The 72,089-nt window shown below is 41.2% G+C and overlaps 3 protein-coding genes across 4 annotated transcripts in view; all 3 read left to right on the forward strand.

Moving 5' to 3' along the window:
- psmd8 (proteasome 26S subunit, non-ATPase 8) overlaps positions 1–622 on the forward strand; it is a 10,026-nt gene extending 9,404 nt beyond the window's left edge. For both annotated transcript variants that reach the window (XM_012968255.3, NM_001005073.1), the window contains 1 exon segment: positions 1–622. This exon segment is cut by the window's left edge and continues 85 nt beyond it. In XM_012968255.3, the coding sequence (XP_012823709.1) occupies positions 1–53 (53 nt within the window). In that variant the 3' untranslated portion in view covers positions 54–622.
- A 24,527-nt stretch (positions 623–25,149) lies between these two features.
- On the forward strand, positions 25,150–50,722 carry spred3 (sprouty related, EVH1 domain containing 3). The gene is made up of 6 exons (XM_002939252.5): positions 25,150–25,386; positions 42,375–42,546; positions 43,521–43,689; positions 44,921–45,003; positions 45,231–45,392; positions 49,085–50,722. The coding sequence occupies exons 1-6, from the start codon at positions 25,376–25,378 to the stop codon at positions 49,760–49,762; spliced, it is 1,275 nt and encodes a 424-aa protein (XP_002939298.2). The 5' UTR covers positions 25,150–25,375; the 3' UTR covers positions 49,763–50,722.
- Positions 50,723–60,717: 9,995 nt separating this feature from the next.
- fam98a (family with sequence similarity 98, member A) lies at positions 60,718–70,351 on the forward strand. The gene is given in 8 exon segments (NM_203730.2): positions 60,718–61,084; positions 62,649–62,797; positions 65,058–65,192; positions 66,670–66,854; positions 66,947–67,027; positions 68,480–68,596; positions 69,169–69,336; positions 69,701–70,351. Coding segments are annotated over 8 exon segments (1,164 nt in total). The 5' UTR covers positions 60,718–60,896; the 3' UTR covers positions 69,842–70,351.
- The last annotated feature ends 1,738 nt before the right edge of the window (positions 70,352–72,089 follow it).

Consider the following 72,089-nt stretch of genomic DNA (forward strand, 5'->3'; position numbering starts at 1 on the left):
AGCTAGCCAAGCAAGTCATCGAGTATGCCCGACAGCTGGAGATGATTGTTTAAACCATGTGGGGCAATGCACCACTTACCAGTTATCCTTTTCCCATTCCCTTTTTACTGTATGATCTATTCATTTACTTCAACGGTGGTTTTTACCAAGGGGTCTGGGCTGATATTTTTTTCTTATACAACAATCCACTGTTTGCTTCATCACATTTCTGGCTGATTTCCAACCCCTTATTTTTCGGATGACCTAGAATGCCAATGGGAACTTTTTTTCCTGTTTTATACAAGTGATGGGAGAAGGCATAAAGTTTAATAGACTTAACATACAGATATATCTCTACACTGCGCTGTTAGTACATCTACAGTGTTGCCATGTTATGGGTCATACTTAGCACAGCCCTTCCTACTGGATGGTGGCATTGCTGCTACACGAGGCAGGGTTTTATCTTTGTACTCAGCCAGAGTTCTGTAATTTATATATTTTTTTTTTATTTTTTAAAGAAACCAGTTTTGTTTAACAGTTGAGGCCTAAAAAACAGACTACAAGTTAATGCCATCCGTTACCTTGTGCAACTGAAACAATGTATATATACAAACAATAAGAATAAAGTGCTAATTTGGCCGAATTTGTCACATTAATTATTAAATGATTTGTCATTTAAGATACTAGTATAAAATCGGGGCCTTTTGCATTTCACGGACATGAAGTGCACTGTAACACTCGTACTTTTATAATATTATACACACACACACAAATTCTGAGTGTTACCATGAAAGTCCTCTTTCATTAAACAATGGAGTACTCATGGGACTAAATAAATGGTGAAATAAACAAAAAAGGAATATATTTTAGTCCCTCAGTCCCCTTTTTTTAAATTTATTTAACTATTAAGTCTGTTCACTTTTATTTGTGTCTGTTTGTGTGTGTGTTTTTTTCAATATAGTACCCCCTATTGTAAAATATAAGGATATTATAAGACGCAGAGGAGTTTCATAACTATATAAAGGCATGAGGCTGAAGGCCGAGTGCTTTTATACAGGTCATGTAATTCCAAGGTGACTTCTAATATCCTCATATTTTTTTTTATCAACGGGAGTACATTTTTATTATAATACATACCGTATTTTCTGGCGTATAAGATGACCCCCAACTTTTCCAGTTAAAATATAGAGTTTGGAATATACTACCACCCTGTGGCTCGCAGAACCGAGCCCCCCCCCCCCCCAAAGCATCCTTCAGCTTCCCCCAGGGCCCCCAATCATCTTTCAGTTCCCAGCTGCCGCTTCGGTGGTGTCCCCCGCTATGTGCCGCAGCTCCCCACTACTTCTGCGCTTTTATAACGTTGCGCCCCGTGCGTGTGACGTCCGTACGCAGGGGCGCAAGCTTATAGAAGCGCATAAGTAGCTGGGAGCTGCGGCACATAGTGGAGGACACCAACCGAGCCAGAGGAAGCAGGGCCCGGGACGATTGTCGTCCCCCCCCCGTGCCCCCCTGATGGCGGCCCTGCCAGGAAGCAAGGTGCAGGTAAGTACCCGGTGTATAAAACGACCCCCGACTTTGGCACGGATTTTTCGGGGTTAAAAAGTCGTCTTATACGCTGGAAAATACGGTATGTTTTATTGTGTCATATGACAGAAATTACATCATTAGGCACAGAACACCATTTATAAGGATATCATTTACAGATATTTATGGGTTTTGTGTATTATATTTATCATTTCTGAGGCTTTTTGTTACTATAGACAGTTATGGAACTCGTGTGACCTCTATTCTTTATTTTTATGTGTGTTTTAGTATTGCATGTGAAGCACTCTCATGTCAAAGAAATTCCTGAGTGCTAAAAATACAAGACAAAACAATGTTTATTTTAGCAAGAACATCACAACTGACTGAAGTACTTGCCTTAAATAAACTTAAATAATTTTTTGTTTAGTCCTGAGCTGTGCCAGTTTCCCCCCCATACATATGAACTCCCAGGCATTATTTGCAGGTTTTTTTCACAATTTGCAACACAATTTTTCTTAGAGCAACTTCTGCCAGACTTAAACAGCATCTGAAGAGGTGTAAAATAACAGCATCAAATCTGGTGCTTGGGTGGTGTAAAATAAAACACACTTTGATAAGTTTCCCATTTATTTTACACCGCTTTTTATGCCATTTTTTTTTTTGGTGAATTTCGTTTTACTCAGCCTAATAAATAGGACCTTTGATCTTAGTGCAAGTAATGAAATATAAAGCACTCTATATTGCTGTAGTGACATGGATGCTGTCATATATTTGTTATAGACCACCAGTGTTCTCTAATACAAGCTCTATGTTATGGCTGAATCACATTTAAATCATGTATTTTTATTTTCTCCAGAATAATTACAGTCACATTTTAGACCCCATATATGCGACTTTCAAAAACAACCAATAATGCGACAATGATGCTAGGTTTGGCTCAGGAATCCACTGTAGTAATCTCTAGAGTTAAAATACACATTTTTTAGTCTTCTATCTATCATTTTCCCTGACTCCCTTCCAGCCATAGCTTGATTCCTGTCACCAAACAAGAGGCTAGTTTCAAGGTTGTGATCCATACTGGTTCTGTCTGTGTATCTTGTAATGTGAACAGCCTGCAAAAAGAAAAGAATGTGCTTATTTATTATGTTGCATATTGATATACAACATTTTAATTCCAACTACTCTAGGGGGCCGATTCATTAAAACACGAGTTCGAATCCCGAATGGGACAAATTCGTAGTGGATACGATAATTTCTGAATATCGAAAAAATCGTATTAGTCACGATAATATCGTATTGGCGATCCAAAAGTCACGAAATTTTCGTACCGAACGATCGTAAAATGCAGAAAAACTTTTCCGACTTTGATCTTTCTGTGCATGATTTTGGAAGCCTCCTATAGGAATCAATGGCACTCTGCAGCTCCAACCTGGCCCAAGGAAAGTCTCCCATAGGGCTCAATGGCACTCTGCAGCTCCAACCTGGCCCAAGGAAAGTCTCCCATAGGGCTCAATGGCACTCTGCAGCTGCAACCCGGCCCAAGGAAAGTCTCCCATAGGACTCAATGGCACTCTGCTGCTCCAACCTGGCCCAAGGAAAGTCTCCCATAGGACTCAATGGCACTCTGCTGCTCCAACCTGGCCCAAGGAAAGTCTCCCATAGGGCTCAATGGCACTCTGCAGCTCCAACCTGGCCCAAGGAAAGTCTCCCATAGGACTCAATGGCACTCTGCAGCTCCAACCTGGCCCAAGGAAAGTCACGATACTGAAATTTTGTCGCGAAGTATGAAAAAGTCGTGAAAGCGCCGAAAAAGTCGTGCTAGGTACGAAATTGTCGCAAAAAACACGATGATTGCGAAAAAATGCATTTGGAGCGTTCGTGCATTAATAAATCTCCCCCTAGGTATTTTTTAACTATTTCTAGTCTTACACTAGGAATAGTGCATAGCTGTTCTAAGGCAATATATGAGTCATAAAGCCTGATTATTGCAGTTTATTTAGGTCCCCTATATTCTATTTCCATATTTGTGTGACCATATGGCACGTGATTTTAAGGATTCGGTTCGTCCGGGAACATGGATTCGACTGAATCTGAATCCTGCTAAAAAGGTTGAATCCTGTATTTGGTGCAACTCGTACATACTGTATCTGTGAACTCATTTGTTATCCCTAGCACAAAGGCAAAATGGACACAATATTGTGCTTAAACATTATTTACAATGGTATTGCACTAACAGACAATGCAGTGAATTGGATGCTAACGCTGTGATGATGCTGCTGCGTGCCAAAAGTGATGCCATTTGCACACAAATGCTTTTATAAAAACTTGCACATTATTCACAATGAAAACGGGGCTAGTTCGCATATGTATTAGTGTATCGCATGCAGGTTACAGCACACACTACATAATGGGTGCTTGCAATGACACCCATGTGGTTTCTCACTCACAATACTGCATTGTGGGTGAGAAACATGCCAATTTCTTTATGAATACTTGTACTTTGTACATAGCACTACATTTGTAAATAAGGCCTCATCAACAACCTCTTGTGCATATCATGGTAAATAACCAGAATTTACCGTTTTGCAAAACCTCTTCAGAGATTACTGAAGCTCTACGGGGCAGGGACCTCCTTACCGTAAGCTCTACGGGGCAGGGACCTCCTTCCTCTTGTGTCCTCGACTCTTAACTTATTGCTGCTGTATTTATCTGTATTTATAATTATACTTTGTATTTATCTATTATCTTATTAACACCCTGTTTGTATTAATGTATTCTACTGTACAGCGCTGTGTACATAAGTAGCACTTTATAAATAAAGATATACATACATATACAGGTCCTTTTCAAAAAATTAGCATATTGTGATAAAGTTCATTATTTTCTGTAATGTACTGATAAACATTAGACTTTCATATATTTTAGATTCATTACACACAACTGAAGTAGTCCAAGCCTTTTCTTGTTTTAATATTGATGATTGTGGCATACAGCTCATGAAAACCCAAAATTCCTATCTCAAAAAATTAGCATATCATGAAAAGGTTCTCTAAACAAGCTATTAACCTAATCATCTGAATCAACTAATTAACTTAAACCTTAAAAAGATTCCTGAGGCTTTTAGAAACTCCCAGCCTGGTTCATTACTCAAAACCGCAATCATGGGTAAGACTGCCAACCTGACTGCTGTCCAGAAGGCCATCATTGACACCCTCAAGCAAGAGGGTAAGACACAGAAAGAAATTTCTGAACAAATAGGCTGTTCCCAGAGTGCTGTATCAAGGCACCTCAGTGGGAAGTCTGTGGGAAGGAAAAAGTGTGGCAGAAAACGCTGCACAACGAGAAGAGGTGACTGGGTCCTGAGGAAGATTGTGGAGAAGGACCGATTCCTGACCTTGGGGGACCTGCGGAAGCAGTGGACTGAGTCTGGAGTAGAAACATCCAGAGCCACCGTGTACAGGCGCGTGCAGGAAATGGGCTACAGGTGCTGCATTCCCCAGGTCAAGCCACTTTTGAACCAGAAACAGCGGCAGAAGCGCCTGACCTGGGCTACAGAGAAGCAGCACTGGACTGTTGCTCAGTGGTCCAAAGTATGTCATTCGGAAATCAAGGTGCCAGAGTCTGGAGGAAGACTGGGGAGAGGGAAATACCAAAATGCCTGAAGTCCAGTGTCAAGTACCCACAGTCAGTGATGGTCTGGGGTGCCATGTCAGCTGCTGGTGTTGGTCCACTGTGTTTTATCAAGGGCAGGGTCAATGCAGCTAGCTATCAGGAGATTTTGGAGCACTTCATGCTTCCATCTGCTGAAAAGCTTTATGGAGATGAAGATTTCATTTTTCAGCACAACCTGGCACCTGCTCACAGTGCCAAAACCACTGGTAAATGGTTTACTGACCATGGTATTACTGTGCTCAATTGGCCTGCCAACTCTCCTGACCTGAACCCCATAGAGAATCTGTGGGATATTGTGAAGAGAAAGTTGAGAGACACAAGACCCAACACTCTGGATGAGCTTAAGGCCGCTATTGAAGCATCCTGGGCCTCCATAACACCTGAGCAGTGCCACAGGCTGATTGCCTCCATGCCACGCCACATTGAAGCAGTCATTTCTGCAAAAGGATTCCCGACCAAGTATTGAGTGCATAACTGAACATAATTATTTGAAGGTTGACTTTTTTTGTATTAAAAACACTTTTCTTTTATTGGTCGGATGAAATATGCTAATTTTTTGAGATAGGAATTTTGGGTTTTCATGAGCTGTATGCCACAATCATCAATATTAAAACAAGAAAAGGCTTGAACTACTTCAGTTGTGTGTAATGAATCTAAAATATATGAAAGTCTAATGTTTATCAGTACATTACAGAAAATAATGAACTTTATCACAATATGCTAATTTTTTGAAAAGGACCTGTACATACTATTTCTGCAAATATTACGCTTTACATTGTGGGTTTCCTCTGGGTACTTTGTTTTTTGCCCATATTTAAAAAAGGAAGGTTAGCTGGATTCTCATCAAATGGACCCCAGAATTTGTGATTGTGGTAGGTACCTTAGAATGTAAACTCCATGGGGACTTTATGAGAACAATACAATTTCATTGTTACCTGTAGGGCTGCAGGTGTCTGAGATTTATCAATACAGGTATGGGACCCATTATCCAGAATGTTTGGAGCTGGGGGTTTTACGGATAAGGGGTCTGTAATTCGGATCTCCTACCTTAAGTCTACTAAAAAAATGTTTTAAACAGTAATTCAACCTAATTGGATTGTTTTGGCTCCAATAAGGATTAATTATATCTTAATTAGGATCAAGTACAAGGTACTGTTTTATCATTACAGAAAAAAAGGAAATCATATTGTAAAATTAAAATTATTTGCTTATAATGGAGTCTATGGGAGATGGACTTTCCGTAATTCTGAACTATCTGGATAATGGGTTTCCAGATAAGGGGTCCAATACCTGTAATTTGTCAGATGTTATTCATATGGTTTCATGCAAACCAGGCACCACAAACCAGTGCTTTACTCTGATATAATGGAAGATAGGGAAGAAATTCTCTGGTTATAAACAGGACATATGTTTATTAGTAAAGAAGGGAAGGTATTCTGGTAATGGCAGTGATCAGTTGTTAAATGATCCAGTCCTATTTTATGTTTTCCTGAATTTGTTTTCACTCTATATATTAACTTTAAAGGACATGTAAACCTCCCACAAAAAAATTGAATCAGTGAACAGCCTATTTGAAATCTTTAAAGGAAATCTTTACGCCCAGAATGAATACTTAGCCAGCAGATAGTTTATATTATGTAAAGTAGAATCTCGCCAAACTGGAATATATAACAGTAAATAAATACATTTTGTGAAGGTCTGTGTGTTCCCTCAGAGATCACATGACCAGAAATAATGCAACTCTAACTGTAAAATGGAGAAGTGTTGAAGCAAAGGGCAGAACTCCATTAATTGATGATATGACCTGCAGTAGCATGTATGTGTGCCAGGATCCCAGCAGGCGGCCATTAATTCTTATAATGGAAATATTCTATTTAGGAGTACCCAATAACACATACTACTAAAAAAGTAGATTTGTTGAGCTTGTTTATGCAACATATTTTTATAGAGACCTACATTGTTTGGGGGTATAGTTTTCCTTTAAATACGTTTCAATCCTTCTGTTCAAAGGTTAATAGTAAGGCTGCAGCATCCCCTTAATAACTTGGGATTCCTTCTCCTCCTCTAACCAGCTCTGTCCCCTCCCTAAGGAACTTACTTTGACTCTTGACTACTGAGCATGCTCAGTTCTTCTCAACTCAGGTTACCAAACACACCCTCCAGTCTAGCAGCCAATGAAGAGATGGCATTGCTGGTTTTCATAGATACTCTGCTCTAGCTGTGCACTCTGCTGAGGAAACATGTTTTTTTCTCCTAACCTCCTGTCCTGAGCTCAGCTTAACTATTACAGTGCTCAATCCAAGCAGGACTTTTAGTTTTATCAAAGTAAGTTTTGCATGTGTATGCATGAACTTTACAGAGCACATGTGCTGTTTGAGATGTATGAGAGGGAAAATGGCCGCCAGGTGAAAGCTGCTATTTGTTTTAGGAAAGGAAAGATCAGAAGGGATATATGCAATACAAATGGTGTGGATTGGGTGGGGAACATCTGCCCAAATTATATACATGGGAGGAAAATGAAGGGTTTACAATAATGTTTCAGAAATGCCCAGATTGGATCTTGATCACCCTAACTACAGGTGGTTGACATCTCTGTAAAAATTCTACTTTGGGTTGCTCCATGTTTTTTTGTTGGGTTGTTTTAATAAGAAGAACCAAGTCCAGCTGCATAAAAAGTGGCATGAGAATTTGATTACCTTGGAAATATTTTATAGGGCTACTGGTTTCAACACAAATAAAATGATTTTAAGATTCACTTCTAGAGATCAGAAAAAAGTCACCATGACACTGGGATATCATTCTTCAAAACATCATATGACAGCTTCAGAGACTCTGGAGGAAGCAGTTTGTCATTGTGCCTGTCTGCTGGGCAGTATAAATGTGGGCAGGATAAAACATTTTAATAACTTTTAAAAAAATAAGCATTTTAGGAACCCAGTAAATATTAGAATTGTAGGCTATTGCAATTTTCATCAAATATTACACTGATGTATTAAATACCCCAATAGTCATCATTACATGCTCAGCCAGCCAAGTAATTATCACATAACTTGTGTCCCATGTCAAAACAATGACATTCCAGTAAACAGACTTACCAAGAAATGACATTAGATGGAGGCTTCCCTGGGTGATGCTTGCATTGGCTTCTCATGTTACATGTAGTGTCTGCTTGGAATTGTTTTTGATAATTCTGAACTGAATATAAACCCCTCTGCTTTAGAATATTGTCCTCATCTGCAGATTCTTGTTTGAATGGCATCTGCCAGGCTATCTTTCTACACCCACATTGGGCATCATTCTGTGGTAAATCAGAATGTTTAATCAAAAAGGAGGGGGACTTTATATTACAGTTCAGATTTTGATGACACTTGGAGCTTATAAACAAAGACTCTGTTTTACTATTCATGCAAGTTTCAGGGTTTTCCTGAGACTGAATCTTGGGGAGGTACTGCTGAGTATCAGTCTTGACTCCCATGGTACGTTCGTCTTTGTGTTCTGCAGACATGTCTTGGATGAGATTTGGCTGTAAAGACTCTGGACTCTTCAGATCTGGAGGTACTGGAATCTGTTGTTGTTAAGAAAAGTATGGAACAACAAGATAAGCATTAGTATAAGAATTTTTAGTATTGTGCATGTTGAAGGAGTCATATGAACATTTCAGCCATATTTATTTTAATTATGTTAAGGGCAAGATTGTGTTAAGAACATAAAGGTCAATTGGTTTCAATTAAATCAGCATACTAAAAATTCAGCATTTACCCAGGCACAGTAAAACCACCACAAACAATTGCTAGTTACCAGTAACTGGTCTAGTGCAGTTATAGTTAGAATAGTGAAAGTAAATATCTGATTGGCTGGCGCTGGCTACCAAACTAGTTCATTCTACAACCTTGATAATAAAACCAGCTACCTCAAAAACCGTACAGACTTATTAATTTCCCTGTTATCCCTAGGACCTCCAGTGTCTTAGAAATGACAATTGTATTCTTAGTGGTGGTACAGCCACTGTAGAATATTAGTACTCTTTAAGCAGTGGTGGGAGCTAAAGGCTACTGCCTATTTTTCCCAATGGAACTCCCATGAGCAATATCAAACAGGTCGATTTATTGAACAAAGTGAATGCACTCACATTACTCAAAGTAAACAGCACATGTAACATTATTGTGCAATGCATCCTCAGCATATTTTGTGCTACAATAGTGCTTCCTCAGGAAACCTAGAGAATGGCACTTGTCCATTAACATTTATATATACAGAGAATAATGGACTATTCTTATTCCTTACTATAATATGTTAATAATCCTTAAATGTAATTTATTAAATAGTGCACATATTTATTTTATTATTTCAAAGGTACATTAACATACAGACGCGAATGATGTATAATCTCTGAAATATATATTTTTGTAAATAGTTGGTGGAATATAAATAAAAGATAATAAAATAATCCCACATTCAGTACTGCTCTCTTTGAAAACCTCATATTCCCATTTCTTTTTTAATAACCGATTACCAACTACTTCAGTACAGTCTCATACCAGCTTTAAAGGGGTGGTTCAGCTTTAAGTTAACTTTCAGTATGTTATATAATTGGTTTTCATTGTTATTTTTTTATAGTCTTTGACTTATTTGCCTTCCATTTCTACATTTTTCCAGCTTTCAAATGGGGCTCACCGACCCCAACAACCAAAAAAACTACTGTTCTGTGAGGTTACAATTTTAACATTATTGTTACATTGTATTCTTTATCTTTCTATTCACTCACTCTCCTATTCATATTCTCTCATTAAAACCACTGTCTGGTTGCTAAGGTAAACAAGGCCCTAGCAATCATATAAGCTGCTGAAATTCCAAACTGGAAAGCTGCTGAACAAAAAACTGACTGAAAGCCTACAAAAAATAAAACACAATTGCAAATTGTCTTAAAATTAAATAAAATTTCAGTTACACATTTCAAGTTAAATTTAAATTAAAAGTTAATTTTAAGGAGAACAACCCCTTAAATATACTAAGAAATGGTATGGATATAATTGACATGCTCCAAAATATGCCTCCTAAATAGCTATTGGTCTTACCTTTATATTGATCATTAACAAGTACACAAAGCCACATGAAATGTTTTGTACAACATGCTATAAAATTCTGTGTAACTGCAGAAAGACATTTTTGTTTTTGATGCCTTTTGAATAACAGGTTTTGGTATACTAAAAACACATATATACACATACACGTCTCTAGAGTTAAGTTTTACTTAAAGTTGTTGTTCACTTTTAAATTAACTTTTAGTATATTGTAGAGAGAGCTATTCTGAAAGAATTTGCAGTGCATTTTGATTTTTTATTATTTGTGTTTTATTTTCTAATTATTTATCTTCAGTTTGGCATTTTAGCAGCTATATGGTCCAAGTGACCAGACAGTGCTTCCTTTGAGAAAGTAGAATATATATAGTAGAGTGCCTTAATAAAAAGATAAGAAATAAAAAGTAACAATAACAATAAAATTATAGCCTCAAAGAGCAATAGTTTTTTTGGCTGGTAGAGTCAGCATTTTCACACAAATGCTGGCTACCACAATATGAATCAAAGCCACCTACTTAACACAAATAAGACAGTGATGAAGATGACCTTCCAACAGTGATGAAGATGGGTTTCCAGTATAGAATAAACTGCTTTACTTTTTAAAGTGACAAATGGTTCATCCCAACTGAATATTCAATTTATAGCTAAATCCTAATAACTGAAAAATACCCCACAATATTACAGCTGTTGGTCCTGGAATATTTATCATTGACCATGTTATTATAAATATGTATTTATATATAAAGTGCCAACATATTCCACAGTGCATATTCTGCTGTACAGTAATTGGGTGTGTACACTGTATATACAGATTACCTAAATACAACCAATAACCAGTACAAGAGGTAAAGAACTTGATGCTCCCCAGATCAATACAGTCTCCTATGGTGGTTTATATAGGTTACAGATAGCACCATAACATATTCCACTTTGTGACTTGCATTGACAGCAATCATTTGAAGTTGTCTCTCTGTCCCTTTCCTGCTTTTGCCTGGGACTCTCTGTGTTGCGCACTTGTGGTCACATGTGGCAGTTTGAATAGCACGCCGGTGGTCTCCTAAATGTTCATTTTACTCTGTATAATGCCAGTCTACATTTAGTTTAAACATTTTTCTAATTTGCAATTACTTCCATTTCCTATTTTCATAAATTTCTCTCTGTGACATTAAAGCCTTACTTATGATTCAGCATCACCTTAGAAACATACCCCCTCACAGAACCAATAGATACTTGTTAAAAACTGCATCATTTGAATCTTTCAGTGCAGGCATGTGGTGAAAAGAAGTTAATAAGAGCAAAATAAACATATCCACCAAGCAAGTGCTGGCTAGCAAGAGGAACGACATTTGCTTTGTACTGTGTTTGACTTTTTAGACACTATAGTTTACATTGCTTATTGCTTCCCTGTTTTTCTGGCTTCCAAAAGTAAATCCAGGGGGGCATTAATTATTGGGCAAAAAGGCTATTTGTCCACGGTCAGTCAGGACAACTCACCACCAGTCTTTTTAAAAGCAGTAACTTTAGAGCATGTCCTTCCTGTTGACTGATTAAATTTATTCTTTGCTGGGGACTGTACCCTATGGCAGGAGGAGACCAATGCTAAGGGGTATATTTATCATGCTGTGAAAAAGTGGAGTGAAGCATTACCGGTGATGTTGCCCAGGGCAACCAATCAACAATTAGATTTCAACAGTTAGCAAACCAAAGCAAAGCATCTGATTGGCTACTTGGAGCAACATCACTGGTATTGTTTCACTTTTTACACAGCATGATAAATATACCTCTTAAAGTGTAGTAAAAATTTGTCTTGAGGTTAAATGCACTTATAACAACTCTGAGCACATACAGAACAGCCTTAAGCACATACAGAGCTGGAACCTCCTGCTTGTGACTACTGCCATATGTGGATGTTTCTCCTCCACTGGAGAAACCCAGGTGGAGAAACAGCCAATCTGCTGCCATTGATGTTACCTCATTAACAGGCATGGCATTGGCCTGCTTGCAAACACACAAAGCAGATTTCAACATATTACAAATGTGTAACATGTATGTCAAAAAATATCATAAATATGGATGGTATCCAACAATAGCCCAACAATATTTTTCAGAACATATCTCTGTTGTGCCATGTTCTCATATGCTCACAATCCCATTGCTTGGTATTGATCTAGTATCCCCATAAATCAGTTTCAAGGGAATAGCAAAGCCAATAGTGTCATTCTGTTTATTAAATAAAATAACATAAAAAGAGCGGCACTTGCAATAGTCCATATGAAAAGTGGTTTCTATATAGACATTGGGGGAGATTTACTAATCCACACATCCGAATCCCGAAATGGAAAAATTCAGATTGGAAACGAAAATTTCGCCGTCTTTTCGTCGCCGTCGCAACTTGTTCGTATTTGTTGCGACTTTTTTGTCGCCGGCGCGACTTTATCGTATTGAGCGATTGTAAACAGCGGAAAAACCAATCCGTTTTTTTCGCGTCAGCGAAGAAAAAGTAGCGGAAAATATACGAAAAAGTTGCGATGGGGACGAAAAAGTTGCGGAACATACGAAAAAGTCACGCCGGCGACAAAAAAGTCGCAAAAAACTATCCTTACGAAAAAAACGCATTCAGACGCCTTCGGACTATTCGTGGATTAGTAAATCTGCCTCATACTGTAGACTGGGAATCCCACAATGTTTGATAGTCCTCACAGGATACACAAATGTTTTATATATCACACTAGTCTATTGCTACTTTCTCTGGCCTGTTTATACTGTATTTTTTTTTTCTAAGGGTCTGGTGTGCCTGACATGTTTCACATGATGTCATGGGCTTATTTATTCTCTGTTTCTGGTCTTTTTTTTCACCTTATATTTATTTTCATTTTTATAGGTAATAAGGAGAAAGGGAAAAAAATTAACTTAAAATAAAAATACAGAAGAAAAAGCATCAAAATCTGCGGCTTTCCAGGTCATCCTGATTTAGCTGAACTATGTATTCTGCTACCTATTAATGGTCAGGGGACAAAGAAGACCTGCTTTGTAAAGACCCCAGGTATCCCATATATTATTAAACTGGTCCCTACAAACCCATTATAAAGGCATTCAAAAATTTCAACTGTCAGTCATATATTGCCTGCCCCACCTCTATGCCTTAGGCATAGAGGCAGAGCAGACAAGTACTTTCAGTTCAGCTCTCACTTTCCCCCTCCCTCCTTACCATCTAATTGTGTAGCCAGTGCATGGGCCTGGGCATCTGGTCCCCCATTCTGGCACATACACAAAATATTGGGGTGATACAAAGCTTACCTTAATAACAGTGTCCACATAATGGCGCCTGTCTATTTGCTGTGATTGTGTAATTCCAGGACTGAAGGAAACAATATTTATATTACTTATGTAGTGTAAGTGAAGTTTATTTTGCTTAACAAACACAATAGAAAAAAATTTCAAGTTATTTCTTAGTGTGACAGGTCCCCTTTAATATAATCCTTTTCCATCACTTTGGTGAAGGAGAGAAGGCTCTATCTCCAGTTTGCCACAATAAGTATTTTAGTAGCCATTCAAATGTGTCTGATGAGCCGCTGATCTGGGTTCCTAAAACTATGCAATATATCTCCTAGAAGCATAACTGCCGGGTTTTAAAAGTATAGTGGAGTACAATAATTGGGTGGTTAACTGTGTCACTTTGTACTAGAAATCTCATACTAATTAACAAAAAAGCATTGTTTGTCTCCTAGTGATTGTTGATTGAGATCAAATTATAAATATGTTATAGCTCCTCTGTTAATACAAATAGTTTCTAAGAATGAATATAGAATCTGTCTCATGCCCAATTAGTAGTAAATAAAGTGCACCAGCAGAAGAGGGAAATAGTGTTCACCTTGAGGGTCTTCACAGCAGCGTAACTTGGTAGCTCGGGGCCCCCCTGCAGAAAAATCTTTTGAGGGGGCCCATTGAGACCAGTCCCTTCTCCCTCCCCCCGGCTCTCCTGCACCACAACTCCCGGCCCCGATCAAGCTGCTATATTTAAAGGTAGGAGAGGGGCAGAGGAGGGGGAATATGGTACAGCAGACCCTGTGGTTAGGGCCTCCTTGCTGCCCAGACCTCCCTGCAACCTTTATGTTGGCAGAGGTTATCGAGGGCAGTGGCACACAGGGAGATTAGTCGCTCGCGATAAAGTCTAATGAGCCTGGGTAGAGAGCCACAGCAAAATGTTGTAGAAACAAAATAGGCCCCTACTCATGGGTCTTATAAAAAACAAACAGGCGCTTTATTGAAAGGGAACTAATATTTTGGTAATTTAGCCCTTTTCACGGGCACTCCAAGAGTCACAATATAACAAAACACAGCAGACTTAGTTGAAATTCTGTAGTGACTCATGTCAGACCTAGCATTTTGACCACATTTTGGTTGACCTGTTAGTAAAGGAGCCCCATAGCCAACTTCAAATGTCATTCTTTTTAACTACCTCATTCATTCCCATTGTCCAGAAGATATCTTTCAAATCAACTCTGACATTCTCCTGCAAATACCTCTTATATCCAGAATTCCCAATTTAAGTCTCTCTCCTCTCTTAAGCCCCTTTTTCACATTCACCTGTAGGTCCCTTTGCCACCAGTATTGCCACAGTGTATGCCTACAGCTGTATCAAAGCACATTCACTTGCAGATGACTGTCACCTGATTTAATTGCAGGTGCCTTTTCCCCTGCATGGTGAGCTGCCATCCATTCCCTTGTGCAGGTATCTCAGTAAGCCTTGGCTACTTTCTCCCTGATACAGGTATCTCACACTGACTCACATTATACTACTTCTACCCACATCCTTCTACAAGCATCTCTCACTCCTGCAAGTGTCTCTGACTCACAATCTAATGTATGCATGCATTTTCTCCAGGACTCTCTATAATTCCCATTCTAAACAGGATTTTCTCATTCACCTTCTTCTGCTAGTCTCGTAGTCTCATGCAGATCTTTTCTCCAAGGTATCCCTTTCCTGCACTGACATCTTTTTCCCACTTACATTCTCCTCCAAGTTTATCCCTCATTCACCTTCTCTTGCCAGTCTCTATTTCTCATTCATGTTAGCCTTCTAGTATCTCACTCACATTCTCCTGCCAGTCTCTCTCACTCACATTCTCCTGCCAGTCTCTCTCACTCACATTCTCCTGCCAGTCTCTCTCACTCACATTCTCCTGCCATTCTCTCTCACTTACATTCTCCTGCCAGTCTCTCTCACTTACATTCTCCTGCCAGTCTCTCTCACTCGCATTCTCCTGCCAGTCTCTCTCACTCACATTCTTCTGACAGTCTCTCTCACTCGCATTCTCCTGCCAGTCTCTCTCACTCACATTCTCCTGCCAGTCTCTCTCACTCGCATTCTCCTGCCAGTCTCTCTCACTCGCATTCTCCTGCCAGTCTCTCTCACTCACATTCTTCTGACAGTCTCTCTCACTCGCATTCTCCTGCCAGTCTCTCTCACTCACATTCTCCTGCCATTCTCTCTCACTTACATTCTCCTGCCAGTCTCTCTCACTCGCATTCTCCTGCCAGTCTCTCTCACTCACATTCTCCTGCCAGTCTCTCTCACTCGCATTCTCCTGCCAGTCTCTCTCACTCGCATTCTCCTGCCAGTCTCTCTCACTCAAATTCTCCTGCCAGTCTCTCTCACTCACATTCTCCTGCCAGTCTCTCTCACTCACATTCTCCTGCCAGTCTCTCTCACTCACATTCTCCTGCCAGTCTCTCTCACTCACATTCTCCTGCCAGTCTCTCTCACTCACATTCTCCTGCCAGTCTCTCTCACTCAAATTCTCCTGCCAGTCTCTCTCACTCACATTCTCCTGCCAGTCTCTCTCACTCACATTCTCCTGCCAGTCTCTCTCACTCACATTCTCCTGCCAGTCTCTCTCACACACATTCTCCTGCCAGTCTCTCTCACTCGCATTCTCCTGCCAGTCTCTCTCACTCGCATTCTCCTGCCAGTCTCTCTCACTCGCATTCTCCTGCCAGTCTCTCTTGCTCACATTCTCCTGACAGTCTCTATCGCTCACATTCTCCTGACAGTCTCTCTCACTCACATTCTCCTGCCAGTCTCTCTCACTCACATTCTCCTCACAGTCTCTCTCACTCACATTCTCCTCACAGTCTCTCTCACTCACATTCTCTCTCACTCACATTCTCCTGCCAGTCTCTCTCACTTACATTCTCCTGCCAGTCTCTCTCACTCACTCACATTCTCCTGCCAGTCTCTCTCACTCACATTCTCCTCACAGTCTCTCTCACTCACATTCTCCTGCCAGTCTCTCTCGCTCACATTCTCCTGCCAGTCTCTCTCACTCACATTCTCCTCACAGTCTCTCTCGCTCACATTATCCTGCCAGTCTCTCTCGCTCACATTCTCCTGCCAGTCTCTCTCGCTCACATTCTCCTGCCAGTCTCTCTCACTCGCATTCTCCTACCAGTCTCTCTCACTCGCATTCTCCTGCCAGTCTCTCTCACTCACATTCTCCTGCCAGTCTCTCTCACTCACATTCTCCTGCCAGTCTCTCTCACTCACATTCTCCTGCCAGTCTCTCTCGCTCACATTCTCCTCCCAGTCTCTCTCACTCGCATTCTCCTGCCAGTCTCTCTCACTCGCATTCTCCTGCCAGTCTCTCTCACTCGCATTCTCCTGCCAGTCTCTCTCACTCGCATTCTCCTGCCAGTCTCTCTCACTCACATTCTCCTGCCAGTCTCTCTCACTCACATTCTCCTGCCAGTCTCTCTCACTTACATTCTCCTGCCAGTCTCTCTCACTCACATTCTCCTGCCAGTCTCTCTCACTTACATTCTCCTGCCAGTCTCTCTCACTCACATTCTCCTGCCAGTCTCTCTCACTCGCATTCTCCTGCCAGTCTCTCTCACTCACCCTGCCAGTCTCTCTCACTCACTCACATTCTCCTGCCAGTCTCTCTCACTCACATTCTCCTGCCAGTCTCTCTCACTTACATTCTCCTGCCAGTCTCTCTCACTCACTCACATTCTCCTGCCAGTCTCTCTCACTCACATTCTCCTCACAGTCTCTCTCACTCACATTCTCCTGCCAGTCTCTCTCGCTCACATTCTCCTGCCAGTCTCTCTCACTCACATTCTCCTCACAGTCTCTCTCACTCGCATTCTCCTGCCAGTCTCTCTCACTCACATTCTCCTGCCAGTCTCTCTCACTCACATTCTCCTGCCATTCTCTCTCACTCACATTCTCCTGCCAGTCTCTCTCACTCGCATTCTCCTGCCAGTCTCTCTCACTCACATTCTCCTGCCAGTCTCTCTCACTTACATTCTCCTGCCAGTCTCTCTCACTCGCATTCTCCTGCCAGTCTCTCTCACTCACATTCTTCTGACAGTCTCTCTCACTCGCATTCTCCTGCCAGTCTCTCTCACTCACATTCTCCTGCCAGTCTCTCTCACTCGCATTCTCCTGCCAGTCTCTCTCACTCGCATTCTCCTGCCAGTCTCTCTCACTCACATTCTTCTGACAGTCTCTCTCACTCGCATTCTCCTGCCAGTCTCTCTCACTCACATTCTCCTGCCATTCTCTCTCACTTACATTCTCCTGCCAGTCTCTCTCACTCGCATTCTCCTGCCAGTCTCTCTCACTCACATTCTCCTGCCAGTCTCTCTCACTCGCATTCTCCTGCCAGTCTCTCTCACTCGCATTCTCCTGCCAGTCTCTCTCACTCAAATTCTCCTGCCAGTCTCTCTCACTCGCATTCTCCTGCCAGTCTCTCTCACTCACATTCTCCTGCCAGTCTCTCTCACTCACATTCTCCTGCCAGTCTCTCTCACTCACATTCTCCTGCCAGTCTCTCTCACTCACATTCTCCTGCCAGTCTCTCTCACTCAAATTCTCCTGCCAGTCTCTCTCACTCACATTCTCCTGCCAGTCTCTCTCACTCACATTCTCCTGCCAGTCTCTCTCACTCACATTCTCCTGCCAGTCTCTCTCACTCACATTCTCCTGCCAGTCTCTCTCACTCACATTCTCCTGCCAGTCTCTCTCACACACATTCTCCTGCCAGTCTCTCTCACTCGCATTCTCCTGCCAGTCTCTCTCACTCGCATTCTCCTGCCAGTCTCTCTCACTCGCATTCTCCTGCCAGTCTCTCTCACTCGCATTCTCCTGCCAGTCTCTCTTGCTCACATTCTCCTGACAGTCTCTATCGCTCACATTCTCCTGCCAGTCTCTCTCACTTACATTCTCCTGACAGTCTCTCTCACTCGCATTCTTCTGCCAGTCTCTCTCACTTACATTCTCCTGCCAGTCTCTCTCACTCGCATTCTCCTGCCAGTCTCTCTCACTCACCCTGCCAGTCTCTCTCACTCACATTCTCTCTCACTCACATTCTCCTGCCAGTCTCTCTCACTCACATTCTCCTGCCAGTCTCTCTCACTTACATTCTCCTGCCAGTCTCTCTCACTCACTCACATTCTCCTGCCAGTCTCTCTCACTCACATTCTCCTCACAGTCTCTCTCACTCACATTCTCCTGCCAGTCTCTCTCGCTCACATTCTCCTGCCAGTCTCTCTCACTCACATTCTCTCTCACTCACATTCTCCTGCCAGTCTCTCTCACTTACATTCTCCTGCCAGTCTCTCTCACTCACTCACATTCGCCTGCCAGTCTCTCTCACTCACATTCTCCTCACAGTCTCTCTCACTCACATTCTCCTGCCAGTCTCTCTCGCTCACATTCTCCTGCCAGTCTCTCTCACTCACATTCTCCTCACAGTCTCTCTCGCTCACATTCTCCTGCCAGTCTCTCTCGCTCACATTCTCCTGCCAGTCTCTCTCGCTCACATTCTCCTGCCAGTCTCTCTCACTCGCATTCTCCTGCCAGTCTCTCTCACTCGCATTCTCCTGCCAGTCTCTCTTGCTCACATTCTCCTGACAGTCTCTATCGCTCACATTCTCCTGCCAGTCTCTCTCACTTACATTCTCCTGACAGTCTCTCTCACTCGCATTCTTCTGCCAGTCTCTCTCACTTACATTCTCCTGCCAGTCTCTCTCACTCGCATTCTCCTGCCAGTCTCTCTCACTCACCCTGCCAGTCTCTCTCACTCACATTCTCTCTCACTCACATTCTCCTGCCAGTCTCTCTCACTCACATTCTCCTGCCAGTCTCTCTCACTTACATTCTCCTGCCAGTCTCTCTCACTCACTCACATTCTCCTGCCAGTCTCTCTCACTCACATTCTCCTCACAGTCTCTCTCACTCACATTCTCCTGCCAGTCTCTCTCGCTCACATTCTCCTGCCAGTCTCTCTCACTCACATTCTCCTGCCAGTCTCTCTCACTTACATTCTCCTGCCAGTCTCTCTCACTCACTCACATTCGCCTGCCAGTCTCTCTCACTCACATTCTCCTCACAGTCTCTCTCACTCACATTCTCCTGCCAGTCTCTCTCGCTCACATTCTCCTGCCAGTCTCTCTCACTCACATTCTCCTCACAGTCTCTCTCGCTCACATTCTCCTGCCAGTCTCTCTCGCTCACATTCTCCTGCCAGTCTCTCTCGCTCACATTCTCCTGCCAGTCTCTCTCACTCGCATTCTCCTGCCAGTCTCTCTCACTCGCATTCTCCTGCCAGTCTCTCTCACTCACATTCTCCTGCCAGTCTCTCTCACTCACATTCTCCTGCCAGTCTCTCTCGCTCACATTCTCCTGCCAGTCTCTCTCACTCGCATTCTCCTGCCAGTCTCTCTCACTCGCATTCTCCTGCCAGTCTCTCTCACTCACATTCTCCTGCCAGTCTCTCTCACTCGCATTCTCCTGCCAGTCTCTCTCACTCGCATTCTCCTGCCAGTCTCTCTCACTCACATTCTCCTGCCAGTCTCTCTCACTCACATTCTCCTGCCAGTCTCTCTCACTCACATTCTCCTGCCAGTCTCTCTCACTCAAATTCTCCTGCCAGTCTCTCTCACTCACATTCTCCTGCCAGTCTCTCTCACTCACATTCTCCTGCCAGTCTCTCTCACTCACATTCTCCTGCCAGTCTCTCTCACTCACATTCTCCTGCCAGTCTCTCTCACTCACATTCTCCTGCCAGTCTCTCTCACTCACATTCTCCTGCCAGTCTCTCTCACTCACATTCTCCTGCCAGTCTCTCTCACTCACATTCTCCTGCCAGTCTCTCTCACTCACATTCTCCTGCCAGTCTCTCTCACACACATTCTCCTGCCAGTCTCTCTCACTCGCATTCTCCTGCCAGTCTCTCTCACTCGCATTCTCCTGCCAGTCTCTCTCACTCGCATTCTCTTGCCAGTCTCTCTCACTCGCATTCTCCTGCCAGTCTCTCTTACTCGCATTCTCCTGCCAGTCTCTCTTGCTCACATTCTCCTGACAGTCTCTATCGCTCACATTCTCCTGCCAGTCTCTCTCACTTACATTCTCCTGCCAGTCTCTCTCACTCGCATTCTTCTGCCAGTCTCTCTCACTTACATTCTCCTGCCAGTCTCTCTCACTCGCATTCTCCTGCCAGTCTCTCTCACTCACCCTGCCAGTCTCTCTCACTCACTCACATTCTCCTGCCAGTCTCTCTCACTCACATTCTCCTGCCAGTCTCTCTCACTTACATTCTCCGGCCAGTCTCTCTCACTCACTCACATTCTCCTGCCAGTCTCTCTCACTCACATTCTCCTCACAGTCTCTCTCACTCACATTCTCCTGCCAGTCTCTCTCGCTCACATTCTCCTGCCAGTCTCTCTCACTCACATTCTCCTCACAGTCTCTCTCAGTCACATTCTCCTGCCAGTCTCTCTCACTCACATTCTCCTGCCAGTCTCTCTCGCTCACATTCTCCTGCCAGTCTCTCTCACTCGCATTCTCCTGCCAGTCTCTCTCACTCACATTCTCCTGCCAGTCTCTCTCACTCACATTCTCCTGCCAGTCTCTCTCACTCACATTCTCCTGCCAGTCTCTCTCACTCACATTCTCCTGCCAGTCTCTCTCACTCACATTCTCCTGCCAGTCTCTCTCACTCAAATTCTCCTGCCAGTCTCTCTCACTCACATTCTCCTGCCAGTCTCTCTCACTCACATTCTCCTGCCAATCTCTCTCACTCGCATTCTCCTGCCAGTCTCTCTTGCTCACATTCTCCTGACAGTCTCTATCGCTCACATTCTCCTGCCAGTCTCTCTCACTCACATTCTCCTGCCAGTCTCTCTCACTCGCATTCTTCTGCCAGTCTCTCTCACTTACATTCTCCTGCCAGTCTCTCTCACTCGCATTTTCCTGCCAGTCTCTCTCACTCACCCTGCCAGTCTCTCTCACTTACATTCTCCTGCCAGTCTCTCTCACTCACTCACATTCTCTCTCACTCACATTCTCCTGCCAGTCTCTCTCACTTACATTCTCCTGCCAGTCTCTCTCACTCACTCACTCACATTCTCCTGCCAGTCTCTCTCACTCACATTCTCCTCACAGTCTCTCTCACTCACATTCTCCTGCCAGTCTCTCTCGCTCACATTCTCCTGCCAGTCTCTCTCACTCACATTCTCCTCACAGTCTCTCTCACTCACATTCTCCTGCCAGTCTCTCTCACTCACATTCTCCTGCCAGTCTCTCTCACTCAAATTCTCCTGCCAGTCTCTCTCACTCACATTCTCCTGCCAGTCTCTCTCACTCGCATTCTCCTGCCAGTCTCTCTCACTCGCATTCTCCTGCCAGTCTCTCTCACTCACATTCTCCTGCCAGTCTCTCTCACTCACATTCTCCTGCCAGTCTCTCTCACTCACATTCTCCTGCCAGTCTCTCTCACTCAAATTCTCCTGCCAGTCTCTCTCACTCACATTCTCCTGCCAGTCTCTCTCACTCGCATTCTCCTGCCAGTCTCTCTCACTCGCATTCTCCTGCCAGTCTCTCTCACTCACATTCTCCTGCCAGTCTCTCTCACTCAAATTCTCCTGCCAGTCTCTCTCACTCACATTCTCCTGCCAGTCTCTCTCACTCACATTCTCCTGCCAGTCTCTCTCACTCACATTCTCCTGCCAGTCTCTCTCACTCACATTCTCCTGCCAGTCTCTCTCACTCACATTCTCCTGCCAGTCTCTCTCACTCACATTCTCCTGCCAGTCTCTCTCACTCACATTCTCCTGCCAGTCTCTCTCACTCACATTCTCCTGCCAGTCTCTCTCACACACATTCTCCTGCCAGTCTCTCTCACTCGCATTCTCCTGCCAGTCTCTCTCACTCGCATTCTCCTGCCAGTCTCTCTCACTCGCATTCTCTTGCCAGTCTCTCTCACTCGCATTCTCCTGCCAGTCTCTCTTACTCGCATTCTCCTGCCAGTCTCTCTTGCTCACATTCTCCTGACAGTCTCTATCGCTCACATTCTCCTGCCAGTCTCTCTCACTTACATTCTCCTGCCAGTCTCTCTCACTCGCATTCTTCTGCCAGTCTCTCTCACTTACATTCTCCTGCCAGTCTCTCTCACTCGCATTCTCCTGCCAGTCTCTCTCACTCACCCTGCCAGTCTCTCTCACTCACTCACATTCTCCTGCCAGTCTCTCTCACTCACATTCTCCTGCCAGTCTCTCTCACTTACATTCTCCTGCCAGTCTCTCTCACTCACTCACATTCTCCTGCCAGTCTCTCTCACTCACATTCTCCTCACAGTCTCTCTCACTCACATTCTCCTGCCAGTCTCTCTCGCTCACATTCTCCTGCCAGTCTCTCTCACTCACATTCTCCTCACAGTCTCTCTCAGTCACATTCTCCTGCCAGTCTCTCTCACTCACATTCTCCTGCCAGTCTCTCTCGCTCACATTCTCCTGCCAGTCTCTCTCACTCGCATTCTCCTGCCAGTCTCTCTCACTCACATTCTCCTGCCAGTCTCTCTCACTCACATTCTCCTGCCAGTCTCTCTCACTCACATTCTCCTGCCAGTCTCTCTCACTCACATTCTCCTGCCAGTCTCTCTCACTCACATTCTCCTGCCAGTCTCTCTCACTCAAATTCTCCTGCCAGTCTCTCTCACTCACATTCTCCTGCCAGTCTCTCTCACTCACATTCTCCTGCCAGTCTCTCTCACTCGCATTCTCCTGCCAGTCTCTCTTGCTCACATTCTCCTGACAGTCTCTATCGCTCACATTCTCCTGCCAGTCTCTCTCACTTACATTCTCCTGACAGTCTCTCTCACTCGCATTCTTCTGCCAGTCTCTCTCACTTACATTCTCCTGCCAGTCTCTCTCACTCGCATTTTCCTGCCAGTCTCTCTCACTCACCCTGCCAGTCTCTCTCACTTACATTCTCCTGCCAGTCTCTCTCACTCACTCACATTCTCTCTCACTCACATTCTCCTGCCAGTCTCTCTCACTTACATTCTCCTGCCAGTCTCTCTCACTCACTCACTCACATTCTCCTGCCAGTCTCTCTCACTCACATTCTCCTCACAGTCTCTCTCACTCACATTCTCCTGCCAGTCTCTCTCGCTCACATTCTCCTGCCAGTCTCTCTCACTCACATTCTCCTCACAGTCTCTCTCACTCACATTCTCCTGCCAGTCTCTCTCACTCACATTCTCCTGCCAGTCTCTCTCACTCAAATTCTCCTGCCAGTCTCTCTCACTCACATTCTCCTGCCAGTCTCTCTCACTCGCATTCTCCTGCCAGTCTCTCTCACTCACATTCTCCTGCCAGTCTCTCTCACTCACATTCTCCTGCCAGTCTCTCTCACTCACATTCTCCTGCCAGTCTCTCTCACTCACATTCTCCTGCCAGTCTCTCTCACTCACATTCTCCTGCCAGTCTCTCTCACTCACATTCTCCTGCCAGTCTCTCTCACTCGCATTCTCCTGCCAGTCTCTCTCACTCGCATTCTCCTGCCAGTCTCTCTCACTCACATTCTCCTGCCAGTCTCTCTCACTCACATTCTCCTGCCAGTCCCTCTCACTCACATTCTCCTGCCAGTCTCTCTCACTCACATTCTCCTGCCAGTCTCTCTCACTCACATTCTCCTGCCAGTCTCTCTCACTCACATTCTCCTGCCAGTCTTTCTTTCATTCACCTTCTCCCGTCAGTCTCAGTCACGTTCTTGTGACACTCTGTCTCTCTCGCACAGATTTAGCGCCCTGTTTCCCACTCGCACTTCTCAGAGTGGCTCTTTCGGATTCTCCCCAGGGGCTTGTGGCTGCAGTTAGTGCTGGAGATACCGATCTCGCAGTGAGGTTTCTCCTGAAGGTTTATGTGAATGAAACGCGCAGTCTCTGTGCCCCACGCATAGGGTAGCGGCTCGGCGTCCCTCCCGTGGATGTAGCTAGTGTTACTAGTGTTTTGCTGAGGTCTCAGAGCTCTGGGCTGATTTCCGCTGCGGTCCAAGAAGACAGGGCATATTGACGCCGACAGGGTGCAGTACTGGGAGGGGACTGGGGAAAGCAACTTCCTTATCAATGGATCTGGAAGTCAATCTGGACACATTGTAGCCAAAAGCGGATAGCTGTAGCTGGCAGTGACTAATAACTAATACAATAGCAGGGTTAAGAGCAAGTAGGGGTGCTGGGATTTCCCTTCCTTTATCATGTGCCAATGAGGAGCCGATGTTCAGTGCTGTATTCCATTCTTCAGCTTTGGGCCATGGGACAGGTGCATCCCTTTGATGCTGGCCGATGCTTTCTGGCGCTAGGACCATGCAGCTTCCAGTCGTGCTTAGTCTTCTCTCCTCGCCCTTCCTTCCATTAGCCCTCTATCCCCGGCCCCACTCCCTGCCGCTTCCCAGCTCTTTCTGCCCGGTACCGAGAGCACCCAGGCCCACTCTCCATCCCTGCTCAGCCTCCAGGTGCAGCCAGGCACGGCTCCCTAGCAGAGACACAGCCCAGGAGGGAGAGAGGAGGGGGGTGGGGAGGAGGAGGGAGGGAGGGATGGGGGGGGTGCTGAGATGTTGTTACCTGGAAGATGGCTGCTGTTCCAACAGCCACATCATGATGCCCAGAAAAAATGGAGAAAGAGAGGAAAAGAGAGATAAGCAATTCTGCCAAGATTTCCATCTAAGCAGCATATAGGAGCAGAGGATCCAGGAGCCATCCCTTTCTGGGGGAACCATCCCTGCTTGGGGAGCCATCCCTTCCTGGGGGAACCAGCCCTTCCTGAATCCCCAATCAGCTATGGACAGAGAGTGAGTTGTGCATTTTCTTCTAATAGCCCCTTGCCCTCAGCATACCTACCAGGCAATGATTTTAGGGATGGCAGTAGCCCTAGATCTGCTTCCTATTGCCAATAAAGCCATTGAGCGCTATTGTACAGAGGTAGACATATATGCCACAGCAGCCCCTGCTCATCTGCATGTCTGCTCTTCCTATTGCCCAAATAGCAGCGATTTCCTCTATTCTGCATTTTCTCGTGAAGTGCAAGTGTGTGAGGCGGCCATTCATTGCATGGGACCGAACCCACCTATCCATTCATGTCGTCCTTTTTTCATGTCCCCGTCCAAGGTGGGGAAAGGGAAGGGGCAGATATTTGTGAATCAATCCTATTTGCATCTGGGTTCATTCATAAAAAGAGACTGTGATGAGTTTGAGGAACCATGAAAGCTGCTCCCTCCCCCCACCCCCTCCTCCCCTCCTACTTGGTGTGTGTATGTGAGTGTGTGTCTATCTCTGCAGATGTGCCAGGGAAATGTACACTGTTTCCCAAGGAAAGAGCTGCCCATTCAGACCACACACGGGATACGAACCCTCCGAAATAATAGCCCTTTGGGCTTGCTTGTCATACTGTTACCTGCTGTTTAATAGGGAAAAGGACAAAGAAACCCCTCGTCACGTGACCAGCCATTCACAAAAAAAAATCTCCTTCATTCAGAGATGCTTCATGCTCCTTTCCAGGGGGCTTCTCAGCCCCAACTGGTCCTTTACTGGAGGGTGGCAGTGCTCTGCTGCTTTCATTTCACCCTGGAATAGATGCTCATCTTAGTGCTGCCTGGGGGAAGGGACATTTGATGCTTCTGCAATTCCCCATATACCACATTTGTGCTCTTTTTCCTTAGTGTCTATTTCAATAACCGTTTTAATCGCACACTGATAACTTTTAACTATTTAAAATATTGAACTATTTATATTATATTATTCTTAGCACATCTGATCAGAATATGTTGCCGCAAATCACATTGGTCCAGACTAGAGGTTCTGTAGGGCTGATATAGCTCAGCTGCTGTAGAACACTTTTGGGGTGGGCACATCCCTTTATCAATAGGATGGTGATTTCTTGGCATCTTAGAGCTGTGCTAGCTAAGAGTTTCTGCAGTAGCTGCACAATTTGTTATAATGCATACAGAACTCAGAAGGTACCTTTCCATTTAATTCACAGAAATGTCAGATCTGTCACCCAGCTAATAGGCCCCCTACTATATAAGTTTATAAATTGCCAATGTATTTATTTAAAACTAAAGTGCTTTATTAATTCCTCATTTAGATATCAAAAGGGTGTGTAAATAATCATTATTGCTTATGTATTTTTTTCTTTATCATCATTTTTTTCTATTGTGTACTACAGGTATGGGATCCGTTATACGGAAATCCATTATCCAGTAAGTTCTGAATTATGGGAAGGTCATCTCTCATGGAGAGCATTTTAAGCAAATAATTCACATTTTTAAAAATGATTTCCTTTTCTCTTTAAAAATGTATAGTTAAACCCTATTTGAGGCAAAGCAATGCTATCAGGTTTATTTAAAGTCAAAATGATTTTTAGTAGACCAAGTATGGTGATCCAATTTACAGAAAGACCCCTTATTCAGAAAACCCCTGGTCCCAAACATTCTTGATAACGGGTCCCATGCATGTTCTATTCTTGAAATGTACATTCCAACATTGCAGGTGGTAAGATTTTTATTTTTAATTATTCATTGCAGTAACTTTTTGCTTCATTATTTTGTTCCTATTTATTTAGTATTACTTGAAATACATACATTGCATTTATATAATATTAGAGTCCTGTCAGTGACTGAGCCTGTCTATTATAATGTGCAGTCAGGTTATATAGTTAATTAGACCACTGGCTAAGCTTGACCTTCATTATGGGCAGAAACACAGCACCTTCACAACCTCTACATTAGCAGTCAAACTGAAAGGTGGCCAAGTATAAAGAGGTTTGGGTGTCTATTTGGGCCTGTTTCAGCCTTGCTGCTCAAACAGCATTGCATGTATAGGTGCCTCTGGTGTCAGTTTGTCCAAATAACTTCTGGATGTGCAAATGCTGCCTCTCAGGGCACATGCAAGGCATTATATTGTGTAACATGCCCTTTAATTTGTCTATTTTTTTTGTAGTGATTTTCTTTTTCCTCTATAGTAATAAACTGTACATTTTACTTGATTCTAACCAAGCTACATAAATCCATACTGGCAGCAAAACATTACTATTGGGTTTATTTAATATGTACATTTTTTTAGTATATTTAAGGTATTGAAATTCAAATTAAAAAACCCTTAGAAGACCCATTAATTAGAACACCCCTGGTACAAAGAATTCTGAAAAGAGTTCCCATAACTGGTTTATGATTATGAAGATGAAATGATTGGTGACACAGCCATTTACCACACCCACTTGGAAAACATTGGCTGATCAGTCTAAGGTGGCCATACACGCACCGATAATATCATACGAAACCTCGTTTCGTACGATATTCGGTGCGTGTATGGTATGTCGGCGAGTCGACCAATATCGCAGGAAGCTGCTGATATCGCCCGACTCGTCGATCGGACCAGTTTGAAAATTTTGATTGGGCGCCATAGAAGGCGCCTGACCAAACTCTCCCTTCAGCGCTGAATCGGCAGAAGGAGGTAGAAATCCTATTGTTTCTACCTCCTTACCTGCCGATTCAGCCCTGAATCCGATGGACCGATGGTCGCACGAAACATCGTCAGATCGCCACGTGTATGGCCAGCTTAATAAATCCAAATTTGGCTTGTATATGGCTGAATTATGGAAATGGAATAGACTTCCAGCATTCTCTGAGGCCAGGACTTCTCCGGTTACCTCAGACCAAAACCCAGACACTGAATAAATATCTAGATACACTGAAGCTGTGTTTTGGTGGCTAGATGTAAGTAATGGGTGTGGCATTAGGTGATGCAGTGGATGTCACAGTGCTAGGCTTTTTTTGAGTATTTATTTGACTACCTATTTTGACTATTTATACTATTTATATTAAGTCAATGGCTGATAGCTTTCCAGACCTACTTGCTAGATATCTAGAGGAACCCGGGCCAGATGTTGGTTAGGCCAGCTGTAATTTTGCAGAGACCAATAAGCTGACCCAGTCTGGAGTGGCTGAGTCTGCAATTAACACTGGTTTGTGTATGGTCATCTTTAACGTGGCAGATTCTTTGAGGTGCAACTGCGGTGATATCCAGCACTGGCCAGTGACACGTGATCAGCACTACAGTGTTTCCCCAGTGACAAGGCAACAGATATGTGAGACAGGAGCACTGGTTGGGGGTAAGCAATTTCAATCACTGGGGGGGGGGGTGCATAACATTTTAAAATGTAGTTCTCCTTTAAGTAAGGCCACACCAAAGCATTTTGCCAAGCTGTGGTAGCACGTTACCACAACCAATTTGGTTAGCTTGGGGCCCATGCACAGATCACAATCATATAAATCAACCCTTTTAAGCTTGTCCTTCAAATCCTGAAGATAAATAAGATATCTTTAGTTATATTTAAGATGGCGGCACTATTTCTTTGAAATATTTTGTTTAGATTAGGCTCGACAATTTGATCATAAATAAATGGAATCATGTAGGTGCAGTGTAAAATAAAATCCCATGTCTGAGCTTGTCCCTTTTACTAATCTGCAGCCGGGGTAAACCAGTTATTAGGTACAGCTATACTCAGCTCTGGTTTGCTGTCAGCAGTACAGCAAGTAGGGTTGCCACCTAGCCAGTATTTTACTGGCCTTAATGGTAAAAATTATACAAGATGCCAATGTTATTAATAGGGTACAAAGATCAAAATATAGGAAAGTCAGTATTTTTTTTTTAAAGTTAGCAAACCCTAATAGCAAGTCTAAAGGAAACCAGCAAAGAGGCAGTAGAATAGGCTTCCTACTAGATAGATTAGGCTTAATAAAAACCTGTAAAGAATGGCAAATATATAGTTCTCCTATCAAATACAATCTTGTTGGCATAACCCAAAATCATTGAAAAAAAACACGAGAGCATATTGGAAGTGAAACAAAAATGTAATGAGGAACCATCTTCTTGTTGAAACATCACTTTTTGTTTTATTTGATTTTAAACGATTTGGTTCCACACTTGTCTGCAGCAATCTCACTGCCCCAAGTTCTGTATTAAAGGTATACAGTTGTCAGAATGTACAATGTTCTCTTTTTTTCTTGTATACAATGCGTAATATATTATTAAGTTTTATGCTTGTATGTCTTGTCACTAAAGCTAGCCACACACGAACCAATATAAGAATTGGCAATTTAATGGCTTGAGTTTGGGGGTCTGGACTTCCCAATCGTTATTTGACTGAAATTGGGCAGATATCTGCTGGGCAGACTTGAAAATTCTGTGGGCTTGGTCCACTTCGATGCTGTGCTGCTTCAGCTGCGGCAGCAGCCCCAATGCTGTCCCCTCTCTCTCGCTCTGCTGTTACATCACATTGCTAGTGTAGAGAGCTGTGCTAGTACGGCAGTATTCAGCACTAACAGAACTGAATTTTTGTTTAAAATTTTATTTGCTGCCCCTGATAACTGGCAGCATACTTCTCATCTTGGCTTATGGCAGAGCAGCCCTGGCTGGGGTCCTTGCCTGGTGGGTCTCTGTACACCCCAGGGCCAAAACTAAGTGTCGGCAGAAGAGGCTCATGCTTAGTGTGAAACTTTTGGGGGGTGCTGAGCTTGTACTTCTTCTGCCTGCTTAACTGTAGCTTTGGCCCATCTCCTGGTTACAGTGCATGCTCATGTACAGGGGGGGAGGGAGGGGTGGGGTGTTTACCTAGGGAACCCTCTACCCAAGGCCTGGCACTGGAATACCTACAGTATGATCAGATCCGTGGCCCAAATCAGGCTAAATCAGACAGATTTAATTCTATTTGTTTGTTTTTTTGGACTAGCACCAGAAACTTCTATCATGCTTTATAGCAGGGATTCTACATATACTCTCAGGATTAGAGGTAGTGTCACACAAGAATAAGCAGGATCAACTACTCTTTATCTGACAGGCTCACCGAGGGAAATGGCACAAAAGGTGTTTTGTCATCTGCACAATTTCTTCCTGGTTGCCGAGTGGCACAATGTCCACAAATTCTACACCATAATTTAACCTTGTAAGCACTCTTGCCCTGCCAATTTAATTGTATTATCCTCCAAAAATGCTCACTGAGGCACCTTGAATGATAACACAAGGGCCACAGCTATTACAACATTAGCTTATGTGGGAGTTTTGTCACTTGCCCATGAGAAATCAAGTGGACAACAAAACCCCTTTGTGCCATTGCTCTACAATTTACTAAAATGAAGTGTGCCTTGGAAATACATTAGCCTGTGCCTACCCTAACCAGGAATGACTCAGTCCTGCTCCCAGTCCAGCCCGGCCCAATATTTGTCTGCAAAATTTATACCCAAGTCTGACCTGATGAAGTGGAGGTAGGCGGGGTATTTGCAGACATGGAGGGGTAAGGGTGCCTAGCTCATTGGGGGTTGGGACAGGCCGTTGATGTCTACAGAAGTGGCTGACTGGTCTGATCTGTGCATTGATGCTTGGATTGTCTGTGATTTAACAATGACAGGCAAAATGAGAAGGAGTCTAAGTAAGATGAGGCAGTGACCTATAAATTATATAAAGCTATGAAATACAGGACATAACATTTTACATATAAAGACAAACATTTCACCAGAATAGATGTGCAGTTACTTATGCATATTGATAGGAGATGATGGGAGGGGGGCAGACTTGTAAGAGATTAAAATCTAAACTGAAAAATAAAAAATGGTATTTTGTAAAATGTACAATGATATTATTAACAAAAAAAACGGAGTAATCATGTAATGACTCCTTTAAAATATATATATATATAGTGTGTAAAAATTTTTTGAGGGTAATTATTTTAAATGATTATGGCATAATATTAATGATTAAGCTGTCAAAATAATCTTGTTTGCACCTTGCACTTTATTCAGGAAGTGAAGCAACCAGTGTTTGTGGCAAGGTGCAAGTATACACACAGTTACATTTGTGGATGGCATTTAAATGCACTATTTGTAACTTTTCATATGTACTTCTAGTAGTAATATTTAATAGTTTTTTTCGGTTGTAAGTAATCCGGTGGGATGAAGAAATAGAAACATCTAAAATGTTCATAAGAAAAGATTTTTTTTTTACTGGGTTCCCAGATAAATATATATTTATTGTCCTGACTAGATCATATTGTTTTAATAGTAACTTCAATTTTAAAATGACTAACCTTCAGAATTTTGTAAGCTTTAAAAAAAACTGTGAACTCAGGGTGGTGAATGCAAAATGTTGGCACATTAGATTGCATAGACTTGCATGCAATTAATATATTTAATGGTTAAATACCCTAACGTGCAATTCCAATAATCACTTATCCACAGAGCTGTCAACCAACCCATAATGATCCATCCTGTATTTTTAGGCTTGAATGACAATTTCACACTAAACGATAACATGAAATAAGATCTCAAAAAGGGCTGGAGTGGATCATTATCTCCCTCATGACATGGGTATCCATAACCTTGGCAGGAAATGGAGAAAACTGACCTGTATGGGCTTAAGAGGCACCATCCCACTGCTTCCCCCTTATGATTTAATCTCTAAAATTAGCAATACAGGGTATGGGATATGTTATCTGGAATTCTGGGAGTTTTTCTGGGGTCTTTTTCAAAATTTGATTCACCATTCCTTAATTCTGCTCAAAAATGTTTAAACTAGGATTGTTTTGCCATTAATATGAATATATGTAATTTATTTACCATCTAGTACAGGGTACTGTTTAATTATTACAGAGAAGAAGGGAGATTGCTTTCTTGTAATTTGGAGCTTTCTGGATAATATGTTTCTGGATAAGCCATCCCATAAGCTAATGCATTGATGGTTTAAATAGTAAAGGTATGGAATCCATTATCCGGAAACCTATTATCCAGAAAGTTCCACATTACAGGAAAGCAATCTCCCATGGACTCCATTATAAGCAAATAATTCTATTTTTAAAAAATGATTTCATTTTCTCTGTAATAATAAAACAGTACTATGTACTGATCCTAACTAAGCTATAATGAATCCTTTTTGGAGGCAAAACAATCCTAAAGGGTTTATTTAATGTTTAAATAATTTATTAGTACACTTAGGGCAGTGGCACACGGGAGATTAGTCGCCCGCAACAAATCTCCCTTGTCATGGGCGACTAATCTCCCCGATATACCATCCCACCGGTGAGAAGGCAAATCGCGGGGGGATGGCATACGCAAATTTCGGCAAATCGCCGGGCGCCGCATATGCCATCCCACCGCCAATTTACATACTCGCTGGTGGGATGGTATATCGGGGAGATTATTCGCCTGCGCCAAGGAAGATTTGTCGCAGGCGACTACTCTCCCCTTGTGCTACAGCCCTTAAGGTATGGAGATCCAAATTATGGAAAGATTCCTTATCCGGAAAACCTTAGGTCCATTATCTGGAGTCTCCCAGTGCACACAGAAGCTAGGGACATATAAGGAGATGCTCACATGCATACTGAAGCCGTCTCATAGTGCTTAAAGTGCCATTTCATTCTGGGAATGTAAGGGTTACATGCCACATAAACCTGTTGGTCTTAGTAATGTTGTTTGTACATAAACTGACTAAAGGATCATGTGCAGGTGGTGTTTATCTACATAGGGTCCTATTTATTATGCTATGTAAAATGAAATTCGGCGGAAAAAGGTTGTAAAAAAGTTTGTCGTCTGAACACGATTTTACAGCGTTTTTTTACGGAAGTTCTGGTGAAAGAAAAATACCGCAAAAATTAACCTGATTTTACACTGTTTTTTACACATCTGTTGATGTGTGGTGAATTTTGTTGCTGTTTTTACTTATATTGTTTTTGTACCCTATACTAGCTATTATTTTGCCATAGGTATTTTCCTGATGCACTTACATTTCCCATTTACATACTCCATGTTCCTCTATTAGTGGCCTGCCATATTTGTGCAGCAGTAGTCCATTAGCATTAGAAGCTTTGACTGACAAAGAAGGGATATTACTGAGTTTAAAGAAGGGCAGCTAAACTGATAAAGGGTATGAAACGTCTCACTGATTAAGAAAGACTGGCCAGGTTGGGTTGTCTACACTGGGGAAGAGGCGCTTAAGGGGATATAATAAATATGTATAAATATATAGGGGGCCATACCATACATTTTATGATGCTTTATTCAAAAGCAGTTTTAAAAATACCTGACCATCTTGGAGTCAGGAAGGAATTTTTCCCCCTTTGAGGCACATTGCAGAGACTTCCAATTGGGTTTTTTCGCCTTGCTCTGGATCATGGATGGTTTGTTAACACAATATGAATAAACCAGTTGTGTTGCAGCTGAAAACTGAGGAGGAGTCTTCTGTTTCACTACTATTGTTGGTACATTTCTCTACTTAAGTTGCACTACAGGTATTTGAACTGTTATCCAGAATGCTGGGGTTTTCTGTAATCACCAAACATCTTTCTGTAATCACCATATTTTAAGATCACTAAAAATTATTTAAACATTAAATAAACCCAATAGAATTGTTTTACCTCCACTAAGGATTAATTATATATTAGGATCATGTATAAATTACTGTTCTACTGGTACAGAAAAAATACAATTATTTAAAAAAATATATTATTTTTGATTAAAATGGGGTCTATGGGAGATGGCCTTCTTGTTTCTATTCAGAGCTTTCTGGATAACAGTTTTCCAAATAATGGATCCTATACCTGTACCACAGGAAGGGTTTGCCAGAATAAATCCAACAATGTTGTTTAACTTGTTTCATGTATAGAATAGCCATATGGCTGATAAATATGACACTTGATGCCTATATTATTAATAGGGAACAAAGTTAAAAGTATAAGAAGGCTTAATTTTTCCAGAAATGGGTGGCTACCCTATCCATGCACAGGACAGTTATTTATACACCTCATTAGCCTAATTATATTAAAAGATGGTAGGGCTCATTTATGAGTTCAAGTGCAATGTTCAATGTGCAAAATGCCTTTTTGGAGTGAAAGTCACCATGTTTTTTACTCACAATGCAGCATTTTGCAAGGGATGGTCATGCATTAGCTGCAGAATCTGTAGTCGAAGTGACTTGGGCACAAAAAATTAGAATCCATCTTTACTTTGCAAACCTTTTGAGGTTAACATGGAATATGGGTATGGTCTTAACTTTAGAATGAAGTTAACTTTGTAACAAAAAAAAGTTCTGAGGGCACAAAATGGTCTCATTAACACAATCATGTTCAGTGTCATTGGAGAATATTAAAGAGACAGCATCTGGCTTATGATTCTGAGAGCTAGGTGATGTGAAAGTTCAAACTGGAGAAGAAAAGGACCCATTTAGCTTGTCAAGGTCTCAGCCTTTTCAAGTGCTCATTGTTGCCATTCTTCAAATGCTGTCTAGAAGTTCATGGTCTGAAACATCATCATTTTTTCTGAAGCTGTAAGCTTTTTAGAAAACAAATCAATAAAGAATGCAATTCTTGGATCCTGATATTTGAAACAGTATAGCACCTAGTAGTTTTAGAGGCATCCTCTTCAAGAATGAAAGGCATTTGGGGCACAATAAAGAATTCCTTTATATTGTCGAAAGCTGATTCTGCTTATAATGTCCAACAGAAGTGTGTTGTAGAACTAGTTAGGTCTGTTATGGGCGCTATAATTTTGTAGAAGTTCTTGGTGGATGCCATCAGTTTTTATGATAAATCCTAGTAATTCGATAGAGGATTTTTTAAAATTTCCTTTTTCAAGCTTAGCGAACAGTTAATGAGTATAAAGTCAATGGAAGACCTGTTTTTATGCAGTCAATACCTTGTACAGGTATAGGACCCGTTATCCAGAATGCTTGGGACCAGGGGTATTCCGGATAAGGGGTCTTTCCGTAATTTGGATCTCCAAACTTAAAGTCTACTAAAAAATCAATAAAACATTAATTAACCCCAATAGGATTGTTTTGCCTCCAATAAGGGTTATTTATATCTTAGCTGGGATCAATTACAAGATACTGTTTTATTACTACAGAGAAAAATGAAATCAGTTTTAAAATTCTGAACTATTTGATTATAATGGAGTCTATGGGAGACTGGCTTTCCGTAATTCGGAGCTTTCTGGATAACAGGTTTCCGGATAAGGGATCCCATACCTGTATTTTGTTCTGTAAATTTGAAGTTTCCATAGCAAGGACGAAAAGCAGTTTTCCATTCATCTTCTTCCCTTATTTACACAAGATTGTATGCTCTCTGTGCAGGAGAGGTAGATGGGTAGATGAACCCTTTCTTGGGATAATATTAATTGATGTAATCCTTTAACACAGTTAACTGTCATTCAGAAAAGGGATATTGTAGCCCAAGGGAACAGTTGCTCCAGATTGTAAGTTAAAGATAGCAAGTCAAAAGCGGCAATCAAGTGTGATGTTGCAGAAGAGTATCTGCTCCCTTTTCATGGTAATAAGGGAGGCAACGTTTCGGGGGCGTACCCCTTCGTCATTGCAGAAGAGTCACCATCAAACTCCATGCTGGAAAGGTGATTCTATCAAATCCTCGCTTATGCAATAATTTCAGTGCCAAAATGCCTGAAGAAGTGCAGCTTAACATGCCTTTGTGAGGATATGTACATGACACTCATTTAAAATAATTCTGAGAAACCTATGTAAAAATGGTCTTTCTCTTGCAGGAGTCAGTGGGACAGGGTATAGCATCCACCACCAGGAAGCAAGACATTAGAAGAATTATGAACTCCTCCCTCTAATTATATATTTCTAATCCCAACAAGATAGACTCAGATGTATCTTGTGTCCTAAACGAGACTGCTGTTTTTGTGGCCAGCAAGATCCTTGCACCAGGGATTGACCTACCTAGAGGTCTTCCCCTGGAGTTTTCAGGGACTCAGTGAGCTGTTTAATGGCCACAGCTTGTCCTTGTTGAGCCACTAGAGGCTTTCTGCTGCGGTCATAGTCAATGGCTTTTTCTTCTGTCCGGTTTTTCTCCAGCCTCTTCCCTACAATCCAGCTGCCGGCAATAGGGTCTGTTTAAGTCTACCTCTACCAACAACCAGCGCTGGATCATTAACCTTTCTGCTGTGACTAAGCCTCCTGTTAGTAGCTTCTGTGATTCTGTGTTTTTGTATCTTGAAAACCTTGCTTCTTGCTCCTGAATCCTGTATGTCTGTTTCTGTCCTTGTTCCCTGTAGTTTGATTTCCCAGTCTTGACCTTGGCCTGTAATCTAAATTTCTAGAATTGTTTGCCGCTTGCCCTGACCCTGTGCCTGTTCTAGGACTTTGATTGCTGCCTGCCCCAACCAGTTGCCTGTATTGGGACTTTGTTTTCTGTCTGCTCTTTAACATTTCTTAGGTCCATGTGGTTCAATTAAACGTTATTAAATCCTTCTTAAGTCAGTTGAAAATTCTGCCAGAAGTCCCTCTATAGTGGCTTCCCTCTAAGTGGGATCTGCTGTACTAGGTCTAATCAGTCTCCTCTATAGCAAGACACACAGCACACTTTCTATCAGTTTAGGGTCATTAACTGTCCAGTCATAGTCATAAATACTCAGGGACCAGATTTTCTACATGTCTTTGAACAGTGAGTAGCCTTTTCTGGGTTACTATGGGCCATCTTGCACCTGGCATTCCTCTATCCACCTTCTGCCTAGCCTCTTCCCCATCTCGCACTTTGTAACGTGGCATTTTATTCATTCTCTTGGCTGTGATTGTTTCTTTTGGGGCAGGACTTCCTCTGATGCAATGACTTCCATTTCTTTATGCAATCACCTCCTGCTGTTTCACACTCTCTCCCAGGATTTTGGTTGTCACAACCTCTCTCCATCCTGATATTGGGGACAGTTGCCACTCACCATCCGTGAAGTAACAGCACCTTTCTCTCCTCTCTGCATCCTGAGCTGCAGTTAGTTTTTTTCACTCAGGGTAGACTTCACTGACATGGGGAACTGAGAAATCTCTGCTGTGCAGGAGGCAGGTGCTAAGAGCTAACTTTATTCTGGGGCCTCCTATAGTACTCATACTTAGATTTCACAATACTACTTTTTACACCATGTCTAAGGGTACTTCAGAGGCTTCCTTCTCAAGAGGGATGCAAAGCATATTTGGCATGCTTCAGATACTGTAAATGCCTCTCTTCATGCCGCAAGGAACGATTGTGCTCCTCTTACATTAAGCATTCTGCTGAGGCGCATTCCCAAGTTTAGGAATTGCTGGTGTCTCCTCTGCAGGACATTTCAGAGGGAATGCTACTCCTCAAGTGGTTTCAGATGTTGGCATCTATAGAGGCAGTGCCCCAGTTTTATCTTCGGGAGCTGCAGTGGAATATTCTGGACTAGTGAACATGCAACAACCTTTCTCAACCCATCCTTCTCACACCCAAGAACAGAATCGCATCATGGTGGCTAAATCCCTCTTACCAGTCCAAGGGAAGATCACTGATCCAAATTACAATCTAAATTGGCGAACATTTAAAACATAGGGAAGATGAAAACAGTCGGTGATTTATGATTTTGTTAATTTCTGATTAATCAAGATACATTGAATTTTCTTCACTAAACAGGTTTTTAGGGAGCGTTTTAAAGGTTGGAATGACCAAGAGAGTCTGATGAGGCAGAAAGTTTAAGAAACAGGTAGAAGCACATGAGAAGTCTTGCAATCAGGAATGGAATGAAGTTATGAAGAAGAAAGGCGATGGTCAGAAGCAGAGCATAGGTTAAGTAAAGGAGTGTACTTTGATATCAGAGAGGATATATAGAGTGGTGCTTCATTGTTAAGGTCCTTGAATTCAAATGTTAGTAATAGGAATTTTATTCCAGTAGAGATTGGGAGCTAGTTACAATATATTAGGACACTTGCAAAGAGTAAGTTGCAATGGTCAAAGTGTTGAAGGAGACATATCCTATAAAAATAATGAATGTGCCAGTGAATTATACTCCTCTAGATATAGAAGGATTGTACTTAAAAAGGTTTCAGACTGATTTATTGCGAAATTCCACCAAAACCCCACTAGTCCCGCCCATCTGTTCCACTTCCTGCTGGCTAAATTCTTTGGATGAGCAGGGGAGCCGTGGCTCTCAACACACTGCACTGTACGATAGGAACCAATCAGCAGCTAGGCTGACCTGATAGGAAACTGAAGCCTGTCTTTGTTTGAGTGAGTGCAGGTCTGTGATTGGCTCTCCCCCTCCTACTGTGCTTCTGGCAGGGACCGTTAGGACACGCCCACCCTTTATTTCGAACAGGGACAGAGAACTGATAGGATCTATAAGGAGCTCCAATAAAGGAGCCATTTTTACAGATAGGAATAATGTTTAGCCCAAAGTGAAACTAGCACCATATATTATTCCTAATTGCTTATAAAATTAGGGTTTTTCCCATTTATCCAATATGTCTCCCTTAAATAACAGGTATTAGTTGTTTCTAAGCTGAGGTGAGATTGTATAGAGGAAATGTTGCTCACATGAAAGCAACAGGATTTGGTGCAGGTTTAAATGAGATATGTAAAAGACAAAGTCTAATATAATTCCTAGGCAGCATGCCTGTGTGGTTGATTGAAACATTATGTTTTTGATGCGTGAAACCTGAGGTACATGGGAAAATGTTGATGGACATATATTGAATTTTGTTTTAGAGAGATTCAGTTTTTTTTGTGTCCCCTGTTATGATTAATTTTATAAACTCTACCTTCAGTGTTTGGAATGATGGGAAATACTGGATATAAATATTCTACAGTTTTTTTTTAATGGATGCTAAATAACTTTGTTTATAACTGGTGCTTTATTATTTGTCATTGACAATAGTCTCAAAATTTCATAAAACATAAAGAGCGGCAAATTTATTTTCATTTAATGTTTTTTGTACTCAGTAGTGTGGCATCATATCATCAACATACAAATTGCAGAATATATTGGTTGGAGTTTAGTAAGCATCTGTTGGTCTTCTTCTAGCAGAATCCTAATTCCCTAATTATATTGCATTTTGGTCTGCGATTATAGTATATATTTGCTAGTATACCCTAGCAGTAGTGGGCCCCTCTGATCCTGTGCATTTTGTCAACAAGCTCCTTTTATGTTTTCTTATTTTTATACAAAAGGACACACAAATACTTCTGTTTAGTCACAGGTCCTTAATATGCAGGCCTGAAAATCTGCCCACAACTTGCAGATTTGTAAATAGCAGGGGCAGATAACTTTCAGTATGCTCCCTTCCAGTCTGGTTTCTGCTTGTTTTTTTTCAGAGATTGCTGTAATACAGTAATAAAGCAAACCTTTAGCCAAACTATTCTAATTTTCTTTGACTTCTAAAACACCACTTTATGGCACTCTCTTTAACATGTTTATAAGGAACAGTGCTTTCCTTTTTGTAGTACAGTACAGTTGTGCTCTCTACAAAAATGATACAAATTTCTGTTACAAAATTGAAATTTGTCTGGCCTGGTTAAGTGGCACCTGAGGCAAGTTCACAATTAGCCCCATGGCTGAAAGGGCACTGCATAAGTCAAAGGAGACACTGTACTAAAGGATTGCTGAGTTTGTTGAGACACATAATGAACAGTCTTTTTATAGGCAAGGCCGTCAGCACCATCACCTACAGCAGTGCTGTCCAACTTCTGTGTTGCCGAGGGCCGGAATTTCTCTAGAATACATGGTGGAGGGCCGCTAATGGAAGCCAGTTTTGACCACTCCCCTTTTTTAACCACACCCACTTCAAACCACACCCATTTTATCACAATGGTGGTAGTGCAGCAAAAACCCAAATGCTTGGTCCTCACTGCGGGGGGGGGGGTCCTCACTGCGGGGGACCAAGCATTTGGGTTTTTGCTGCACTACCATCATCGTGATAAAATGGGTGTGGTTTGAAGTGGGTGTGGTTCAAAAAAGGGGAGTGGTCAAAACAGTTATTCATATATGAAAGAATTATATTATGTCATATTAAGACACACCCTTAAATCCATATGCCTCCTCCTCCCCATGGGTAGCACAGCAACCCCCAGCACATAATTACACACCTTAGGGACCATTTAATGGCTATTTTCAACTATTAACAAACTCCCAGAACAAACCCCTGCCAGGTTCACCTCTCACTGCCTCCCTTATGCTGCCTGTGTGTGCCATACTCTGCCTGCCCTTGGCTGCCTGTGTGTGCCATACTCTGCCTGCCCTATGCTGCCTGTGTGTGCCATACTCTGCCTGCCCTTAGCTGCCTGTGTGTGCCATACTCTACCTACCCTATGCTGCCTGTGTGTTCCATACCCTCCCTGCCTTATGCTGCCTATGTGCCATACTATGCCTGCCCTATGTTGTCTGTGTGTGCCATATACACAGGCAGCATAGTCCAGGCAGTACATAAAATGTACTAAGGTGTGAACAATGTGGGTGATTACAGCCTGAGCCTGAGGTGTGAACACTGCAGGGGGTGAACAATGCAGAAACTAAAAGGTGTGAAAAATACAAGGGAATTACATGTTTAAACAATACAGGGGGATTCCAGCCTGAATCTGAGGTGAGAACCATGCAGGGGGCCAGTTAATCTCAAAACTGATACTATTTACAGTTTACACAAAGGTAAACCATCAAAGCAGCCAGAAAGGTGGGGGGCCACACAGAGGGGGGTTGCGGGCCACCAGTTAGACAGCACTGACCTACAGTATAAGCCTACTTTACAAGCTTCACTTGAGGTAACATAGGAGAATTGCAAAGTGCTTAATTAGGTGATCACTGATGCTTTCCAGGGAAGTTAGTAGTGTTTGACTTTACTGTGTATTAAAAACCTTCCAGGCCCAGCAGAATAGTAAAAACAAAGTAGGGGCACCATGACCCATTTCCTAATGCGGTAAGTCATGGTCCACTCTCCCTGGACCCTGCAACCATGAAAACCCCAACTTTTGGCAGCACCATCTTGCTACATAGCTGCAGCATGCAAGAAAGCAAGCTCCTTTCAGTTTATTACATACTAGAGGTCATTTATTTTACACTTGTACATTAAAAGAAGGCCATAAATTATACAATAAAAGCTGCCAATGCCAACCTGGACTCTCTCAACTGAGGTTGGTGCGTATTGGCCCATGTATGTGACCTTCCCAACAGCCTGCCAGACTGATATTTGTCACAAATATCTATTTCAATATATGGCCTGATATCTATTCTCCTGCAATACTTTGCTAGCTTGATTACACAGTTAAGTTGATTATATTTGCACATGTATGGGATCTTTTACGTGAAAACCTGATATGCAGAAAGCTTTACTTTACTGGAAAGCCATCCCATATAGTCAATTTTAAGCACTATACAGATAATAGTATGTCAGGCTGCTGGAATGCACCAAAACAAGAATATTATAATACTGCATGCTGATTTTGTGTCATTAGTTGTCCACTAAAATATCTGAGATGGGGCGCAGTTTCGGGGCACGGTTTCAGGCTGCAGTCTATTCTGCCATGGTTTAAAATTCTATAGATTTCTGCAGCCATATACTAGTTTTAGGCTTTTCTGCACTAAAGAATAGTTTGTATAGCACCCATCTGGCAAGGGGCACAGCCAACTTGTGCTACCTTTCACCATGATAGTGTTGCTTTACAATGATAGATGAGCCCCAGCTAAAGTGGTAGAGTGGAAGATCGTTTTCCAATATGGCTACACCCATTGTGTTAGCTGAAGCACAGGGAAATATAGTGTCTTAATAAAGAACAAAATAAGCTGAAACAGTTGAATTGCCTGATAATAGGCAATAACATAAATAATCTAAATTAAATAGACCTGCCAGAAATTGCTCTTATATGAGACAAGGGGAAGGTACTACATGAGCCTTTTCTTTTAATGGTCAAAGTATTCCCAACATTAAAAAGAAACCCAGTGCTGTCTATTTGGCACTATTCAGGAATATGTTTCTGTGATTTATGGTTCTTTTTTTGTTTTTGCAGCTACATTGTGAGGGTCCGAGCAGTGGTGATGTGCAGAGACGATTCTAGTGGGGGCTGGGTTCCTATGGGAGGAGGTGGTCTCAGCCACGTCATGATTTGCAAAGTACGGCGGCCAGAGACATCCCACCAACGAGATTACCTCATCCGTGGGGAAAGACTGAGGGATCAGACAGTAAGTAGGAGCAGCCTCTTTAGTGGTAACTGTTACCTAAATATGCATCTATACCATAATTCCTCATTAAAAATCATCCTTGGGATGGATCAATTTTCCTATTCCATGTATGAATTAACATTAAAGTGAGGTTACCAAATTATGTGAAAAATCAGGGGACATTTTGACCTGTTTGCATATAAATTAAATACAGTCCTATATTTTTACCATTCTTCCCTATTAATGACATTGGCACCAAGCATCATTTTCACAAGCCAGGCTAGGTGGCAACCCTACATATATTATATGGATGAATTAATACCAAAGTGTTTTGGCTCATTGTATATTTCATTCCTGCAAGTTCATAAGACAGAAAAGAGATTCCACCCAGTACGGAAAGCATTATCTTTGTACTGGTCACACAGATACAAATGTGACTTCTAATTTGATAAACATTTCCTGCTTCCTTGCAACATGCACAAACTGATGGCAAAGTGCCCCAGTGATGGTTTCTCTGGGGGCGTTTGCTGTCTGTATATGTGAAATAAAAAGAACACAGGATTTTTCTCATGATATATTTTTTCATCCACAGCTGAGTAGTTGTAGCTAAAAAATGTTGTAGTGCCTAGTTATATAGTTTCATCGCAGATCTGGTAAAAAAAAAAAACAGAAAAAAAAAACCAAAAGTGATCCTTCACTTGACTGAGGGCCTACATCTGGGGGAAGGGTGAATGTGTGCTGACAAAGTCTTAATTTACACAATTAGCCATTTAGCTGCCAGAATTTTCCCATCTAATGATGGATGGATTAACCCAGTGTATGGATTGCATAAAATATTCTAAAAATGAAGACATTACATTTTGAGCATTTAAGATCTGTTACAGTTCTAGGAGTATCTAAACATTTTTGCTAACCTTTAATGTTAATCCTGTGTTGCTATGCATGGAATAACATTATGCTGGTGTTAGATATCTGCAAACCGAATTTCTTTACAGACCATTCTGGAGTGTGTATTAAAGAAGGGTTTGGTGTACAACAAGGCCAATCCAATCTTCCACCACTGGAAGGTAGAGGAGAGCAAGTTTGGTTTGACATTCCAGAGCCCAGCGGATGCAGTCACATTTGAAAGAAGTGTACAGGCTGCAATGGAGGAACTGGCAGAAGGTAAGAAGCGTCCAAATGTAGAGGCAGATTTACTAAAACGTGATTTTTTTTAAAAATTCAAATAAACTAATTTCCACGAATAACTGACATTTATCAAAAATCTGAACAGAAAAAGTGCAAGAAAAAGTTGTGAAAAAGTCATGAAAACTTTGTACGTTTCCACTTGTTGCACGATAACTGTTACTTTTGTCACACAAAAGCCAGTGTCAAAAATCTGAAAACCTCTAACATTTCGAAACAAAAAGAAGATCTTCCAGGCTAGGGACATCTGCCACTGATTTCTACATGACCTCAACAAGTTTTAGATTTTGTTGCAAATCTCGAAAAAGAGACTTTTTTTAACACTAAAAAAAAAATATCTGACCATAAATGGCTCCCATGGTTTCAACATTCTATTCTATAGACCTCCATAAACATCATATTGTACAATAGGTTTCACATAGCCTCTCCTAGCCTTTATTTAGCTAGAACAAATGTCTACACATAAATGAAAAATCGGCATAACAGGAAAGGTCACCAGTTTTTTTTTTTTCAGGGAAACACTGTAGAAAGCTTGTTTGGCACCGTTGACAAAATAAACAAAATAGATTTTTACCCAATTTGCCCACTCAGGTGCTAGGCCAGATTAAGTTGAACTGATTATTTAAGTCTATACATTTTTCTATAGACCCCCAAGTCCAGGAACATCCCAGGGCCAAAGTAATTTGGCTTTTCAGCTTATTAACAACACTGAACAGGACATGATTAATTTACAATGCAGGACATAGTGTGCAAAATGCAAAAAAATCCACAATCTGCCATTTTCTGAATGTATGCAGGCCGCTGTGCTCTGTTTTGAGAACAGAGAACTATGGCTTAAAAAGGAGGCTGCCTGCATTAGATAGCACTCTATCCAAGAGTGGCAGCCAGGGGGGAAGTTGATAAACCCCATCTCACACACAACAAGTTAGGGAGTGCTATGCGGTTCAGCCCATAACAGGACCCTCTCATTATTGCCTACCCTAGAAAAGGGCTTTACTGTGCCTCCTGATGCTGCTGTCTGCACTAAGCTCTGAATTCTTGATCTGCCTTGCACCCCTTAGCTTTCGTGCATTTGTGCCCCCTTCAGTCTTCTTTTTTCCTCCAACCACATTATAATATTTGTGATATTAAATACCAGATGTTTAGACATGGCCCCTGTGTTTTCTCACAGCATTTTCCTTTTCTGTCCTGGTACTTTTTCTTCTTTTAGGATCCCTTTCACATTCGTCATCCTCATCATCATCTTCCTCCTCTACACGAGAAGAAGCAGAAGCTTTGGAAGATGCCTTGCCTGTAAGTTTATAAATTACCAATCATTTAATGCAACTTGCTAATTTACTGGCCTATAAAATGCCATCTCAGTTAGGTCAGTGCACAGTTGAGAATATGGTGACTTCCTAACTTATGCATATGATGTATCCTGCCCTAAATTATTCTGAAATTCTATAGATAGATAGATGTTTACAGTAGATCATAAATAGACAAACATTTTGTCAATCTCATGTTTTTCTTTGTCTCAGCTACATACAGATAGTGAGTCCTCCTCTAACAGCCGTAAGGAGATGCTACCAAAACATATTACCATTGTTACTAGTGAGTCCTCATCCAGCTGCTATGTGAGATCCCCTGTGTCTGAGGATTTTGGGTTCAGCACTGGTCCATCAGTCAGCCCTACAACACAGGTACAAGTCACTATATTTAGTCTTGCATCTGTATGTTTGGTATATATTTTATTACAATTGATACTTTCAACATTGATATGTTCATTTACAGTCTGGATGTTTAGCATTCTCTAATCTACTGTACTGTTATTGATGTATGGCCTGTCAGCACATAGTGGTTGGGACTTATCATGCTCTGTCTGCCTATCCATTAAAAGGCAATTCTTTAGGTGAAGCCTGGTTTTATTTAAAAAATATATTAAAAAAAAAAGATTATATACAATAGAAGGCAATGTATATGTATACAGTATATATATATACAAAAAAGACCAGCAACACTGAGTTATATTCCAAAAAGATCATTCAGCCTGGCTGTTTATACATGATACACGATTGATCTTTTTGGAATGTGTTGCTGGTGTTTTTTGGATATTTAAATCATTTACCTTGCACCCGAGGTAAGAGCTGAAGCAGAGTGCCACCCTGGGTTTGCTATATATATATATATGTTTGTATTCCAACCGAGTCGCATTCCAAGTAGATAAAACTTAGCTTTTATTGAAGCTCAGATTAAACACGATCCAAATACGAAAAACATCCGTGTAAAACCTTGTCCATTACAATAACAGTCAGCACGTGACGTTTCGGGAATACCATATCCCTTTCTCAAGCGTATTACCGTGACTGTTCAAAACTCTGTAGTATACATCCGTTGCAAGTTCCATGTATAAATAAGTACACGGAACTGACGTACCAGGTCCCTTGCAGACGAGACGCAAACCAACGCGTCACACCTACAAGGAAGCAAGCACACCCATTCCGTGATATATCATGACAATCATAAAGGTATAGTTACTTAGGTAATCAGACATTATTCCCCATATAGCAAATAAATCAAATCTAGCAAAACACCCCAGATGAAGATTAGAAACATATTAATTTACCCCATCATAACACTGTAGTAAAATAAAATAAAAAACACTTTATACTAATTATTAAATTACAAGAAAAGGTGTAAATCAAAATCCCTATTTAAGCCATTAGGGGTCAATGCATTAAGACGATGGATCCATTCAACCTCTGTTCTTTTTAAGAACATGACACGATCACCTCCTCTTTTTAAAGGAGAAATATGTTGTATTACACAAAATCTCAGATCATCAGAGGTATGTCCCATTTCTAAACAATGTCTAGAAACAGGTAAGGTTCTGTTACCTGTATTAATAGTAGACCTATGTTGTGAAAACCTGTCTCTGACTTTTTGAGTAGTTTCACCCACATAAATAAGATCAAATGGACAAATCAACATGTACACCACAAAACTGGTGTCACACGTATTACAGTATGTCCATGTATCTTATATGATTTACCAGTAAGAGGATTCTTAACTTCGGGTCCTGTCATAACAAAGCGACATTGTGAGCAACCCTTACACTTATACATACCCTCCCTAGGTGGACCCAGAAATATATATATATATAGCAAGAAAATGAGCTGCACTCACCAGGACTTGGCAAAAATATAATAAGTTTATTTAAGAAAAGAGATCCAACGTTTCAAGCACTAACTGTGCTCTTCCTCAGGGAGAAAAACCCTATATATATGAATGAATGACTACTTAACCAACAGATTATATTATGTTGTGACCTATTAAAGAATCTCGCCAAACTGGAATATATATATATATCAGTAAATATTAACATCCTTTCCCTTGATCCACCATTTTTTGATGAGCTGTGCGCTCCCTCAGGGATCACATGACCAGAAATAATGCAGCTTGGAAGCAAAAGGCAGAACTCTGTTTATTAATTAGTTGATGGGGCCTAGCATGTATGTGTGCCATGGCTTGTTTGTGTGCACTGTGAATCCTATGATCCCAGGAAGCGGCCCTTAATTCTTAAAATTACAATTTTCTATTTAGGATTACCCAATAGCACATACTACTAAAAAAGTATATTTTTATGAAAATGGTTTATTTAGATGAAGAAGGGTTTTTCATATGAGCCTGTTTATGCAATATACAGTGGTGTGAAAAACTATTTGCCCCCTTCCTGATTTCTTATTCTTTTGCATGTTTGTCACACAGAATGTTTCTGCTCATCAAAAACCGTTAACTATTAGTCAAAGATAACATAATTGAACACAAAATGCAGTTTTTAAATGAAGGTTTACATTATTAAGGGAGAAAAAAAACTCCGAATCTACATGGCCCTGTGTGAAAAAGTGATTGCCCCCCTTGTTAAAAAATAACTTAACTGTGGTTTATCACACCTGAGTTCAATTTCTGTAGTCACCCCCAGGCCTGATTACTGCCACACCTGTTTCAATCAAGAAATCACTTAAATAGGAGCTACCTGACACAGAGAAGTAGGCCAAAAGCACCTCAAAAGCTAGACATCATGCCAAGATCCAAAGAAATTCAGGAACAAATGAGAACAAAAGTAGTTGAGATCTATCAGTCTGGTAAAGGGTTTAAAGCCATTTCTAAAGCTTTGGGACTCCTGTGAACCACAGTGAGAGCCATTATCCACAAATGGCAAAAACATGGAACAGTGGTGAACCTTCCCAGGAGTGGCCGGCCGACCAAAATTACCCCAAGAGCGCAGAGACAACTCATCCGAGAGGCCACAAAAGACCCCAGGACAACATCTAAAGAACTGCAGGCCTCACTTGCCTCAATTAAGGTCAGTGTTCACGACTCCACCATAAGAAAGAGACTGGGCAAAAACGGCCTGCATGGCAGATTTCCAAGGTGCAAACCACTTTTAAGCAAAAAGAACATTAAGGCGCGTCTCAATTTTGCTAAAAAACATCTCAATGATTGCCAAGACTTTTGGGAAAATACCTTGTGGACCGACGAGACAGAAGTTGAACTTACATCTGGCGTAAAAGTAACACAGCATTTCAGAAAAAGAACATCATACCAACAGTAAAATATGGCGGTGGTAGTGTGATGGTCTGGGGTTGTTTTGCTGCTTCAGGACCTGGAAGGCTTGCTGTGATAGATGGAACCATGAATTCTACTGTCTACCAAAAAATCCTGAAGGAGAATGTCCGGCCATCTGTTCGTCAACTCAAGCTGAAGCGATCTTGGGTGCTGCAGCAGGACAATGACCCAAAACACACCAGCAAATCCTCCTCTGAATGGCTGAAGAAAAACAAAATGAAGACTTTGGAGTGGCCTAGTCACAGTCCTGACCTGAATCCTATTGAGATGTTGTGGCATGACCTTAAAAAGGCGGTTCATGCTAGAAAACCCTCAAATAAAGCTGAATTACAACAATTCTGCAAAGATGAGTGGGCCAAAATTCCTCCAGAGCGCTGTAAAAGACTCGTTGCAAGTTATCGCAAACGCTTGATTGTAGTTATTGCTGCTAAGGGTGGCCCAACCAGTTATTAGGTTCAGGGGGCAATTACTTTTTCACACAGGGCCAGGTAGGTTTGGATTTTTTTTCTCCCTAAATAATAAAAACCCTCATTTAAAAACTGCATTTTGTGTTTACTTGTGTTATCTTTGACTAATAGTTAAATGTATTTGATGATCAGAAACATTTTGTGTGACAAACATGCAAAAGAATAAGAAATCAGGAAGGGGGCAAATAGTTTTTCACACCACTGTATTCTTATAGAGGCCTACATTGTTTGGGGGTATAGTTTTCCATTAATGTTTCAAAGCATTCCTGCAAAGTTGGTAATCTCCTGTATCCTTTAAGTCCCAGCCACTACAGAGACTGTCTTTCCATGATGAAGAGGAACTGGAGAGCATCAACCCATGTAAGGACCTTTGGGTATCAAAAGGTTATGAAGATTACCGTCGTGCGGCCTTGCAGCGGACTGAACAGCCCAAGTCTGATCTGAGAGTTCACTTTCAAAAAGCCAGTGGCAGTAAAGCTAAAGAAAGACACTTTCCCGGAGCCACAGGCACAACATTAACAGAAAGTGAGGGGCCTCTGAAAGACCCTAGTGCCTCTCCTTCCTGTCGAATACATGGTACTCCTTCTCCTAAATCTAAGGAACATGCTAATGTCCTTGGAGAGGATGACACAGCCACTGCCCGCTGTGTTTACTGCAGGGACGTATTTACCAGTGAGGAGAATGGCAGAGGGCAGTGCCAAGATGCTCCTGACCCTATCGGGCGTTGTGTCTACCAGCTGTCTTGCATGTGGTGCGCTGAGAGCCTTCTGTACCACTGCATGTCAGACTCAGAAGGAGAATATTCGGACCCTTGCTCCTGTGATCCAGGGCACCCCCATTTTTGTGTACGTTGGGCTGCCCTGGTGGCCTTGTCTCTTGTAGTTCCCTGCATGTGCTGCTACCTCCCATTGCGGGCGTGCCATTGGTGCGGAGAACATTGTGGTTGTTGTGGGGGAAAGCACAAAGCAGTGCGGTGAGAGGAGGAGAACTAGGAGGAAGGAGAAAAGTAAAATGTTTAACCTGTGGCATCTGAGTAGCCACTTTCTATTTACATGGCAGAAAATGCGTAAGCCTTCAGGTGGTAGAAGTGGCCACGGAAATACGTGTATTCTTTTGGAGGGGATGTGGTCGCTGCAGCAATGGCCTACCAAAAATGGGAAAGGGAAATTGTATTAGAAAATTTGTAAGTTGAACAACAGTCTTTCAATGTGAGCAAATGCAAAATCTTTACTGTGAGAGAGTTATGTCCCACCTAGAACCCTACTGAGATAAGGATAGTGATCTGAATCAGTAAGTGTTATACAATATATACATGAAAGTGAGAAATATTTCTTGACTGATGGAAACATCAAAGGGTCCTATGTCATTTTATGGACTTTAAAATTCTCACTAAAGTGTCTGTGATCTTACCAACTTAAAACATATATTCCATAAAATATCATGGTATGGTCAAATGAGTCTGACTGCACAGATTTGTCATAACTTAGAGCAGCATTCATCAGATATGCCATCTGGCTGCTGCTGCACTAAAGGATGATAGTAGCTGTATTTCAACAGGTGAAACCCGCAGGTCAAAGGTCCCTGTCTGTCCAACTTATCCCTTTTGAGCAGGAAAACTTATGAAAAGTACCAAATGTCAAGCTGCATACACTTAACCACACTGATGCATTTTGCATTTTTCATAAGCCTTCTACTTAGAGAAATGCTCTGCAAACCCTGGTCTTAACTGATCTAGCTTGTCCATGTGTATGTAGGAGAAAACCAGGTCACTTCCAATTCCACAAGAACATTGTTAGAATGAAATATATGAGGTTACATTTCTTTACATGTTTTTATGCTTGTGCATCAAAAATGTAACCGCTTTTTATTGCACTGATTGGATTCCTTATGGATCCCCCATGAATAGGATACACATAATAAATTATTTCTCTATCGTGTTTAGCACTCCAAAGCATAATTTATTTTCTAGACAAGAGTGTTTCACACTCTTTTCAAGATTGAGAGTATACCATTGTTCTATTTATTTCATTTTATGCAATCATGTAAAGGACATTAACCAGAGCTTGTAAAATCATAAAATGTTTTCAGTGAGTCTGGCTCTCACAGAATCCCACATGTCTGACTATCAAGTTTCCAGGTCTAGCTGTAAGGGATCCTCAACAATAGTGCATACACCAGCAGTCCCAGACTGGTATTCAAAATAGGCCTTGGCAGTTCAAGTACACAGAGGCCCAAACAGCCCCCCACCAGCCCAGTAAATAATGATTGTCTATTGCATCTTACAGCAGCCCCTCAGAACCCACAGATAGCCACTTCGGGCCTGTACATTATTAGCACAACCAGGGTCGGACTAGGGGGTGGAGGGCCCACCGGGGCTTCTGCCTCAGGGGCCCCTGCCACAGCCTTTTAACAACCCCTCCCCGCAGGGCTTCCCCCAGGAGACCGGCGGCTCGGTATAATGTCCTACGGGGATCGGGTCTGGGCTGCCGGGGCCCACCAGGTTTTTTCCCGGTGGCCCAGTCCAACCTTGGGCACAACACTGGTACAGGTATGGGACCTGTTATCCAGAATGCTCTGGACCTGGGGTTTCCGGATAAGGGATGTTTCTGTAATTTGGATCTCCATGACTTAAGTTAATATTGAATAACCCAATAGGACTGTTTTGCCTCCAATAAGGATTAATTATGTCTTAGTTGAAATCAAGTACAAGGAAAAGAAAAAAGGAAACCATTTAAAAAATTATAATGATTTGCTTATAATGAAGTTTATGGGAGATAGCCTATCTGTCATTTGGAACTTTCTGGATAACGGGTTTCCAGATAAGGGATCCCATACCTGTACTGAAAGAGAGGTATTTAAAATTGATCCTTACAGAATTGATTTACCGGAATATTATAGATATAAAAAGAAAGTTTACATTAAAATATTCCCATAGATTCCACTCTATAGACTGAAAGGAAAATATATCATAGATTTGGTCCCGTCTTTAAAAAAATATAACATTGGCTATGCTACAGTTACAGTTTTTTGCACTATTGTAACAGTGTGTTTCCTGATTTAAAAAAATGTGGTGTTTGTTTCCTTAACACTGGAGATATATATATATATATATATATATATATGTATTAAATAAGATGATTATCTAACATAACCTTAACCGTTTTCCTAGTAAAACTTTGTGAAAGCCAGTTATTAAAATATCATATTTTTGTTTTTATTCAAGATGTGTGGCTGAACTACAAGGATAGAACAGCTCTCACATACAACAGGTGAAATACATTCTACATTTTTATTCTGAAAAGGTATTCCTGCATATCCAATATCTATGGTTTTCACTTTGTATGCGTACAGCAGAATAGGTGGAAAAACCTACCAGATGCCGTCTTAAAATGTGTGGAATAGCTGTCCATTTATTATAAATTTAATATTTAGAACAGCCTTGCAATTCATGGTGATGCTCATGACTTGAGGGAAAAAAACTTCCATTTAATGGCACTATTTCTTAATTAACGAACCAACTTCCTTACAGGTACTGCGGACTAATGACTTTGGAGGGTCACTTATTTGGTGGTACTGCTTCCAAACTGTTTTTTTGTTGGAAGGTACGGTACTATATCCTAAAGGGTTGGGATAAGCTTCTATATGGTGCTACTGGCTCCTAATGAGTTGTGTTGACTGTCCATTTGGTGCTAAGGTCTCCTAATGGTTGAGATGACTCAATTTGAGATCAATATCTCTTAATGTTTTAAATTACTTTTCACTTGGTGCTACTGTCTCTATGCAAGCGAGGCAACATTCCATTTAGTGTTAAAGGGGCTCATTTACAGCAGAATTGCAAAGGGCAAACTATCAGTACAAATCTCTTATTAACTATGCAGCATTGCAGAATAATAACAGTAGCCCAACAAATTGTGTGTAACGCAAAGCAACACAGGGGAAATATCCCATTTAGCGAATATAGTGCTAGTTATGTTAGAGCGGATGTGGGCCTGCCACAGCATGTGACTTCAATAAAGACAAGTGCCATAAGTAGGAGTACCTCTTGTGCAACACACAAAGGGCTCCCTTTCCTAAAGTTCACTGAGCATTAGTCTGCAGGAGCAAAAATTATAGGGCCACATGGAGCAATTGTAGATCAATACAAGTATTTTATTAAATGGTGTCTTCATAATTGTGCTTAGTGCTGCTCCTTGCCCTAGTGTTGCTTTTTGCAAATGGGGTTTAAAGTCTATAAAAAATGTCACCTGCTGACAATCCTAAAATCAGTGTATAAAATAAACATTTTTGTTGAAAAAAGTAAAAAAAAACAAAAAACCTTAACATAGTGGCCTAGCCTATGAAGATTTGCAGGCTCAGATATAATACTGCATTTAAACAGATCAGAAAATGTTAACACTCTATACAGTATAATTACATTATCTAACAGGTAGGAGGATGCGTTGGCTCATAACAGGATTGATGAGCAATATTTTGGGAATCCATTTTTCAATACTTTCCACTAGATTCTGCGAATGTTTTGAACATTTTATTTAGTATGGTGGTGATATACACTCAGATTCAATAGGATAATTCTTAAAGTAACGCACATTAAATATAAATTGCTCTTGCCTGAGTAAGGTTAATATGGCATATTATCAGTTAGCTTCCTTACATTTTCATTTACATCACCACCTTTACAGTGTATATAACCTCTTTTGATTACCTGTACCACTGATTTTGTATAGCATTTCTTCACAGAAAAAAAGAGGGAATTCACCTTTATATAAACTTTTAGTATAATGTAACCAATGATATTGTAAGACAATTTGCAACTTGTCTTCATTTTGTATTTGGTTGTGCTTTTTTAATAATTTAGCATTTTGCTTAGTAGCTCTCCAGTCTCTATATAGTTGTTAGGGTTCAATTCATCATAGCAACCATGCAGTGATGTGGAGAGAGGCAAAAGAGGAAGGCAATGAATTCAAAATCACAAAAGACTAATTGTAAAATTGTTAAGAAAAGGCCTAGGGTTGCCTGCTCTATCATCTTTCCATAGAGGCAAGCTGTAATATTTACAAAATCTAGGTGTTCGATTTTGAGACTCTGATTCAATAGCAGAAGAGTAATGGGATACATTTTCCTATTAGCCCTAGATACTTGAAGTTTTGCTGAGGGGTTATTAAATAGGTTATTACCAAAGCATACTCTAGGATTTTAATTGCAGTATATAATAGGTAAACTACATGTTCAGGGCCAGACTAATGAAATAATTGGATCTTATGAACTTTCCAGTGGCCATAAATCTCTTGGAGGGCAACAGGCCTCCAATTGGACAGCCTTGCTCTAGGATATAAGCCTGTAGAGAATGTTCATAGCATAGTGCTGCCCTCAACACAAGTATTCTGCCTGGTACTCACCAGGTAAGATTACCATTTGCAAAGGGCATTCCAACAAACAGATAAGGCACTTTAGGTTTTAATAAAAAAATCTGTAACAAAAAGCTGATGTTCTTGCATGGAGGACCACCCGTTACCTTAAGAAAGAGGTTTTGCAACATACAGAAACATCAGCTTTTTGTTATTAATACAGATCTTTATGAAGACCTGAGCAGTGTAATGATATGTAAGAAGAGTATGCATTTGCATTTGGACTGCATGGTTTCTCTACAAGTGGGAAGGTCTATCAAAAATACTATTACAAGATAGTGGATATAGTTGTTTTACCTTGAAAATAGCATAAATCTTCTAATACTGCATTGAATCTAAACGCTTAATGTCATGTGGCTCTAAAGCAATGTATACCATGGCTAATGTAACTTGTAGGGTCTCTGTGCTAGAATATTTCAACAAATGCTCTTGCACTTCTGGCCAGGGCAATTGTAAAGGAACCATGTAATCTCGGATTGCCATGTTTCAGCACTGCTGCTGAACTTTGACTCATATCTTCCAGTTCTACTTATCTCTAACCTAGAGTTGTGTTTTGCTTAGCAGAAGCTAGTAGTGATCACATTTAAAAGGACTCTATCATCCATAAAAATCACAATCCAAAGAAATGCAGTCTCTTGCTGCAGTCATCTCATTTAATGGAGGGCATTTGGAAGGATGGCCAACTCACTCATTAGAAGGCAGTTTTGCTGAACACAAAAAGGTTTGCCTTATTGGAGATTGTTCTCACTTATTGCAGTCACATTTACTGGAAGTAAGTCTGGTATAATAAGGAGATGACTTGATGTAATTCAGTCAGTGTCATTTTTTGCAAACTGCTTCATTTTGCTGCTGCTTTCACTCAGAAGAGGCCGATCTCACTGGAGGTTGTCCTTACTCATGTCAAGGAAGTCATGCTTATTTACATTCTATATCTTGGTTATAATTGCATGTAAGTTAATTTAACATCCTCTCTTCTGTGAAATAACCTGCAACAACTGTTATGTAGGGGTGTGCACCCAAGTTTACCTAACGTTCCCTTTCTGTGAATATTACATGGCACATGGCACTTTTGGCCAAAAGCCAAATTGTGATTTTTTTATTTTTTTTTTGCTTCATGTTTACTTGCTTAAACTCACCAAAATGTCTCTGGATTTCCCTCTTCTCCTTCTTTAAATCTTTCCAAGTTTAAGACAAATATATGGTGCAGTTCACAACCTCTTAAATGGTAGGGGGACTTTTTATGCGCTATGTGTAGACCCTACTTAAATATGTAATGCCTTGCAAAAGTATTCTGACCCTTGATTTTGATAAATAACGGATATATTTATTTTAAAGCTCTGAAATTTAAAATAATATTTTTAATATTAAACTATATATACATGAAATCTTAACTATGAAAAACCCTGAAATTTTGCTGTTTGCATATGAACTCAATCCCGACACCATCTTTTACATAATAAACGGCTTTAAGTCTTTGAGGTAAGTACATACTAGTTAGCACACAGTTCATGAGTTGTCTTTTTCCACAGGCTCAGTCGAGCTGGATTTACATCAAGGCTTTGCTGATGTAGTTGTGGCAAGTCACCTTTTGTACACTCCAGTATTACTTTTGTATTGCATGTAGGATCATTGTCCTGTTAAAAGATTCATTTTTTTAGTTGAATAAACAGATTATGTTGCAGTATTTCCCTGTATGCTTCATTCTTCCACCTGTTTTATCAAGATGCCCAGCCCCTGTTCATGAAAAGTAGCCCCTAAGCATGATGCTACTACTATCAAACATCACTGTAGGTAAGGGTCATCCATTTCAAGAACTCTGCACAGCACTAGCTGGTATGGGATGATGGTGCAAAGGAAACCAATATTCAAAAAGAACCATGTGAAACATGTCTAGGCTTGTCAAAATATATAAAATAATATAACCATTGCCCAGGTGCAATGTGGTAAAAGGTTTTGAGCCTCTTGTTAAAACCAATATGCGTGGTGCAAATATAACTGTGCATACCTCAAAAATACCATACCTACAGTGGCATTTTAGTGGCTAGCATAAGCAGAAGCAAATCCTTTAGCAGGACAAAAAAAGTTGAATGTCCTTTGATGGCCCAATAAAGCCTTGATCTAAGTACAACAAGGTTCACAAGCCTCATCCGAATAACCTGAACAACCTAGTGCAATTCTATGTGGAAGAACTGGACAAGATCACTCTCAAACTGTGTGTTTGTCTTTTTTAGTTACCTAAAGACTTAAGGTAGCTCTACAAAATGTTACTGTGTTGTGGAATATGGATTTGTGTGGGATTTGTTAGAAAATGCTAGAACTCATAAAGGGTCTGAAGATAATGGGAACAAACACCTGGTGATGTCTAAAATGTAAACATGTTAAGTTAAAGGTCTTAAGTCACCTCACTGTCCTTACATATAAAAGGAGTATATTGTGAAAACCCCAGCTGATAAAGGCTTTGTTGCACAGAGAAGCATGAAACCTAGCCACCACTTAAATGTCAGAGAAACAGGCTTATAGAAGTAACTGAAGGCTTGGGCCCTGCACTCATTGAAGCCTTACTTGTAGAAAGGGGTTAGCTTTTTGGCTACAACTATGTCTCTTAAATTATTTAAGTTAAAAAGGGGGTAGGCAAAATTATACGTGGTGTATGGAGCATGCCCCAATCATTTTAAATGGTCACATCTAAAAATTAACCCCATAGTTGTTGTTTTTACACAACCTTTACAGGAAACAGAGACATTTTCTTTAAAACTGGGACATTTTAGTATCTCAGTAGCAAACTGTCATAATCTAGGCTGCAGGGCTGAAAATGGTCCCCATTGTCTCAATCCCTGGAACAGGATAGGGGAGCCCTACTCCCAATTCATTCTTGGTCCTTCCCCAGATGCAGTGTGGACAGGGATCAAGTGATCACTGCAACTTACACTAGAAACAGACACAAACACAAGCTTGTAACGTTTGCACTAGCTGTAAGGTGTTATGTTTATTGATGTAACAGGAATGTTTTATTGCTATTTTGTATTAAACATAAAAAGATTGTTATTAAATACTTTTTTTGTGGTTGAAGCTAAACATCTCTTTTTTTACAGTTTTAATAATGGCATTAGATTTTCTTTCATGCAGCGTTTTATTGGCATTGTACAAGTACATTGTTCAAATTACTACTCAGAATCTCATACTAGCAAATTATTGGAAGTTATGCCATTATTAAGCCTCAGCTGGAAAGCAATGTTCTGATAATATGTCAAAGAGAAAGCCAACTTGTACTTAAAATGCACTCTATAAATTTCCTTTAAATATCATTCATGTCTTTCATTAGACCACCCCATGTTCCCCACCCAAAGCAGCACTGATAAACTGATCTGTATATTATGTTGACTACTTATTTACATGTTACTTTGGACAAGCTAATATTTATATATCCACTTACCCTAATAAATGGGATTGCTCTCACTGGACTGTGTTATCAACAATAGCCTTTTTATGAAGCTCCTTGACAAATTTTATGTCTTGCTAGGTTGCCAATTAGCAGATGACCACATATGTGGTGGGCCAAATCAGACTCATCTGATTATATAGACTCTGGGCCAGCAAATGGATCACATGGGGGCCTGTGTACAGCATCCATAAAATTCTCTTCATGGCTTACTCAACAACTAAACAAGCACTACAAAAATTAATGAATAAAATAATAACATTCATGTTCCTGCTAATACTTTCCACAAAAAAACTTTCACAGGCATTGTAGTCAGTTAATTATTTGCCACGCTGCAACTTCTAAGGCAGATATATTGTATATTAAAATATTTATGTCATACAAAGTCTATGAAGCCCTTGTGTTGGAGGTCTTAAAGATTCCTGTCTCTTAGCAATTTATTCAGTGCCTTAGCTATGAATAGATTAACAGAGTACCCCAAAAAACTGCTCCCCGTGGGAGTGCATGACTAAGAACTGATAGTAGTTACCAAGAGACCAGATGTCCAGAATTCACAAATCTAGGGGCAATAAAGCCTTCCCAGTGCTGACCCCTTTGTGCTTCAATACAAGTAGAAGGAGAAAAGTCGGGGGAAGGATAGCAAGGGGAATTGGAGAGTGCATAAAAACAGCATTACAAGACTGTAGTTACAAGCAAGTCAAACCAGTTATTCCATACCTTTTTAACTTTTGTGGGCAACTCCTGGCTAGGTAGGTTAACCTGTTCCAGTTGGGAGTCAGTTTTATCCACTGGGTGAGTGAAAGAGGAGAGGGACCCATCCAGTGCAGGGCCACTGTTTTTTGGCATAGAACATAAGTGCTTGCATGAGTAGTCTGAACACAGTTCTGGGTACCAAAGAGTTTACCAGGCCCAGCAGACAAGTAGTTGGATTCAGCACTTGCGACAAGAAGAGTTTGTCTGATAAAAATTGCATAACCTGCCTCCAGAAGCTCTAAATCTCCGGCCAGTACCATATCAAATGTATGTAGTCCGCATCAGTAGATTGCAGCTATAAATTTAAAAGCTAAAAACCCTAGAACCTTGAGAAACTCGCCTCAGGCAGCAGTGTCCGGCAGGTTACCAGGGGTGGCAAAAAGACACTTCTGATAAATTAAAGAGCCAATATTCTGATCAGAGAGCTATTGTGCTCTCTGCACTATTGATGCGGCCCCCCCTCTGACGTGATAAAGCTAAGTGCAGGGGGAGTGGCATTAACTTGGCTGCCTCAGGTGCCAGGACCCCTGAGGCAGCGCTGAAACTAAGTAAGCTTTATCAGAAAGGTCTATGTAAATAAAGCCATAAGCACTCACAGAAACGCTGCACTGAGTCAAAAAGAAACACTAGATATCTTGTCTCCTTTTTTGTAAACGTTCTTTGGTATCAGACTTACCCTCTCAGAAAAATCCTTCATTCCTGGGGCCAGAGTCTGCGCAGCTCTCTCCTGATCCCCCCTCCCATAAGAATTCACTCCCCCCTCCCTTGTGTGATCTGAGCTACCGAGGGTTAAAACTGCAGCAGCAAGCTACTGAGACCAAGCTAAAATGGCAGCTGCTATCTTAAGCAAACACAGGGAGCTTCCAGGACTATTTACTCGGGTATGGCAAGATGTCATTTTCAGGAACCAGAGATTTAGGCTCATTTATGTCCTCAAGTGCAGCTGTGGTTCTCTCAATTTCCCTGCTGTCACTTGCATTAAAATCCGTAGCACACTTGCACTAAGCAAATCGCCTGCTTGATATCACAATGTTGGTGGAATTCTGGGGAAAAATGCTGCATTGTAGGGAAAACTATGGTGCTTGATATTGAAAATGCACTTGGCTTACTGCACTTGCGGACGTAAATAAGTCCTTAATAATAAAAAAAACTGTACAGTGGACCTGCCTCTCACACAGATGTTGAATTTTAAAAGTAATGAAGTAATAAAAGTTCAAAAAAAAACTTTGCCCAATGAAAGGAAATATAATTGTAAGCAACTTACCAATATACTTTTCAGTGGTTTTAATGTTACTAGTAAACATATCACATTTGTCTGTTTCTTTGTTGGGTTCTGGCTTTTTAAACAGTGTAAGTCAGTTCTCCTCCAAATAAAGTGGGTCTTTTAATCCAAACTACTCGAGTGCCTAGCAATAACCTGTGCCACATCTATGACCTTGCTTAACTCTGATCTTGCCCATTCCCACACCTTGTGTCTCAACCCTTTCTCCTTGTAGATTGTAAGCTCTTTTGGGCAGGGCTTTCTTTACCTCTTGTATCGGATATTGTTTGCTTTATATGTTACTCTGTATGTCCAATGTATGTAACCCACTTATTGTACGGCGCTGCGGAATATGTTGTTGCTTTATAAATAAATGTTAATAATAATTATAATATTATATATATCTCAAAGGGTGAAAGGAGACTGTACTTTACTGTACTTTAGAGTATTATATCCACTATTGGCACTCTTGTGTATAGCTTGGACACTAACCCTATTACACTGGTCATGGGCCGACCAGGGCCATGAAGGGGCCATACTATGCTTGTGAGCAGCCTGTGCAAGCTTCACCTTTGCTATGCAGCATGCCATATGTGTGTGGGTATCAAGTAAAATGGAAAGATATCACACAACCACGTGAATACAAATTTTGCACTGATCTGAATCTGATTTGGATTGCTTACAATTCTGCATCCCCACCTTGATCTAAGCCAGCGGTTCTCAACCCGTGGGTCGGGACCCCTTTGGGGGTCGAACGACCCTTTCACAGGGGTCGCCTAAGACCATAGGAAAACACTTATTTCTGATGGTCTTAGGAATCATTTTATGGTTGGGGGTCACCACAACATGAGGAACTGTATTAAAGGGGTTGTGGCATTAGGAAGGTTGAGAACCACTGATCTAAGCAGACTTGGCCAATGATCCAAAGGGGCTTATTGCTCCAATTAGTTAAGCAATTAATTAGTTATGGTGCATTACACCCAAGCAAGTACCAACAGCAGGCTTGCCACTTCACTGCCATTGTTACATAAAGCCTTAAGTAGCAAGCACTAAATAGATCTTATTTGTTTTCTACGAGGACACCCCGCCCCACTCTGTGCCGCTGCCCACAACCTCCCCCCAGCAGCACCGCCACCGGCCCAAACCTCACACTGAACGCTGACTGCGATATCTGTGGAACCTACGTTGGCGGCCTCCGTATGTTGCTTGGCAACTACAGGAAGTATAGGCCCTGATTAGAATGTCGTGGTAGAATGGAGAACGGAGCGCAGGTTGGAGTGTTGTTGGTAGCGCCTGAGACTTTGCACGAAGCAAACGAGGAAAGGCCTAACAACGGTGGGATAGAATTGGCAGCCGAGAGTGGTATTATAATCCCTCAGGGCAGCACTTGGGCGGAAGGAGCACGCATGGCAGAGGTTGCCCAGATGCTGCGGGAACTAGGGTACGAGGCTGCGTGTGTGTATGCTCCGCTACTGCTCACTACCTTCCCCCTATATAGTAGGTGCCTATAGAGGCTAAGGAAACTTCGCTATGCAGTTCGTGTAGGTTAGCTCTGCGTGATTCCTCTGAATACAGGGAGGGGAATACACTGAGAAAAAGGACAAGTTTAGGATGTTGACCCTTCCATATAATGACTGCCTTTCCTCATGCTGGTGCATCTATTCTTGAAGAAAGAGCATTTTACTGCAAATAAGGGTAACACAATGGGATATATATATATCTCCAAGGGATCCCTGGAAACATATAGAAATAAAACTGCAGCTCTTAGAAAGATCACCAGAGCAAGAACATGAACTCCAGTTCAGGGAATAATGTTGCTGATTTAATACACTGTTGCCTATACAAGTAAAGTTATATAAATAAAATATACATACATATCACGTAGGGGTACAAAAATATTTTTCTATCACCAGGAAGGCTGGCAGCATACTGTCTAATATTCCCATCAATTCCCATTAATTAGCTTAATGTTGCTAGCTAAAATCTGATTTGCCTACAGGTATTTTTTAGTAATTATTTCCCTGTAAAAATGAGACTGAAGTGCACTCAATTTTGGTCTGCAATGGTTACCACCTTGTTAGTATTATTAGTATTTATTAATAGGCAGGAATAAGATAAAAGGGCCTGTATTTTTTCCCATAAAGGGTGGCTGTCTGAGTTCCTCTAGTTTAGAGAGAAGTGCAGATTGGCACTGCAGGGCCATTTTGTAACATCACTTAATTCTCTGCTTCTTGCTCCCTGGTTGGCAAAAAGATATGTGCACTGGTATATGAGCCATGTTACTGGCCAGTGTCTTGTGCCACCAGCCCCACTGCCAAACATAAATTGTGCCACGTAAATGCAGTGGTGCATCAGTGCTCAAATGAGCATAATGAGCATTGAAAAAGGCTTATAAAAAGAATATGTATGTCCCACCTGCTCTAAAGAGACCCAGTGTGTTCCAGTAGGCAGCAATATAAATCCGGCTCCTGTGCTGTAGCCACCTAGATACCTGGCTCACAATAGAAATTCATAACTTGCTCAGGTCCTAGCACAGTAAACATTGCTGACAAAAAGCTGGAATCTCTGATTTTTGGGATAGACAAAATAGGGAACTTTGGAACAGGCCAAATATAATAGTCTCTGGCACCATTAAAAATTAACTGTATATTGGTACCTTTGGATTCAAGGCTCGCTATATACATACATAAAAAAGATTTCTCCCTAGCTGTACAAATGTTGAGATTAATAACTAGATATGATGGGTTTAAACAGTGTGTTTAAGCTTTTTGAAAAGTATACATAATTTAAAGCAACTTTACAATATACAACAATTAAGAAAGCAGCCTTTTCATGATTTTTATTTTAATAACAAGGTTTGGAACAATTACCTAAGCCTAAGGCATATTAGGGGTTCCTGTGTTATGTGGGTCTCTTCAACAAATTTTGGTTCAGCCAAAGTTTCCCTTTAATTGTATGTGTTTCTTGCCGCAGTTTGACTCTCACTTAGTTTTTATGATTTCTAGGTACAAAGGTCCACTATGTTGTGAAAAAGAACTGGAACGTTCAGCAAAACTGGGTGCTGCCAGCCAACATTTCACGGCTCTCTGTGCCTGGCTAGTTTCCGAACTCAAGGTTGTGTCCTCGATGGTGGAGAACATCAGCCCTACAGAGGGTGAGAAAGGAAGCAGGCACTGCTCTAAAATAAAGATTTCTATTATTAAAGGAGAATGCAAGTCAAAATTAAAAAAGCATACTGCCCAATAGTCCTCCTATTGTTTAGTAAAAACACCACACTTTTGGCTCACCTAATCAAATATTTACTCAGTCACAGTTGCTTCACATTTTCTAGAACAGGCAGCCATCTCTAAAAAGGTATTCTCCCTTCCTTTCCCTCCTTGCTTCATACTGCACATGTGTTTCATTCCCTCCCCCCCTCCCCTCTGCCAGATCTGCTTCTGATTGGCTGGTGGGCATGTGTAGCTCAGAACAGCAGACAGGATCAAGTTACACACATGCTCAGAGAATAGGAAGGCTGCCGCTGGCAGCCTACAGGAAGGGGAGAGAGATTTCAGTGATGTCACTGGAGTCTTCACACTGCTGTAGGCTGCCAGCACCATATCTCAGAGAAGCAAGCAGGGATCTGGGAATTTAGATATGCAGTAAGTACTTAAAAAGAATGCCTTTAGATTTACTTTTAATTTATATTAACCTTTCATTGTCCTTTAAGTAACCTGCTAGTGAATTGAAAATGCTCTATATTATGGGCAATGGCACACAGGATCCAGATATCTGCTGGTGTATTTCAGTTTAGAAGTGTTCAAACCAAATAAAATCTAGCCTGCTGCCTCTCATTTACTTTAGTGGGACTTGGAAGTCACTGCTGCCATTTGTACAGGCAGTTCTTGTCTTAAAAATTCTGTAATGTTTTGAGATGCAGGCAGTAATTGCTGTTTCCATTAAAACAAGAGAAGGTGGCAGTAGTGTCCTGAGTCTAAAAAGAAAAATGAAAGGTATCTTAAGCTCCTATTATTACCTAATGTAAAAGTGCAACTGTGTTTATCAATGCTTTGTTTTAAAGGACATATAAAGCCTACATTTGCCAGTTGGGCATGTCTCCCCCACCCAAATCGCATCATTTGTACTGCATATATCCCCTCCACTTGCCAGCACCATCACATTTTCCTAAAGCAAATAGCAGCTTTCACCCGGTGGCCATTTTTCCTCAGATACATAATCAGTTACATTTAAATCTGCAAACAGCATACACACATACAGACCCTTATTCAGCATACATTTCATCAAGAATACAGGCTCACATAGGCACAACTGTCTCTGATAAAAGTTCTGCTTTGAGCACTGTAATGGTAAAGCTGAGCTCAGGAGAAAAAAATTGAAGCAGACAGCTAGAGCTGAGTTTCTATGTGAACCAGCAATGCCATCTCTTAACTGGCCGCTAGACTGGAGGGTGTGTTTAGTAATCTGAGCTTTGAACCACTGAGCATGTCTGGCAAGCCAGGAATCAAAGCAAATTCCTGAGGGCGGGGGGCGAGTGGGTTAGAGGAGGAGAAGGAAATCTAAGTCACTTGGGGTGCCAAAATGTTAGGAGCCCCCAAGTGACTTTATTCGTTACCTTGTACCCCGGGCTGGTGCTCCTATTAGGAGAAAACCACACCAGCTCGGGGTACCTGCAGCGAGTGCTTCCTGCTTCACGCTTGCGCAGTAGAGTGAAAAGCCGAACTTTAACAAAGAAGTCGGCTTTTCACTCTAATGCTCATGCCCTGGCCCAGGGACTTCGCCGGGAGAATAAACACGGAAGATGGAAGCGCTCGCTGCATGTACCCTAGGCTGGTGCTGTTTTCTCCTAACAGGGGCACCAGCCCGGGGTACAAGGTAAGCGATAAAAGTCACTTGGGGGTGCCTAACATTGTGGCACTCCCAAGTAACTTAGCCTTTCCTTCTCCTTTAAGGAGATGTTGCAGCCTTAGTATTAACCTCTGGACAACCAGTGTGGCAGTTCACTGAATTTTTGCGTGTGGGGTTTACATGTCCTTTAAGAAAACATGAATGAAAAATGCAGTTATACATAGCGATGCAACCTAAAGTACATGTACAAAGCCTTTGTTTTTTTTTGTTTTTTTTTTTGTTTTTTTAATTCTTGTCTGTTTAGAAGCTTAAACATGGTCTATGCAAGGTAAATTACCAGAGCATAGATAATCCTGACTGCCATAAGTCAAGGTAAAGGGAATGGGTTTTTCATTGAACTCATGTTAAACAAGGGGGTAAATTGGCCCTTTAAACATTTATTTAAATGTGTAACTAAGTGTAACAAATAATGATTAGCAGTTGGCTAAATTGTTTTTTTTATCTGTCAATGAATCAATAAAGCTTGTGGGCTGAAGATATTTCACCATAAAAATATCCTTTCTCCACAGGGCCTGAGGATGCAGAGACCTTCCAGCTAGAGATGAGTGGTGTGGTAAATGAACTTCACTGTCCTTACACTGCATTGACTACAGGGGATGTGACCTGCAGACTGACCAACCTCGATAACTGCCTGCAGCTCCTTGGTAAACATGTGACGATTTGTCATGCAAGTTTGGAATCTGTATGAAAAGCAACTTATTTATTTGTCGTGAAATAGCATGTAAGTCCACTGAGCACTAATTTAGGAACTTTGGTGAGTGAAGATGACAATGCTGAATGGTGCCTGTTTTTTTAAGACTTCAGAAGTAACCTTTTGCCAAATAACTTTTAGGTAAAATGCAAAACTGTGTGGCTAGTTAGAAAAACATACTGAAGGTTATGCTTTACCATTTACTAATAACTACCTATATAATTTTGTCCTGACCTAATCCATATTTTAAACATAGGCTCAATGTTCGGTGTGTGCTCTAATGAATATACATTGAACAACTTTGTAAAATGCCATTATATTCCCACACATATGTATCTTTAAATCTTACTTTTTGCTTAATTGGTCCTGAGGGTTACCGGAATGACTTCATGACCTGCTTCAAGAAAATCTGAGATGATGGTAAAGGGAACTAAGGGGCTGAATTATTATTCAGCGTTTACCGATCAGTATCAATTTTTACTGCTGTGTAAAAAAATAATGTTGGATTCAAATATACAAATACATACAAAAATCGCAGGGTGCATTGTAGGCCTCTGTTCTTAACATGCAAAGCTTTTATTTGACATATTTTGCTAGATAAACTTAAAATACCCAGAGTGCACCATGTGAGTTTTGTTGAACCTGGGCATACAGTGTATTTTTACATGAGCTCCAACACCCCAGAAAGCATAATCGTGTTTGACTGCTTAAAGCAATCAAATGCATTGTTATAAATGAACTTTTGGCCAAAGTTAAAATCAATGTTTATCAGTCTGGCCTCCCTCAGCTCAAAATTAGATTACTTGTATTGGAATACATTGCTGTACAAGCCATAATTCTCAGTAAATCTTGGACAGCAAGATTTGCTCCTCTGAAATCTCTGGGTACTCCAGATCACACAATGTAAAAACATACAAGCAGATTAATTGATTCCTGATAAAATTGACCCTGTGTTTTATATATGATACTCCAGACTGAGTGAGCGCCTTTTTGGCCTGTATATGGGACCCATGGATGGACCTACTCTACCAGGACTGCATCAGCGCACTGATACATTTTTCACCTAACGGCCCTCTGTAGGCCCAAGTGTATGATTTGATCGTTGGACCCAAAGATAATAATCAGATCAGCCCAACACACACATGCACAACATGCATGTATGTGACATAAACTTGGGAGGCGCATCTACTGGTCCTATGTCAGGCACATGTGCATAATTAGCAAGCCGGGACACTTACTTGTTATGTGCATTCATACTATACAACATGGCCGCCTGGGCAGGAGGGCCCTGATAATTATATTGTAAGGAGCCCTGTGATTTCTGATGACTAGTTAAGAGTTCACCAATTGTGACTCTCTAAGAATTGTGTGTGTGTGTGTGTATATAAATATATACTTCCACAAACTAATTATTACTTTCTGTTTCTCAGTGTTTCTCAGTACAGAGCTTCAGGCTGCAAGGATAATATCTAACAGGAAGGTCCCAGTTATAGGCTCAGAAAAAGGCAACACAGAAGCCATACAGGAACTGAAGTGGGTCGGGGCAACTCTAGGTATTCAAGAATACTTACTTGGTGTCCCAGTAGCTGAGTACATGCGGATACTGCAGAACAAGGTAAACAGTATAAAGTGAGCTTAACCTCAAGGGGCACACTGGATCATAATCACTTCTGGCCTTAGGCTACATACCTACCCCTTTTGTTCCAGATTGCCGAGATTACAGCTGCCCTTCCAGATTCTTCATGGTCTTCCCCTCTTTTGAAAACAGAACTGCAACCTTCACAATGGGTAAGAGACCAGTGAGGCAAAAAAATTGATGAAAAAAAGAAACTTAAAGGTAATTGTTGTGATTGTCAAAAAAATGTCAGTTCTATAGCAATGATTGGTTTGGCATTGGCAATTAGTTAAGTTTAATATAAATGTGAATAGTTATTTTTGTATAACTTGGTCAAACAGCCTTTTCTTGTCCATGTAGTAAACCAACTGCTTATTAATCACAATGAAAATGAGCATCAACCATACATTGTTTAAGGAAACAAGGTGTCTGGTTCTGTGGAGTGTCCCCACCTCTTCTCTGTTTTACACACATTCTGATTGAGATGTCAAATGACTAACTAATAAACATAAGATTCAAATTGCACCAGTGCAGTTATCCGTAGCAACCAATCAGCACTTAGTTTTAAACAGTCTACTAAAAATGAGAAAATGAACGCAAAATAGCACCTATATATGTAAATCTTGCTGACCTAACTATCACGAAGAACAGAAAAAACTAAAACAAGAGTAAGCCTTTTAAAGGAGAAGGAAAGGTAAAAACTAAGTAGGAAATCAGTCCACATCAGTCCAATCAGAAAGGTCTATGTAAATACAGCCATAAGCACTTACAGTAATGCTGCACTGAGTCCTCTATCAAAAAAAACACAATTTCTTGTCTCTTTTTTTGTAAACATGATGTTTCAGCGTCTGACTTCCTCTCTCAGAAACAGCCTTAATTTCTGGGGCCAGAATGTGCACAGTTCTCTCCTCTCTCCCTTCTCCTGCTCCCCCCCCTCTCTCCTGCACCCCTCTCCCACCTGAATGCTAAGAACTCCCTCCCCCCTCCCTTAGGAATGTGTGATCTCAGCTATAAGGCCTAGAGACTGCAGGAAGGAAGCCACTTAAAATGGCAGCTGTTTACTCAGGTATGTTAATGGTTTCTGCAGAATAAATATATTGTTCTAGATGGCACTAATGTGGCAAATCTATTGGCAGTAAAATGCCAAATGACTTTCCTTCTCCATCTCCATCTAAAGTCCCAGGGTTTTAAGAATCTGCCTCAATACCACTAAAATATCATTGTGCCAGAGCTGCAGATTTACCACTTTCATGTTTCCAGCATTTGTATGCAGGTTCATGCATTAACCTGCAACACACAATCCCACCTATGCAAAAATCAAGTGGCACTGGAAGGTTTAATAGGATCAATTTTCTCTTTAAGAGAAAATTCCCTTTCCTAGATTTTTCAGTAACTGCTGGGCTTTTCTTTTGTTACCTTTGTTGCTTACCCGAGACTGTATATGGAAGCACATTTCTTTTCAGTCTAGAGATTTCTGCAGATTGTGGGGAAATGGTTTAGTGGTTCAGTTAGCCATGTCTAAATGAAATGCTAATACACTTGTGTATGAATCTCTTTATTGACCTCAGCTTTTTAAACTAAACATGTATTTCTAAGCTTGGATTATTTTGGTCCTATAATCAAAGGAGAAGCTAGCAGATCTACACTGTCAGCTGCTTGGAGAGTATGAATGCAGAATGAGGATGCTGGTCACTCGATTTGATGTCACAGTGCAATCGTTCTACTGGTCTGAGAGAGCAAAGGTTAGAGAAAATTTGTTCTTAACAAGCATTCTTTTTGATTACTCCCCAGCATTTATTCTCATTTTTTTCATTAGAGCGCAAAGAAAAATTACTTTTCAGATTGTTTACTATTACCCAGTACAGTGGCCACAGCCAATTTTCACAAAGCCTTCTTCCTGTCCATCACCTTGTAGTGTCAGCAACACATCTGTTTTTTTATTAGTTTGTCACTTTGCAGTCAATGGTTCATTGCAGTGGTCTAGACTGGCAATGTTTAGCTGATAATATTATACATTTTGGTCTCAAGGTGAGTAGGTCAATCTGCCTTCTGTCATGTCTCACTGCATAGACAGAGCCAATTTCATGGCTAAAAGTTTAATTATTGGGTTAAGAGAAGTGCCATATCCTTTGCAGTATAGCCACCTTCTCTGTTTCCGTCATCTAAAGACTTGATTTGCCATATCTGTTTCAAATGAGTGCTGAAAGTTATTTCTGTTTATCACACTAGGGAAAGGAGAGATTAGGTGGGTTACAGTAATATTGTTTGCTAGCTTCCCATTGCATGTTGTCTGTCTATTTTTCAATATAAACAGGAACTTGGAGCTGCTATGAAGGAGGTTTTTTGGCCTCTGCGCCAGTCTCTGAAGACGGAGTCCGATATAAACATGGCCCATCTCCTGGCTGCACGAGAAGAAGATTCTCGAATCCTTCACACATGCAGTGCTGTCTTTCGCCAAAATACTCAAAGCTCCATCAACAAGGTAAAAACTGTGTTTGATTTCTCCCACATACATAAAGTTAAAGGCCAGTTGGTATAAAGCATTATGTTGGTTACAAACTCTAACAGATTTTCTTGCTGTAAACATAAATCAGTTAGTCTTTCTATAGAAACTTCATATGCAATACTAATGGTACACACTAGAACAGTTGCTAATAGCAACTAGTCAATGATTATTTGGTAAATGTTTCAAGTTAGAAAAGATCTGATTTGTTGCTAAGAGCAACTGTATTGGTACTATTTAGAACTTCTTGTAAACCAGCCCCAAATTGCTTTGACTGCCCAGTCTTTAATTTTGTTCTTGGATTTATTTCCTAACTTTTCTTATGCATCCTTTAACTTGGTAGGTTCTCATGACAGGGAATGTGCCAGATCGAGGAGGCCGCCCCAATGAAATAGAGCCTCCAATGCCCACGTGGACAAAGCGCAAAGAAGGGGGAGGAGGGCAGCAGTGGTGGGGAAAACGCAATAAAAGGAGGAAAAAGTAATGGTGATTGGTTAGACCTGGTGTAAAATAAAAAGATGAAATTAAAAAAACAGAGCAATACTTGCTCAGAAACACAGTGTTAATAGTAAGGCCCTAGCTTCCTTTGTCATCCTTCTTGTACCATAACTTAAGCAAACATATTCTGTAAGTGTGCATGACTTCTGGTCAAAGTGTATGGATATTTTTGGATAAGGATGGATAAGAAGCTTTAATTTTGCAAATATAGGATATATTTTTCCAGAAAACAAGTTTAATGCATTTAAAATGGGTGGAGTGCAATTACTGAGTATGTATGCAATTTTGTTTAATTATTTTTGGACATAAGTTCCCTTTTGCCCAGCAGAGGGCACCAAATGAATTCTTATATTAGTTTATAGAACTAAAGTTGTGGAATGTCTCATTTTTGGTTTAATGTTCCTGAGCATAATAATTCTCATGTATTTTTTTTTTTTGCCACCATAAATATGTGCATATGAAAGTGATTAAACTGATTAAAGTGGATTCTCCCATTGTGTGTTGGGTTCATATTACAATCAAACCTGTTTAAAGACTTTCAAAAGTCAAAATTATTCTATTTGTGACAGTAGATTGTGCCTCTCTTTTCTGCAGATACCGAGACAGGTTCAGTTTGAAAATATGCATGTCTCGCTATTTAGAACTAAGTAGTATTTGCCAAGTTTTTAGATTTCCTACTTTTTCTAGTTCCTCTGAAAAAAATTCAGCATATTTGGTGTGACAGTTATATAAATCACTAGCTGTACTGGGTGTGTGCTTTGGCTGAAGCAGGTACTTAATGAGAGCCCCCTAGCTAAAAACCAGTGTTGGACTTCCTTTCACAGTGTGTGACCAGCAGTTTTACACCCACCTGCATACACATTTGGGAGGGGCATAGTGTAACCTGCCATAGGGATTTAAAGGGGTTGGTCACCTTTGTATAATATTCACAAATCTAACAGATCACATTAATAGAACAATCTTTGCCATATACACAGTTAACAAAAAATGTGCAGCTGAAGAGATAATCACCTCATAATCATCCCTCTGCTGATCCTTCACTTCTGCACAGACCCTGTGTTGGGGGGGTCAGTGACCCCTATACACGCTACAGTTGCTTTTTTACTTCCTTATATGATGTCATGCATAGTACTAGCAGCAGATTTAACTCCTATGGGCTGTGTATTCTGTCAGTCTGACACTGCTTCCTGTGCCTGTGACAGAGTGATGCAAATCTAATATAACAGCATGTTAGATCTGTGGTATGTTGAGTCTGTTTGCCTATGCCATTGCAAGGGAGAATTAACCAATGGCCATTCAATTTATGCAACTGCTTAGTGTGCACATACAACCAATGAGTTGGCCAATAGGAAAAAAAGTAAGGGCAAAGCCTGGGGGTGATGATGTCAACATATAGAACGTTCTCAGTGTGTCTGGTTCAAAATAGGCCACTCCCATTCCATCAAAAGTGGACAGAGACAGGAGAAGGACTGATTTAACAGGTATAAATAGTAGCTTTTATAGTGACCTTTGTACTTTTTTTTTATTGGAAAATGTATTTTCTAACACTCAGAGCATTATTGGTGATTTAAAAAGATTTAGACATTGAAGGTGTACAGCCCATTTAAGATTTGATCTTTGTGATATGAAGTGGCCTTTAACAAGTTCTTGCCCAGCCTTTACAGATGCCTTCTCGGCTACATCCGTATAACACAGCCTCAGCAACATTACACTATATATCTACATCAGTGCTGTCTAACTTCTGTGGTACTGAGGGCCAGAATTTTTCTGGCCTACATGGTGGAGGGCTGATATTGAAACCCAGTTTTGATCACACCCTTCTCAAACCACACCCATGTTATCACAAGAGCTTTTAAGACCATACCCACAATAATGGTGGTAGCACATCAAAAACCTAAATGGTTGGTACTCACTGCAGGGATATCACCCTTCACCCTGAAAGAATATTATGTCATATTAAGCAACACCCTTAAATCCATATGCCTCCTCCTTCCCCGTGGATAGCACAGCAACCCCCAGCACATAATTACACACCTTATGCTAACAAACTCCCAGAACAAACCCCCTGCCAGTTTCACCTCCCACAGGCAGCATAGGGTGGGCACAGTATGGTACACACAGGCAGGGTAGGGCAGGCAGAGTATGGCACAACCAGGCAGCATAGGGCAGGCAGAGTATGGCACACACAGGCAGAGCACAGCACAGCACATACAGGCAGGGTAAGGCAGGCAGAG

Source organism: Xenopus tropicalis, chromosome 8 (genome assembly GCF_000004195.4).
Source record: "Xenopus tropicalis strain Nigerian chromosome 8, UCB_Xtro_10.0, whole genome shotgun sequence".
Taxonomy (NCBI): Eukaryota; Metazoa; Chordata; class Amphibia; order Anura; family Pipidae; genus Xenopus; species Xenopus tropicalis.

Excerpts from the sequence above, each read along its gene's own strand:
- spred3 (XM_002939252.5), top strand. Across the intron at positions 42,547-43,520 it reads AAAGACTGAGGGATCAGACA|ACCATTCTGGAGTGTGTATT; the intron begins GTAAGTAGGAGC and ends ATTTCTTTACAG. Across the intron at positions 43,690-44,920 it reads AATGGAGGAACTGGCAGAAG|GATCCCTTTCACATTCGTCA; the intron begins GTAAGAAGCGTC and ends TTCTTCTTTTAG.